Source organism: Dasypus novemcinctus, chromosome 4 (genome assembly GCF_030445035.2).
Source record: "Dasypus novemcinctus isolate mDasNov1 chromosome 4, mDasNov1.1.hap2, whole genome shotgun sequence".
In the NCBI taxonomy this organism is placed as follows: Eukaryota; Metazoa; Chordata; class Mammalia; order Cingulata; family Dasypodidae; genus Dasypus; species Dasypus novemcinctus.
In genome coordinates, this window is record NC_080676.1 from 7807422 (window position 1) to 7879332 (window position 71911).

General features: G+C 45.3%; 1 protein-coding gene and 1 pseudogene across 1 annotated transcript; one reads left to right on the top strand and one right to left on the bottom strand.

Moving 5' to 3' along the window:
• Positions 1-4677: 4677 nt before the first annotated feature.
• Positions 4678-27748, bottom strand: RBP2 (retinol binding protein 2). The gene is made up of 6 exons (XM_004447983.5): positions 27713-27748; positions 27273-27372; positions 23824-23933; positions 13788-13966; positions 6474-6575; positions 4678-4964 (listed from the first exon to the last, which is right to left on the bottom strand). The coding sequence occupies exons 3-6, from the start codon at positions 23894-23896 to the stop codon at positions 4914-4916; spliced, it is 405 nt and encodes a 134-aa protein (XP_004448040.1). The 5' UTR covers positions 23897-23933; positions 27273-27372; positions 27713-27748; the 3' UTR covers positions 4678-4913.
• A 2049-nt stretch (positions 27749-29797) lies between these two features.
• LOC101444459 (sorting nexin-5 pseudogene) lies at positions 29798-30882 on the top strand (annotated as a pseudogene).
• Positions 30883-71911: the final 41029 nt, after the last annotated feature.

Sequence of the window (71911 nt, forward strand, 5' to 3'; positions counted from 1 at the left end):
GCCACAGTAGCTGCTGAGGGTGGGAATGGGAAGAAGAGATGTGATGTGGGGGCGTTTTCGGGACTTGGATTGTCCTGGGTGGTGCTGCAGAGACAGTTACTGGACATTGTATGTCCTCCCATGGCCCACTGGGTGGACTGGGGGAGAGTGTAAACTGTAATGTGTACCACTGACCATGTGATGCAGCAGTGCTCAGAGTTGTATTCACCAAGTGCAATGAATGCCCCATGATGATGGAGGAGGTTGTGGTTATGGGAGGAGTGGGGTGAGGGGGTGAGGGGGCGGGGTATACGGTGACCTCATTTTTTTAAATGTAACATTAAAAATTAATTAACTTAAAAAATAAAATAAAAGTGATTTAACAAAACAATAAAAAATCAATTCTCTGTAAACATTTGAAAATTATAAGGTATATCTTGGAGATATTGCATGTTCAATCCAGACCACCACAATAAAGCAAATATCACAATTTTTTTAAAAAAAGGGTTTATTGAGAAATGAGAGACTGCTAGAGTACACACTCAAAATCCGTGGCCATACAAGTTTCCCACCGCGAGGTGGCCTTTTCCAGGCCCTTCTTGCCGCCCACCCTCCCACGGGTTGAGGCGGCGCTCGCTGCTTGCCCCTGGTTGGCTGCTTTCCTGCCTTCCCATTGGCTTACCCACAGACCACTCACGGGGTGAGGCGGGGCTCGCTGCTTGCCCCTGGTTGGCTGCTTTCCTGCCTTCCCATTGGCTTACCCACAGACCACTCACGGGGTGAGGCGGGGCTCGCTGCTTGCCCCTGGTTGGCTGCTTTCCTGCCTTCCCATTGGTTTACCCACAGACCACTCACGTGTTGAGGCGGAGCTTGCTGCTAGCGCCCTGGTTGGCTGCTTTCCTGCCTTCCCATTGGCTTACCCACAGACCACTCAGGTGCGCCAGCCGGCCTGCAGGGAGCCAACCGGGAGCCTTCCTGTTGGAGGGCTGCGGGGCTTCTTTGAGGCCGGGGCTTTCAAACGGGCCCCGTGCGTCTTGGAGGGCCTAGCTCCCTGCCAGGCGCCTCCCCTCAGGGGCTGGCGGGCGTCCGCCTGCTGGTTGCTTTACCGTCCCTGCTTGCCTGCATCAGCCTGCCTCACTCCCGGGCCCTTCTGTGGGTCCCTCACAGTTTCTCCCCTAAACTGCTGATCACAACAGCCTCTGAAGAGGTGACCCTGAACCCACCACCCTGCTGTCCCGCCAACTGTGGCCGGAGCGCTGAGGTCACCGCTCTGTGCTCAGAGGCCTGTGCTGCCCCCATGAAGCGCAGCCGGGGTGCTCTCCCCTGAGCACCCGCCCGCCCCGGCCGGCGCAGCACAGAGCAGGCGCCCACATGCTCCCTCACCCACATGCTCCTGCCACGCCCCACACTCTCGGCCTTTTACTGCCTCTTGTGGTGGCAGTGCCAGCTCCTTCACATGCTGTGCCGCACCCCCTCCTCCCACCCCCACCCCCTCACCCCAGGCGTCCTCTAGGGCGGAAATGCCTCCAGGTCGTGAAGCCGCTCCACGTGGATGGGACGTCACTTCTGTTGACGTGCCCTGGCTATTTTGTCCTCCTGCTCAGGGTCCATCAGACACAGGCAGGGGCCCCGACGCAGCATCAGCCAGGAAGACGTGTGAGTGATTCACACAGCCTGCCACTGAAGATTTACCCAGCTTTACCCAACCATGGAGATGGACTTGAACCTTTGCTTGGAAGTGTGTGTGCGTGCATGCGAATGTGGGTGGATCTGCATTTAAAATGAATGGTCTTTTAAACAAACAAGGCAGGGTTCTTCAGTGGTTTGCCATGCAATTGCCTGGGAGCTTGTAGCAATGCAGATTCCTGGGCTCGGAAGGTGGGCAGGAATCTGTGCTTTTAATAAATTCTCCTGGTGATCTTAAACTTTTTTTTTTCTTTTCCTTAAACTTTGAGAACCAACCGTAGTAAGGGACCTCATTGTTAAAGTTTTTGGAAAGCAAAGGGTTTATTGAAGTTAATCACTACCTCATCGCATATGTATGTATGAACATACGCGGTTGGGGGTGGGTAAGCGTGTGTGTGTATAGTATTGAGTGTTTCAGTCACGGTGCTAGGATATTTCCAATCCTTACTAGCCCCTGTGAAGCAGATTCTAGAGTTTTCATTTTACAGATAAGGAAGCGGGGGCTCAGAGAGAGTAGCTGCCACGCAGTCACACAGCCAGAGAGCGGCAGAGCCAGGATTTGAACCAAGGGCAGATGTGGAAGTCGATGCTGAAGGCACTCTGCAAAGCTGCCTGCTTGTGAGCCTGGATTTTCATAGACCAGGTTTTCTTTAAGGATCAGGCCCCCTGGTTTATAGCGAACCCCGAACCCCTCTCAAGACACTCCCTAGGAGTTGGGACTCTGAGGTCCTGCAAATCCTCCCCACCGCCCCTCCCCTCATCAGCATAGGCGTCAGAGGGGCGTTAAAAGGGATCCCCTTCCACTCTGCTCCCGATGAACCCTGTCAGTGCTGGCAGGAAGCACTGCCGATGTGGTTTGGTTTTGAATAGGTGGACTGAGGCAGGTGCCTGGACCTAGTTTATGAAATATAGTGAGGGCAGGAACAGGAGGCCCTGGACCCAAGGACCCAAAGAGCCGACCTGGCTTTGCAATGGGTTCCTCATATTCTATCCCTTCTGAGTTTACAGGTATCTTCCTTGAAAAAGAATGTCTAGGAGGAAAATGAATACAGACAGTATCAGTCTTTCACACTGTAGTGTAAACTAATAATGCCGTTAGTTTTTTTGTATAGAAAAATATACTGAGAGTATACCACTTGGAAAATTAGAGTTTTAAATTATATTAATTTGTTATCAGTAATTTGTAAGTGCTGTGCCCATGTCAGAAATGAATGCAGTGTTTCCAAAACACCCTGTGGAAGTGGACCCCTGTTGGATCCTGTGGTTTCAGGTCAGGCCTCTTTGCTCCAGGCTTCTCTTGGCTTTAAAAACACGAATTCTCACTGCGAATTTCTAAGATCTACTTCTCAGCATTTCTCAAGTCCATTTGACATGAATCATTTCACTGACATCTCCTGGAACATACTTTGCAAAAGCCAGGATTGAAAATTACTAATAAATTCTAATACCCTACTTGGCGCAGAACACTTTATAGTTAGCCTCCAAAAGGCTTTCAGGCATGATCTCATTCAACTGGGTTGTTTTTTCTGAGAGAGAGAGAGATGATCGTGTGAATCTATGGTGGCAAGGGCAGGATGGGGGCTGGGGAGTGGGCATGGATCTGGGGACACGGGGTTCCTGGGGAAGCTCCGGGGGAAGGCGTGCACAGAGGGCCCACTCTGTCCGTTCCCACTCAGGCTCCAGTCTGCCCCGGGAGATGGGGCCTGCACCTGCTCAGGAAGCTCCCTTCTGCCCCACCACCCCTCACGGACTTGCCGGAAGGTCTGGGCCCACGTGAAAGCCCACCCACTTCCCCCAGCACCCCTCCCAGCATGAGGCCCCAGCCAGGCACTGCCTGGCTCTCTTCAGGGGATACTGACATGGTTTTGGGGCACACAGCTTTCTAAGGATGCCTGGTTAGAAGGACATGAGCGAGGCCTGGCCCTGGGTCCCCTGGCCTGAGAGCAGCCCTTCTGTCTCCCAACCCCACTCAGGATGCCTGGGACCAAGGAAAGGATCTGACTAATCAAGTAATAGCGAAGTGTGCTAACACTAAGTGCATTGGCCAGTCCTCCTGGAAGAAGCCTGCTTTTCAGAGGCAGCGCTCCTCTAAGGCTGGGATTCCAGGCGCTGCTGCAGAAGAGGAAGGGGATGGCTGCGCCCCAGTGTCCTCCCAGTCCTCCAGGAGCGCTCCGCCACGAATTCCTCCCCATTAGGGACGCCACCCGTTCAGGTGCACTGTCCCGTCCGGGTGTCCAGCAGGAATCCAATTCTGCTCAGAACAACGACCCTAATGTGCTGAGAGCACCAGGAGGCTGTGGCGGTATTAACTTACCCTTACTCAGCGTCCACTCCTCTGGATCCTGGAGACTGTGGAGGGAGTAGCTCAGCATAATAGCCAGGGCTGATAGGAACCGAGTCCTCCCCAGCTGCCAGGCCTGAGCACGCACTTCAAGTGTGTTAACTCGCTTCATCCTCATGGCGACTCAGGGGAGAGGGCATTCTTTCCGTCGTCGCATTTTATAGGAGAGGAAATCAAGGGCAGAGGAGTGGCCCATGGTTACCCAAGTAGGAGGTGGATGGCAGGACTGGAACTCAGGCCCCCACGGCCTAGAGCCTGCAGCACTCTGTGGGGTAATGGGTGAGGAGGCACCGAGGTGGTTCGGGCTTGAGTGATGCCCCCGCAGGCGTGCCCGTGCCCGCTGCTGCAGGACGGAGGGCTGGCCTGGGCCAAGAGTAGCTGGCACTGCAGCCCTGCCAGAGGCCGGGAGCTGCCCAGGCCCTCAGGGCCGGTGCCTGCTGGAAGACATAGGCCTCTTAAAAGAGAATCTTGAGACCTGAACGTGCCACCCGCGGGAAGGAATCTCAAACGGGGCGTGTTCAAGAATCGATGGGGATGCTGTGTTGCTAGGTAAAGAAGCCCACCAAACAGACAACAAGCAAGCAAGCCCAGCGGAAAGCCGCCGGGCCGGTGGTCCCTCCCTTTTGCCTGTGGGTAAGAGCTGCAGCTCTAGAAATAAAGGCAGACAGGTGTAAAGGGCTTCAAAGGGTAGGAGTGAGGTTGGTTTGTTTTTTAAATTTACTTTTTATTTAATGCCAGGTTTCCAAGAAGGAAGAATATGGTTGCCATTGTTACACACTCGTTCTCTTAAAAATCCATCCCCATGCCTTCGTGGGGCTCTGGCGGGAGTTGGGGGCTCCCCATGGCTTACTTCCCCAATCCAGTAGAGAACCAAATGGGGAGTGCTGGACGGGCTTCCGTGTGGCCATCACTTCTTTTTGAACACTTGGCGACACACCTGGTCGCCACAGGTCAGCTCCTGCAAGGTTTAGAGTGGGTGAGCGCACAACGAGCCAGGTCTCCGTTCTGCCCAGTCCCCGGCGCCTCCCGCCTTCTGGGGGGTGGGGGGAGCAGGCTTAATGAGAGCACTTCATCAGCGTGGGTGCATCTCCCGGGCTCAATCAGCTGGCCTGCCCTGCAGGTGGCAGGGATAGGGCGTCCACCCTTGAATCGAGCTTGAGCAACTATAAAAATGAAAAATGCCAAGAAATTACCCTCTTGGGCAGGATTTCTCCTCCTCTCATGATTAAAAGCAACATCTTCTAATTTATAAAAGGCATCGACGCCACAGAGAAGGGAAAGATCTAGTGGGGAGAAGTGTTGGGAAGCCACAGGCTTGGAAGGTGCCGGCTGGAGAGTCGTCCCTCCGCCCCGTGTGCGCTGGGCCTCTGGGCATTGGAACAGGGGTCGGTGGCTGCACAGGTTCGAGGGGCAGAAGGCTGCGGCTGCGCACACGTGATGCTGCTTTACACTCGGCTCGGGGGACGCCAGGCTTATCTGCACCTCACCCACCCTCTCAAGGAGAGAACAGCATGAGCGTGGGGTCAACCACCAGCATCACTGCAGTTGATGACAGATCCATTGTCTTAGCCACAGGGACCCTCAGGGATTGTACTACAGTTTAAAAAATCCATCCCCCAAGGTAGAGGCGGTAGGGAGAACTGTCACTGGAAAGCACGCGAATGCCTCACATTCATCACAGCGACACTGCCTCTGAAAACAAGGGGCTCAGGGCAGGCAAGGCTGGCTCGGAAGGGCACCCTGGAGACCTGAATATTGACGTGGGAGCCGGGTACCTGCCTGACTCCATGGGTCGGGGAATGAATGGGTGAAGAGCCATTCATGGAATGAGCCGTGTTTTTAATGAATGACTGACTGAATGCACGAAGGAACGAATGATGTTTCACTATTTGAATGCCAGATCCATAATGGTGACTTGAAGACAGAGGAATGAAAAATTCAGCCAGGTATCATTTATTGAAAGATATCAGCCATTGTTCCTACTGCTCCATCCTTCTACCAAGGTACCCTTAAAGATTTGGGGTCCTGTGGACATACCTTACGATGGGAGGGCAATGCCTGTGCCTTACAGGCAGTTCCCAGTTCCAGCCGCTCCCTCTCCACCCACCCCACCCCCTCCTCCAGGCTCCCACAGTTGGGAGGCCGGGTCCCACCCTCCTCCAGGGCACCTAGCTCTGGGCTCACCTTTCTCCCTTGCCAGTCTCCAACAGGCTCCCTGCCTTTCTCCTTGGATCTCAGCTTCCTAACTCAGCATTTTGAACTTTCTTTTTAATTGCAGCCGTTCACAGAAACAGCCATATAGATTTCTTCCTTGATCCCCCGAGCCAGATGGAAATGGCTTTCTAACTATATGACCGCACGCATTTGGCTGCCGCCCAGGGGAAGAGAGCAGGGCCATTTTTCTTGTCAAATGCCTGACTAGGTGAACAGGGAAGTGGACGGGAGCTGAGCAGACACCGGCACTTACCAGGTACAGCTTGTCGCCCTCCACCCACTGCCTCCAGCCACGGTTCTCCTTCTCCCCCTTCTGCACACTCACGAGGACGTTGCCTTCCCAGGTCACCAGCGTCTGCAATGACAGAGTCCCGGGCGAATCAAAGGCGTGGTCTGGAGGCGCTGAACAAGAGGAATCCTGAGGCTGCAATTCCGGCAGCCCTTCCCCGGCTCCACGTGCCAGCGGAGCAGAGCCCCTGGCCCGCCCGGACCAGTCAAGGTCTTTCCAATCTGATTTTCCACACGTACCCTACCGGCCAGCCAGACAGGCTCCCTGGGACTTCCTGTCTCCTGAGGGAGGGAGTCATAAAGTTTGTTCTTTTTAAAAGAGTTCTTCTTTTACCATATGGCAAAGATAGAAGTTCACATCAGTGGGGATGGAATTATAAATGCAACTATACAACAAGGTACAATTTCTGGAAGAGGAAATGCACAAAATTAATACATAACTAAACCTGAAAAAGTAACCGTAACACATATTAGACAAAGGCCTGATTTCTTTATGTATCAATATAAATCAATAAGAAAAAAAAAGATCAACCTAATAGGAACATCAAAAGACAACATGAACCAACAGCTTACAGGAAAACACACACACACACACACACATAACCCCAAACCCTGGCAGATGGCTTTTAAACAGAAGAAAAGATATTCAACCTCATTCATATTAAGAGAAATGCAAATTAAGGCTGTTGATGAGATCATTTCATTATATGGTCAAAGATCAAAGAGTTTGGAGAAGCAAGCACTGTCCCTTGTGGGTGGGAGTATAAATTGGTATAAATCCTCTGGGAGGGCAATTTTATATCCCTTATCGAACCATAAATTAAATTGCACGTACTCGTTGCCCTAGAGCTTCACCTTCCAGGAACTTATCGCACAGGACGCTCCCTGTGAGGTCTGTGGGCTGCAGGGCGATGACAGGCGGCTCAGGGGGCCACCCTGGTCCCAGCCTTCTCCCCCGCCCCTGGAGGGTGGGCCACCTCCTGCCCTTGACTTCTTCCAGGCAGTGATGCCAGCTGGGGAGGCGGCAGAGACGCAGGCTCACGACGCCCAGCCAGGCTGAGCTGAACCAGCCTGGAGAGCCACAGCCTGCGCGGTCCTGAGAGCGCTCACAGCCAGCTAGGATTTGTAGGATTTGCAAATCCTCGGGCCCCACACTCTCCTTCCTCCGGGGGCCCTCTTTCGCCCCTTCTAGCACCCGCCTTGGTTCAGGCCATGCTGTCCCCTGGGTGGTCCTACAGGGCTACCTGCCTGTGTGCCCACATTAGGGCTGCAGCCCCCGACTGAGGTGACCGTGTCGTTCCCAGGGGTGGCTTTGTGTCGGTGCTCTCCCTCCTCAGGGTGACCCTGAAGCCAGCTGGTTTTCTTCCAAGTCCGTGTGAGCAAGCCAAACTGCACTTCTATCTCGGAGCAATATTATGCTCAAGCCCAGGTGCTTACTTTCCTCTCTACCGTGCGACCCAGGTGGTGATACACTGACCTGTGCTTTTCATTATTAATTACTGTTCTTGTACTTTGGGGTCTCTCTCTTTTTTTTTTTTTTGGTACAAGTCTGTTTTCTACAGATGGTTAAGCCTATGTAGTTCTAAAATAATATTTGACCTTGCCCACATTATGTAGTTTATGTACAATTTTATTCTTCCTCATTTTACTCCCCAGTGCACCACAGCAGAGTTTGTTACAGCAAAGGACTGGGAGCCTCATAAATCCTGTCAGTGGGTGGCTGCTTAAATACAGGGTGGCTGGCCCTCGCTGTGCAGCCACTGAAATAAGAAGGCAGCTTTGCCCTTACATAGAAGAGGAGCCTTTATGGTGGGATGTTTGAGTTTAAAAAGCCAGGAGCGGAGCCGTGCAAAGAAAATAAAGGGAGAGGGGCCGAGCGTGCGCATGTTTGCATGAGTGAGAATCCTGTGCAAGGAGGTCAAACCAAACCAAACCAAACCCCTTAACAGTCAGTGTCTCTGGGGCCAGAACTGAGGTGTGGGGGGCCAGGTTGGGAGGGAAACTTTACTTCTTATTGTTTAATGGGTTTTTTTTTTGAACCATTTGCATGTATTACTCCTCCCAAAATGAATTTAAAAATAAATTTCCGCATGTTTTCTAAAGAAATAAGAAGCCTCCTCCTCCTCCAGGACCATCTGTAGCCTCCTCTTTGAATGTCTGGGAGCCCAGTTTACGGGGCACTCTCCTTGCCCTTCTGGGAGGGAGATATCATGGGAATGTTCATTTGCCCTTGCCTAAACTTGGCCTTGGACTCTGAGCTCCCTCCCAAATGGAAGAAAAAGCCTGGGCTGCAGAGTCAGCACTTCTAGTCTCCCCACTTCACGCTGCCTTTCATGTCAGAGACTCCTGACACCTGTCGGCTGCATCAGCGCCTGTCTCCCTCACGACCGCGAGCCCCGTGGACGGGGCCACCTCAGCCGCTCCCTTCTGCGCGCCCAGGCTTGGCCGGGGGGCGGCCCGGAGGAGGTGCTCCATAAGCATTGTCAAACGAATCTGTGAACGAACGGTTTTGTGGAAACCCAGTCTTGAGGGAAATCCACGAGGAAATGCGTGCGTGCTCTTCAACGCGGACACCGCCAGGAAGGCCCTCGGCCGCAGGTCCTGCGTCACCGCCAGTCGCTGGGTGGTGACTGTGCACCTGCCCCGTGGGGCTGTGAGAGCTCAGAGGGCAGGAATGGGTCTGATTCCCTGCTGCATCTCGAGCTCTTGGCACCAGCCTGGCACCCACGTGGTAGGGGCTTAGCAAATTTTGTGGCCGGGAGGAGAAAAATGTTAGTGCACAGGGGCCTGTCCTAATCTTTTCTTTTCATCATCCATATTGAGTAGCAAGATTAGAAGTTATTCTGACCCCAGAGCAAGTTGGTTATCAATTCATCATGGTGATGTCTGAATGTCCTGCACAGAGCAGTGAGGAGCAGAGGGAAGAGAATGACTGAATGAACTAAAATTCCACCATTCAGTTTGCTTCCGGTCGGTGCCCCTCATCCCTGGATCGGAGGAGACTTTCAAGCGGCTCAGCTGCCTTAAGGGATCCTGAGGTTGAGGAGATGGTGCCAGCGGGGAAAGCGATCGCTTCCGAGCCCAGGGACGAAGAAGGCGTGTGCTCCAGGGTGGAGAGACTCACCCAGTTAAAGAAGGAAGCAGTGCCCGCACCGTGTTTCGAGGGACACCAGGAAATCTTATCCTCCCCTGTCTAGCACCATCAAAAGCAGCCACTGCTTTATGGCAAATTAGTACAAATCCTGTATCAATGTTAAATTTAGAGAGGCTGATAGTTATACTGTGGTTAGATAAGAGAATATCTCATTCTTAGGAAATCTAGAATTATTTAAAGGCAAGTCACCAAACTGTTCAGAAATACGCATACACATCTATTAGCGAGAAAGCACGTGCAAATGATAAAGCAAATGGGGCAAATTGTTAGCAATAGTCAATTCTGAGGAAAGGGTACACAGAGCTTGTTGTATTCCTGCAACTTTTCTGTAAATTTGGAAGCACTCCCAGTAAGAAATGTGTGTGTGGGTGTTTTAAAGGAAAATAAGAGCATTTAAATGAAGACCATTGAAAAGCACTGTTACAGGCTTACCCTCCCCCCCCCCCAGCGAGAGCTGTCCTGTGACCTGCAGGGCCCTGGCCCTGGGAGTCAGCGCTGCCGCGGCCACCGCCGCCCCTGGGTGGCGCTCCCAGGCTCCCACGCAGCCCCCCTCTGGGCTCTCACTTCGGCATTTTCGGCTCTAACTGCCATCATCTGTATCTGCTTTTTCCTGCCCTTCCCGTTGGCCCCAGTTTCAATTCCTCAGTATTTCTTTACTGAGTGATAATTCACATCCCATAAAACTCGCCCTTTTAAAGCATACAATTCAGTAATTTTCAGTGTATTCCCAGCGCTGTGCAGCCATCACCACTGTATAATTCTAGCGTATTTTCAAATCCCCATTTGAAGCTACATGCCGCGCTACCCCTTAGCAGTCCTTCCCGATTCCCCTCTCCCCCAACCCCGGCAGCCACTGAATTATTTTCTGTCTCTATAGATTTGCCTATTCTGGATTTTCTCATGAATTGTACAGTCTGTGGCCTTTTACGTCTGGCTGAGAATAATATATTCAAGGTCCATCCGTGTTGTCGCGTGTCAGTACATCGCTCCTTTTTAGGGCTGCATGCTATTCCATTGCATAGGTAGCGATGGCGTTCTAATTTTATGTTGTTTGGCGGTGGCTTGTATATTCCTGAAAGGGTCTTTTAGGAGCAAATCTGGGGTGGGCATCGGGAATCTCTGATCAGCAGGAAGCAGGGCGGGGACCTGGGCTCCGGAGGAAGGAGCGGGCCCTGCTCAGCGTGGTTTCCTTGTTCTGCTCTGTGCTCTGGGGCCTCCTGCACCCCGAAGCCACACCCACCTCTAACTGCTGAAGAGGGGTATGTGAGGGTGACAAAGGGGTTGAGAAGAGGCCCCCTAGAGAATAAGAGCAAGAGGAGCCCCCCAACCCCCACACACACACACACAGCTCGGATGCGTGTTCAGAAGTGCCGGCAGGTGGGGGCAGCAGACATTAATGAGGGAGACAGACTTGCCCACTCCCCAGAGGGTTCCAGTCACGGGTGAGAGCACAGGGGCCCCCAGGGCATCACCTCGTGTGCTGGGAGCAATTCACTCTTTGCTGCAAACGCCGTCCTGGTGCTTGTCAGTCCCCACCGGTCCTGAGCGTGTGTCTGTGTGGGCTTAGCGACCCTAGCTTTTCGGGGCAGGCAGAGGAGGAACAAGGTGTGGACAAGGGGTCTTGGTCTCTGCAGAGCTAAGAGCTGTCTGGAGCGAGTTGGGAGCTCAGAGGGGAGGGAGATGGAAAGCAGAAGAGGCAGAGGAAGGGCAGGTGTCAACAGACGCGACCCTTTAGGGGCCAAGAAGTGTCAGAAGGACCCGATCTATTTTCGCCAAAGTGAGTTCTCTCCCATCGAAGATGTTCCAAGAATAAGCCAGAGAGGACTGGCCGGCTCTTCAAGCGCCCCCACTCCACACGGAAGGGCGAGGGAAAATGAATCATTTTGAACCCATTAGGTTAGAACAGCAGAGGGATGCAAAAATTCTGAGACAAATTTTCCCATCACTTCTGGTGTCTGATGAATTGGCCCTTCAGCCACACAGTCCAGTAAAGCTTCGTTTATTCATCACGGCCTCCAGGAAGGATTCTACAAGGGGATGTGCGGGGGCTTGCACGCTTCTGGTCTGATGCCAAGACTGCTTAATGAGAGAATCTCCCCTTCTCTTTCACAGGAACACTAAATGTAATTCAGTGTTGACTTGATGGCCAAGATAACCAATGTTTCAGGAGCGCTTGTACGAGAAATACAAAGTGTCCTGCCCTCTGAGCTTCGGTGTCATCACAAAAGAAAGTAACAGCTTCTCCCCCCCATTCCAGGAGAGTGGCCAGGCTCCAGTCCTGTGCTTCGGGGGACAGTCCAGCCCTCTGGCTTTGAGGGAACTCCTGGGAGCGCAGGACGAGAGCCTGAGGGTGGTGGCCTGGGAGAGACGGGATCCCAGGGAAGGGGGCAAGGGGAGGGTGGAAGGCCCTTGAGTAGGACCTGCATCTGCTTCCTGGGAGGCCCAAAGGGATGATAACTGACGACTTCCTCCCTCGTCTCGGGAGCCAGGGCAGAGGTCACGGCGGCTGAGCTGGGCACCCAGGGTGTGGGTGCTACTCAAGCTGCCCACCCTTGTATAAATGACCTGGCCCTGGGCAGTGAGCAGCCAGGGCAGCCAAGATAAATGGCAAAGCCGAAATGCTCCCCAGTTTCCTGGGCCGTGTCATCCCTCGGGTTCTTGCATGAGGCTAAGTTTGAAGTATGGGAATCCTTACTTATCACAGAGATTGGCTTTCTTCCCAATCCCGGTCGTGTGGACCGACCAGACGTAATTTGATTTGGAAAACCAAAGGAAGGTGAACCAGGGGTGAGTGTGCCCCATGAGGCTCTGTCACTGGCTGTGACATCACTCCGTGGTGCCCTCCAGGGCCCAGAGGGGAGGGGCTGCAGCCTCCTCCCCCCACCACGCACCTGTCCCTCTGGCTTATTGAAGATGCCCTGTGGAGAGGGCCTGCCTCCTCTGCAGAGTCAAGTTTTGGGCTTCGGCTAATCCACGCTCCCTCTCTGCTTGCAGCTGTTTGCTGCTTGCTTCTTTAAGGTCCCACCTCCATTCAAGAAGTTCAAGTATCTACAAGCCTAGCCTTCCCCTGCACGGTAGGTTTTCCAGTTTGTGTCCTGTGAGTTAAAGGCCATGCAAGGATAGGAGCCACAGAATTTGCCAGAGACTTCTCCAGGTTGTCAGTGCTGGATAAACTCCGACTTCATTTACTCTGCTGACTTTTTTTGTTTGGCTTGCACTGAAGTTTTAAAACTGAGCTATTTCAGATGGAAATATCTGAATTCTCAACATCTCTTTTTAAAAACTCTGGCCACATGTGGCCTTCTGTCCTTCCTGCCACTGCTTGGCTAGAGCCGAGCAGCGCTGCCCCTTTCAGTGAAGCAGTTCTCTGCAGGTTGCCACAGCTGCCGTCACTCTCTCTCCGCCCAGCCTGCCTGGGCTCCCTGCCCTAATCCTGGAGAGGTCAGCCTCCCTTAGTCTCTCCTTTGCTTAGAAACTTAGTCCTGAATCCAGCCTTCTTCCTACTAAACTTTCAGTAATTGCTTGTTGTCAACACATTACATCTACTCCAGCCCCCTTGCCCAATGCCTGCTGGGCAGGTCCTGTCATTTTTTTCACTGTGAAGCCAACAGCCAGCCCCTGCACAAAAAGTGCCTGAGCAGAAATGGATGCGGCTCAACCAGTTGGGCCCCCGTCTACCATAGAGGAGGTCCAGGGTTCGGTGCCCAGGGCGTCCTGGTGAGGGCAAGCTGGCCCACGTGGCGAGCTGGCGCATGCTGGAATGCGCCCTGCGCAGGAGAGCCGCCCTGCGTGGGAATGCCACCCAGCACGGGAATGCCACCCAGCACGGGAAAGCCGCCCTGCGCAGGAGTGCCGGCCGACGCGGAGAGCTGGCACAGCTGGATGACGCAACAAGAGACACAGAGGAGAGAAACGAAGAAGATGTAGCAGAGCGGGGAGCTGAGCTGCTGCAAGAGAGTGATCGCCTCTCTCCCACTCCGGAGGGTCCCGGGATTGGTTCCCAGAGCCCCCCGATGAGAATACCAGCAGACACAGAGGAGCACACAGCGAATGGACACAGGGGCAAGAATAAAGAAATCTTTTTAAAAAAAGTGTCTGAGCGAAAGCACCAGCCCAGGGCCGTACCTTCACGTGCCGGTTGTCCAGGCCCTTGGTGTGCTCGTCAAACTCCACGCCGACAGTGAAGTCCAAGTTGTAGTTGCGGAACGTGCTGTTGGTTTGCGTCTGGAAGTGATCACCGTCTTGCGCGATGACCTTTGTCTGGGTCAGGTGGTTGGCGATCTTGCGGGTGGCAAAGTCAATGTCTGTGGGCAAAGGGAGTTGTGGAGGTTACGATGCGCTCAGCCAGTCTGCTCGTTGCTCTCCCGAGGCCGAGCCCCCAGGAGGCTCAGCTCCCCACGGGCCCCGCATCTTGGCTTAAGCGGAAGCAAGAGTGGGCTTCCACACGGCCAGGGCGGGCACCTCTGCCCAGGGGTCTCCCGGGCCCTCCTCGGCAGCCCCAGCGGCAGGAGAGGAAGCAGGCAGGGCTCATGCCTGGGCTGCAGCTCCCAGCGTGTGCGCACACGCACGCACCCCGCTGCCTCGCAGCTCTAGGGTCTGCTTGACATACTGGACTTCCTCCTAAAAGGCAGCCGAACAGAAGAAAACAGACTTTTAAAACCACCGGTCGGACTGCCACAGAAAACAGCGCCGCAAGCAGGGGTGCTCTGGAGGGTTCTGGAGACATCTGGACATTATGGGCAGGACAGAGAAGCAGGAAATCAGCACCCAGTCAGTGGGCCTTACCTTGGAATAAATGTAACCTATCTCCTCAATGGAACAGAGTTAGACTCATTTATACTTTTCCTGCACAGGGTTCTTCTGCCCCTTTATTTGAACATATAATTAGCCCTATACCCATTAAACATATGTCCCAGAGAGCGAAGTCTGTTCTGTTCATGTGCTGGTTGAGCCTGAATCTTAGCAGAGTTGTGCCAATACCTACCCTCTAATTCATCGGACTTGTCCAGGACAACTAACAGAAGGATGGGGATGGACAGTACGCCTCCCCCAGGGTATCTAGAACTGCAAGCAAGACAGTTCCATCCACCTGCCCCATGGGATTAACCCCCCTCTCAATCGGAAGCAGAGTGGGCATCACCATTCCCAAATCCTCAAGACTGAGGAATGAGCAAAAGCAAGGGGGGGATGCAGCTGTGGACCCAAGTAGACTTATTATGATTCTAGTAGTGGAAGAACTTGTAACACTGATATAAAGACAGTGGTCACCAGAGGTTTTGAGAGGAGGCAGAGGGAAAAATAAATGTAACCTGGGGCAATTTTGGGACATTGAATTGTTCTGCATGATACTGCAATGACAGATGCAGGCCATTATACATTTTGCCAAACCCTATACAGTTGTGTAGTGCAAAGTGTAAGCCATAAAGTGAACTGTGGACCATGGTTAGTAGCCATGTTTCCATGTGTGCTCATCAATTGTAACGAATGGACCACACTCATGAGGGATGTTGCTAAGGGGGGAAAGGGCGAGAGGGCGGGGGCTATATTTTTTATGTAACTTTTATGCAATCTAAAACTTCTTTAAAATAAAGGAAAGAGAAAGAAGACACCAGTCTAAATCATGAGTAAAGGTGAAACTTGTTACTGTCAGCAGCATGGAGTAACTACAACTTTCATTTTGAAAGCATATTGGAGGCTTGCTTAGTTGGGCTGCTCTGTCTCAGCCATGAGACCCGGGTAGAGTTTCAAGTAGATTCAGGTATCAAGATTTTGCCACATTTATTCCATCTACATCTTTTCTTTGCTTGATTTCAAAGCAAGTTTCATTTTGTTCCTAGAGACTGTAAGTAAGAGGAGTGTACCCTACAACTAGAGGGCTTAATTTCCTAAACTTTACATTTTATAACAAGAAGCCACTCGCATACCTCTGGTTGTGCATAATATTTCACCCAAGCCAAAAAGCCACTGCCCTGTGAATTGATCTAGAAACAGAAGATACTTCTGTAACTAAGTTTCTAGCCTTGCCATGAAGGGCATCAAGCTCTGGTCTTTAGCCAAATCACGTCTGATCCCCTTTATGCCTGTGAAATTCTCCAGATACCCTTGAATCTTTACATTTTCTTCAGAAATTCCACTGGGAAGGGCCAGTTGCTTTCAAACCCTGAGATTGATTCTATTATATTCCAAGGGCTAATAATGACCTCAAGAGTCAGAGCAGGTGGCGTTCTCTAAGTGCTGTGTCTCTGAGAATTCCATGCCCGTCTGGATGGTAGGAGACCACGTTCAGGCTGTGTGCTGTCTGGTGTGTGGGGGGTGGATCACTACTACCGTGTCCATGAGCACGACCAGCAGACGTCAACAGCTTAGGGAGTCCCTGTCAGCTTGAAGAGTAAACACAACTCCTGCCTTTACCCATGAGAGTGGAGCATCACTCCTTCGTCAGCTGGTGCATGAGCGACACTGTCTTGCTTACCTACCGTTCCCTAGTATTTGCTGAGCACCTGTTATGTGTAGGAGTTCACCAACGGCTGCCCATCGAGATCACCTGGGAAGATGTAAGAACTAGTGATGTCTGGGCCCTACCCAAACCCAGAGTCTAGAGGTGGTTGAGTCCAGGGGTTTTAGATATTGGACTTCCTCGCAAAGTTTAGAACCTTTGGAATGAAGGTGAGGGGCAGATCTGGGTGCAAATTCTGTCCCTGATTTCCCACTGATCTTGGAGAAATCTCTTCCCCTCTGTGCCTCAGTTTCTGTCTGTAAAATGGGGGCAATGGTGCTCACCACACAGGGTAGTATTGACGGGGAAGACTCAGTGAGACGGCTGTGGACTGCTTTACTCAGCGCCAGGGCCTGGTCGGTGGGCAATGCACACGACCTCCACCCCTTGGCCTTGCCTGTTGGGGCAGGCAGTGATCAGCTAGGCGTTGAGGGCAGAGCGGAACGTTTGGTCATATTAGGTCTCCCCAGGCTCCTGCCACTCCACGGCAGTCGAAGGGGCCGAGGGCTCCGCAGGTGCAGGCAGACTGGTGGCTGACCCTCTCCCGCACTCCCACAGCCTTCGTCTGTCCAGCGCGACATTTCTCCACCTGGACCACTGCCTTCCTCTGTAGCTAGGCTGGTGGGTGGAAAGAGCTTGTGGCCCTGCTAGGCCCTCTGTGCTGAGGCCCTCCCTGTGCTAGTCCATGCTGCTGGAACCCTAGGCGGGAAGGGGAGGGCACCAGGCAGAAGCGCTGGGGGAGAACTGGGAGCTCCAGAGATTAGAGCTGGTGTGGCTCAGGGAGCAAGCCCATTTCCACTCCAGGGTTGCGGCAGTCAAGGCCCAGAGAAGTAAAGTGGTGGGCTCGGCGTCACCCAGCTAGGCGAGGGCTCCCACCCGTTTCCCCACAAATACATTCTGTGTGTCGCTCACAACTAAGCGACTGCTTGTCGCCGGTGGCTTAGAGAGGTGGATCACAGCTAAGAGTGCTCCTGCTGAAAGGAAGGCTTTGTCCTGGAAATGGCAGCCCCGTTCATCTTTCTGCCCTGCCCTGGGGAATCTTATTAGGGGCTTTATGCAAATAGAATCAAGCAGCGCTTCTCCTCCGGATTGAAAAACGGCCTGGCCTCTTAGGCACCCTTTAGCATTTGCACAGGCCAGTTAATCACGTCACCTCCACTCCACCCCGGGGAAGGGAGCCAAATGTTCTGTGGGTGGATTCGTGATATTTCTAATCAAAAGGAAGGGTTTAACGGCAGCTGTAGAATACATGCATACATACCCATCTCAAAAACACTTCCTCTTTGCACTGTGCAGGGAAAATTATTTCCCCGATAACAGTGTTTTAATACCAGCTTTATCAAGCATGTTGTATCTGCTTTTCTGGATTAAAGGTATCGCCAAGCCTGATTTATAGCCAGGTGAAATGAATTTCTATCTCAAAGGAAGGGTCCAAAGGCAAACTCTTTCTGAATAATATATATGGCTTGTAACTGCTGCAGGAAAAAAGCACAACACCGAAGTGACTTTATTAAAGCATACTTTTCATAACTGCATTGTGAACAATGCAAGTCATAAAGTTGAAATACGAGGGTGCTAGCCTCCATTAAAATGCTTTATAATGTGCTCGCGAAAAAAAAAGGTAAAGTTGCAGGCTAAAAGGGCAGGCGCTTTTTGTAAATTAAAAAGCAGAAATGCACCCGTATTCATCATAAGAAATTCGAGACCCACTCAAAGTGCGGCTTCCACGGGCTCCGAGCCTGGGCCCCGGCATCCCCTGGTTATTAGTGCTCTTGGGCGACTGCGAGAAGCAGAGGGGGAGAGCAATCTTCTCCTTCTTTCCGTGCCATTTCCTCTTCCAGATAACACATTTACAGAGGAATTAGCCCGGCCCCCTGCCCACCTCCTTCTCCCGCTGCCTCCTGCGCATCTCCAATTATGCTGAAACCTTGCACTAGACGCCAGAGGTGGGCTGGAGACCCCGGAGGCCTCCTCGCCCACTTGCACCATTTCTCCTCCCCCCCCAGTCTAGGCCGCGCCAGGGCGACGGGGGTTGGGGTGGGTGCTGCCAACGCACACGAGGAAAGGTCAGCGTTTATCTCACCTGGGCTTTGCCACCCCTCAGCACTTTCCTGTTTGCAAGTCCAACCAGGAACCACGCGGGCCCAAGTAAAGCCTCGGCGAGGTATAGAGTTTCGTTGGTTTATGAGCCTGAATTTTGTGAAAGTATACCCTCCTGGGGTTATCCAGCAGCTGTTCATTCCTTTTACCCAGGGTTTCGGAGGGTCCTGTCTGCCCCTTTGGATGTCCTCCCCCGGGCCATCCTTGCTCAGAATGGAGTTCCTCTTCCCCCACCCCCACCAGCACGGGCTGTGGAAAGAGCTGGGGGATCAGCAGCAGAGGGGGCTCCACCATTTCCCAGCCACAGGTGACCCCCGTGCATCCTGCTGCCTCTCTGGGCGTCAGATTCTTTAACCCTTGAAATGGAAAGAATTCCTACTTCTGTCTTCATCCTTGACTACGCCGAGCTCCCCAGATCTTATACAAAAATACCAATTCTAATTCTCCACTGGGATGTGGAATGGGCATCCAAAACCAAAATACGCACAGCGGAATGCTTGATTCATTCCCCCTGTCCCAGCAGCTTCTGCCCAAACACTCCTCCCACCATGGAACCCATTTGGGGACCACCCCCTTCTCTGTTATTCAGGCCAAACTCTAGAACCATCCTTGATTCCTCCCTTTCCTTGGACTTCGTATTGCTTTCGCTTGTAAACCCTGCTGCCTTTATCTCCAAAACGTGTGCTGATCTGTCCCTCTTCTCCAGTCCACAGCACAACCTGAGCTCCAGCCACCGTCTCTCCTGCCAGCAGCCCCAGCAGCCCCAGCGGGACTCCTTGTTTCCAGTTTGGCACACCCATGATACTCTACTCCTTAAAGAATGTAATGAGGTAAATTAAGGCCCCATGCGCTCTGGCCTTCATCTACCTTTCCACTCTCATCCCCTCCTTCTCCTTCCTCTCACCGCCCTCCACACACACAGGCCTTTGCCCATTCTGTTCCCTGCACCAGGAACAACACTTGTCCGCACCCAGGCCTTGGCTCATATGGCCCCTCCTCAGTCGGCCTCTCTCACCACCATCCCTCTCCTACCTCATTGTTACCCCGTTTTCTTTAAAGCACTTACCACCACCTGAAACCGCCTTAAACCATTAAAAAAAATTTTTTTTTCTTTCCTAATAAAATGTCAATTCCAGGAGGGCAGGGAACTTGTCACGTCATTCACCACTACTGCACCAATGCCTAAAGCATTTCCTGGCCTGCCCAGGTGCTTGGTGCATTTAGCGAACACCAAATTAATGACGTGAGATGCTGTGTGTCGGATTCTAGCGTGACGCTCGCGGGGGTGGGAGGCCACCCGTGGACCTGCTCGGCTCCCAGGCAGCCGCACAGGATTGGGACCTTGTGGCTCTTCAGGAAACGGTCCCTGGCGGAGACCACCCAGGGGGACCTTCTGACTCCAGCCTCCAAGGGCTCGCCTTTGCAGGGGCGCGGCCTGGGGACCCCCGGGGACTCTCTCCCCAGGCTGCTGCCCCTGAACGGCGCCTGCGAGGTTAAGTGAAGGTGGTCTCATGGACCATCTTCTTTTGCGAATGAAGTGAAGAACTGGGTTTTTCCAAAGATTGACACTTTGTGTAGTAACGATTTCCTAAAAGAGGGTCTCAGCTGAACATTGCCCAAGTACTTTCAGGACACACCCCTCCCATCTCCCTCTTCACTGATGGAACTGTGCGGGGGCTTCTAATCTTCCAGCCGCCCCCTTCCTGCCTCTGTCCCACCCGGTCACCAGCGCCAGGCTCGTCCCACTCCGGGCCTCGCTGCCCCGCCCCTCCCTTCCCAGCACTGCCCCCTCCACCCTCCCAGGGCCTGTGCCCTGACATGGACTTCAGGACTGACATGTGCCAGCCATTGACCCCGCGGCTGTCGGGGGGCCCACCGATGGCCCCCGTGTGCTCGGCACACGGTCTCTCCCGGTGCCCTGTCCTGAAGGATGAAGCCCACGTGTGACCTTCCGGAATGGCCCTGCCGCCTTTTCCCACTCTGCTCTCACCTTCCTTGCCCTTCACCCTCCGGCACTACCACCGCCCGCCCTCCCCGGGCACGCCCTTGCTGGCCTGTGCACGGGCGCGCAGCCAGCCCTGGGCTGTGGCTCCCTCACCACCCTGCACCCCTCCTTGTGACTATTGTGACATTGTTACCAGAGCCTTGTCAGGCCCCGGGATAGGATCGCCCACTGTCCCAGCCGCGGCGGGCCGTGTGTATTTTTTAAGTAGCCGTCACCCCTCTCATCCTGCAGGCTGTTCCTAGGACAGGCTCTGACACTCCACCCAGCAGGAGGTGGCATCCACGTCCCCTGTCCTGGAACGGGGGCGAGCTGGTGGCTGCTTCAGCTACCAGAACGCAGCGGAGGCGGTCCCGCGGCTCGGTCCCTGCGGTCATGGGACACAGCCCGTACGCTGTGCGGGGACCCAGCGCTGCGGGGCTGCACGCAGGCATTTTGGTCCCGGCCGGGTGTCTGAGTGAGGAAGGCTTTGAGGCCCCTTCAGGCCCAGCCACTGTCCAACTGCAGCGGAATGGGAGAGCGCAAGCCAGGGCCACCCAGCGCCACCCGGGCGAGGCCGCTCAGCCCCAGGACTGAGAGAGCCTCAGAAAATGGCTGCATCGTTCCAAGGCCCTGCGACTGGGGGCGACGTGTTAGCCACCGTGACCTGCACGACCCTGAGCTCGGGAGAGCGGATGGCACGGTCCCTGGCTCCCGCGGGGCCCCTAAAGCTTTGCGGGAGAGCCGAAGGACTCCCCAGGGCCTGCGGCGCTGGCTCCCGCTGGGCGGTCGGTGGCCCCTGCCGCGCCCTAAGTGCTCCTCCCCTGCACTTTCACGGCCCTGGGACCGCCTTCCGATGCCCTCCCGAGGCTCCCGTTCTAGAATGAAGGCCACCGCTCCAGCCCCTGTTCCACCCAGGATGAGCTAACTCTCCAGCAGCTTGCCTCCTGCGGAGGAGCAGTCCAGGGTTTCAAGGACCCCCAGGGGCTCAGAAGGCAGGAGGGCGGTGCCCTTGACCTCCAGCACTCACCCTGGGAGCACGCAATGACTCTGTTAACTGAGGGCAAACCCAAAGGTTGTCCTGACGTGTCACTCAGCTGAGTCACGCAGGAGCCCGGGATGAGGCACCCGGCCGGGGACAGCCAGCTTGCGGACAGCTAGGGCCACAGAGAGAGGGAGCTCCCTGGTGCTGGTGACGGAGAGAAAGGGCCCGAGAAGTGATGCTGCTTGGGCAGGGGACGGCAGCTCCACGGTGGCACTGAAGCAGCCGGGACTCCCGACGGTCTCCGTGCATGCTCCCTCTAGATGCCAAGGTCTCGGGGTTCGAAAGGGTGAGGAAGGCACACTCCGCGGACTTCTCGCTTGGGGAAACCAGCCCTGCCTTGGGACCTGGGCGTGAGAGAAGCCGCATGGATGTGCTGGGACGCTTTTAGCAGGTTGAATCGGGGAGGCTTCCAGCTGGGCCCCTCGAGACCTGTGTGCCCTGACGGGCAGTCCCTGCCTGTCCCGCCCCCTTGGCAGGGAGAGGGAGCTGGTGTCCTGTCTCGAGGGCAGGAAGGTGACTCCAGCTGACGTGTACCTGCACAGGGCAGCATGGGTTCGAGCAGGGGCCAGTTCCTCGGACCCGGAGACACTGTGGGCAGCTGGGTAAAGTGAGGCACCCGAGATATCCACATTCTGGATTTAGTTGAAACTACCACCTATCGTGTTAATTTTGTCAGTCAACTGTCAGCCTATCTCTCTATACTGCAACGATCCTTGAACAAAAAGTCCCAACGGTTTGCTCATTAGAGGGAAATCGATATGATATGACGTTAACTTGGGAGTCCAGGACACACCAGGTGTGACACTAAAGAAAGTGAGAAGGACCATTACAGAATGTCACATAAGGGAGTGATCCAAATGCCATACTCGGGGCCCACGAGTCCCTCACCCACGCTGAGGGTTTAAGAGGAAGGCTGTGTTTGGAGAAAGGATTTCTTGGAGAGGGCAGAGAGTGTGCTGTGCATCCTACCACCCCCGAGGGGAAAGCTGGTGGAGGTGGGTGCCCGCCTCTTCCCGTAAGCCTGGAGAGAGGGCTCTCAGAGGCCCACTCTGCAGAGAGGTAAGCAAAACGGAAGCTGGACTTTACACCTTAAAGCCACCAAAAGACCTTTCATTACATAAACATGCTTGGGGGGCCACGAAGTTTTCGTGAAAAGTCCAAGACACAAAGTGGCTTTCTGATTATACTCCACAAGGCTGGTTAGGCCAGCCTGCTGCTGGTACCTCGTAACCCCCAAATAGCCATTGCTGAAGTGCTTGCAATTGTGCAAAACGACAGCTCTGTCCCCTATCATCCAGGGAACAGGCAAGGCTGGTGCTAGTTGTCAGATAAGAAAACCGAGGTACAGAAGGGTTTAAAAAAAATCGGTGCCCGGTCACCCAGTAAGTCCTGGGCTCTGCCCTCTGCTGTGCTGGCCCCTCTGGCTCAGTTTACACAACCATACGACCTTGTTCAGAGTTACAGTTCTGAGCTGTGCTCCAAACCACCATCTCTATTGCTCACTCGTGGTATTGAAAAATAGAGCTGCAGCACGTTGGGGATGGGGCTCTGGTAGGGACACTTTGTCTCCTCTCCCCGCACCCCCTCCACCCCCACTGTATTGAGGTAAAATCCTGAGACCCCGGAGGAAAAAGAAGCTCTTCAGTGCCGGAAACATGCCTGCCATACACGAAGAAAGGTGGAGATCTGCAAATGGGGAAACGGCTCACGGCTCTCCTCGTTCACTGACGCAGGAGAGGTGTTTACCAAGCTTGGAGAGCCCCCACCGTCACGTCGAAGTGACTGCATCTCGGACCCCACCTGCGGCCTTTATCTCATGCTGAGCTTGGGGCAGTCCCAGGGAGGTACCGCCACGTGGAGAACTGGAAAGCTGGGAGAGGGGATGTGGCGGGGATGGAATCAGGGCAGGCAGCCAGAGCCCCTTGCCCTGGCACACGGCGGCTGCCCAGCCCCTCGGGGGCCCTCTCCCTCGGGTCTCCTGAAGAGCCCGTGGGCTGAGGGGCAGGGCTCTGCATTTCCCGTCAGCCTCACAGGACACCCACCCTCGAGTCAGGACACACACTCTGCAGCAGCCCTCCACCTGCAGCCCAGCTCAGAAGTCAGGTGAGAAGTGGCGTGTTCGACCTACAGGACCAAAGCCTTCCGTGGGCCTTGTTTTCTCTAGGTTAAGAGATTTCTTAGCCGCTCTTTCCTGCTCCTCCCTTACAAGACTGAAAAAAGGGTAATACAGGGGTCAAAGGTAGATAAATATCAGGTCCAGCTGGTTACCAAAGAGATGATGGCGAGACCGGGGAGTCTGGCTTACTCTCTTTCTCTGTGTGTGTGTTGTGTATCCTCCGCTCACGGCATGTTACAGCTGCCTGCCAGGCTCTGCGCTCTGGCCATTCTAGAGATAATAGGATTTATTGTTATTCCTAGTTTACAAGGCAAGATCCTGAGCCTCGGAGAGTGTGTGTGACTTGCCTGATAGCCCATGGCTGTGAAGTGGGGGCAAGCGGCCTCAGCCCTCCCGATTTCCCCGTTCCTCCCAGGCCCTTACCCAGAGCCTTCATGTAGCCGTCGAAGTTGTCGTTACTCTCCATCTCCCAGGTTCCATTCTGGTCCCTCGTCATGGTGATGGCCCTGGTTCAGGCTGGGTGTGGGAGCAGGCTGCAGGGGGAACGGGTTGGAATGACCTGCTTTTATAGCCTAGTGGGCCAGGTTTATGGCTTGACGATAACAGGGTCAAAGGTCATAAGTGCAACGCAGGGGAACTTCCCTTTTTTTCTTTCTGGCAAAGTTCAGCAAGACTACTGTAAAGCAGGGCTCAAAGTCCTGGAGTGGCCAGGCAGGGGCGTCCTGGTGGCCCCCACCATTGCAGGGCCACGGGGGCGTCGTTTTTGGCTGGCTGGGCTCCTGGTAAGGCCCCTGTCCCAGCCAGAATGCTGTGTCCAGCCCTTGAGGAAAGCAAGCGCCCAGTGTCCATTCCGCATGGACCACAGGCAAGCTGAGGCAAGCACCAGCACCCAGGTCTCCAACCCTGCGTCCGTCAGCCGTGGAGCCAGCCTGGCAAAGCCCAGGAGAGGAAACGCGCCCTGTGGGGTCTCCTCCACTCTGCCAGGCGGTGGACACACCTCATCGTGCTGTACCTTAGGAGAGCGCCGCGTATTACGCTTTACCCCACGCAAGGTAAAATACTTAAGGAGGTTGCATCTCATGCTTAAGAACAGCTGGTGAGTGCGATGGCCAGATTCAAGCCTCAGCCTTTAACAGCGTGGACAGGGGCTTGGAGCCCGACCTGGGACCCTGACTCTCCCTTGCTTCCCAGGAGGGTTACGTGAGAGAAGTGTGTTCTAGGACATGAACCTGCTGAAAGTGATTCGGGCCTGGATGGAGACCAAATGGAAGGCAGAGGGGAGGTGGGAATCTGTTTCGAGCCCCCCAGAGCAAGCTGGACCAGGCGGGGCATGGAGCTGGGCCTTGGACAAGAACGCTTCCGGGCTCTTCTCCATGCCGACTGCCCGGTGGGTCAAGAAATGGGCTGCTTTACTGCTCTGAAGCCACATTCTGAGAGAGGCAGCCTGGGCAGGGGCCTTAGAGAAACGGAGGCATGCGCTGAGAGGCCAATTGTGATGGTGACACTTGGGACCTCTGATGCATGTGTTCAAGTGCTGTGAAACCTAAGTAAATGGCTCAGTCTGTGTGTGGCTTGGGGGAGGGGCTATAAAACAGCACATCTACCTTCCAGGAAAGTACTGGAGTTAGGCAGATACAGAGTGAAAAACGGCCCCACTGGTGTCAAAGGCCAGCGCAGATAAGGGCAGAGAGCGGTACAGGATAACTTTCCTCCAATGGAGAATGAGCCCGAGGCGGCAGAAGCAGATGGGCAGGGAGGGCCAGCCAGGGGCTGCTGCAGGCTGAGCACTCGGCTTCCGGGGTGGAGAAGGAGAGTCCACTCTAGCCCCCTCCACACGGCCCTTCCTGCCCACAGCCGAGTCCCCCACCAGCCTCTCCTGGCGCTTCAGAATTCACCACCAGACGTTCAGATCGCCAGGGTTAAAAAATTAAAATCTCCAAAGAGACAGGCCGTAGTGGGGTGGCGAGGGGTGCGCGCTCCACGGCCCTTCTGCCCCGGCTTGAGTCCTGGCTCTGCATTGGCTAGTGGTGCAATGCTGGGTGGTCCATTTCCTCTCAGTGGACAGCCAAGCAGAAGAGGGCAGCAGGGGAGCTGAGAAGGCTGTGGGGGTGCTGACAGCTGAGGAGGGCTGAACCCACGGTCTCTAACACCTGCTACAGACGAGCCTTGTGGTGGTGGGCTGTGCAGGGTTCGACCCTGAAAAAAGCTCTCCTGCCCATCTCTCTCCACCCTCATCCAACATCCTGCCTCACTGGGAGTTTCTGGTTTTAGACTCCCCCATAGCCTAGACCTCCTGTAGCAGCTAGGCAGGTCTGGAAGACGGTGTCTGGGCAAAGAGGAAATTCAGAAACAAAACTTGGGGGTTACAGAAAATTATATCACAGGTTGTGCTTGGTGGTTCATGTATTTGTTTGTTGAATATGTACTAGGTATTCTTCTAGACATTGTAGAAATACTGTAAACAGGGAAACGGACTTTGGCCCAGTGGTTAGTGCGTCCGTCTACCACATGGGAGGTCCGCGGTTCAAGCCCTGGGCCTCCTTGACCCGTGTGGAGCTGGCCCATGTGCAGTGCTGATGCGCGCAAGGAGTGCCCTGCTACACAGGGGTGTCCCCCGCATAGGGGAGCCCCACGCGCAAGGAGTGCACCCATAAGGAGAGCCGCCCAGCGCGAAGGAGGGAGCAGCCTGCCGAGGAATGGCGCCGCACACACTTCCCGTGCCGCTGACGACAACAGAAGCGGACAAAGAAACAAGACGCAGCAAAAAGACACAGAAAACAGACAACCGGGGGAGGGGAGGGGAATTAAATAAATAAAAATAAATCTTTAAAAAAAAAAAAAAAAGAAATACTGTAAACAAAATGGACAACTCAGTATGTTTTTCTGCTGAATTATTTTGATCTTCGAGAGCTATAACCGGAAATCTGTAGCTGCTTATGAATTTTCACGCACTAACTCAGGTCTGCAAGTGTTTTTTGTAAAGGGTCACAGACAGGAAATATTGCAGGCTTGTGGGCCATATGGTGTCTATCACACTACTCAAACTCTGCCTTGATCGCGTGAAATCAGCCATAGACAACACACAAATTGATGGACATGGCTAGGTTTCAATAAAAACCATTCATAAAAAAGGAGATGGGCCTGAACTAAAATAAACTGTCCTTCTGGACAGGCGGAGACACCACCGAAGTGACATGGCCCAGGAGAGCAGCTGCCCAAAGGGGCAGGGATCCCTCAGGAAAACCCAGGCACGGCCTTTTCTCAGTCTCTGCACCAACAGATCACACCTGTCCTTGCAGACTTTGCTCGGATACTTTTGGAAGTAGAGGGTCTCCACGGACTGTTGTCGCCTCGGCTCTCCCCGCTCCCAGGGCTCCCCCTCCTCAGCTGCCTGTGCCTCACCAAGCCCGTCAGGGAGTCTCTTCTGTTCAGCAGCATCTTCTAATTTCGATTTCTAATATGCCAGGCTGACCTTTCTTACTAGATTAAAAATTCTTAGGGGCCATAGCCTTGCCTTATCTTCCACCTTCTCTGGCCCATAGTAGGCCAACTGTTACTTAATCAATTAAAATTAAAAAATACATTAGGCTTTATGGCAATGGAGAGGAAAACCACTATGTGAAACCACTTCACACCCACTGGAACAGCTACTGTTAGAAATGGGAAGGAGGTGCAGCCATCAACACGGCAGCCTACGGCATCTCCTGGAGAAGACCCCGTCAGAATCAACTGAGAGAAGGACAAGTCCCACTTGCTTGGAACCCCGGAGAACCAAAGAGCCTGGAGGACTCCAGGAATGTTGGGTCATCATCTCCAAGATTGGGTAGGAGCTTGCCATCCCAGACCTGGCCATCCGGACTCTTCTCCCTCACCTTGTCCGACGTGCCTTGGGAGTCACGTGGAGGCAAACTGTAGAGTCCTGCGCAGCAGCAAGTAAGAGCTCCGTGAACGTCCAGGCAGAGATTCCCCAGTCTGCAGAGACCCAAGGGAAAACCCAATCAGCCGAGGAGTGACACAGACAAAGGGACCCCTGGCTTGGGGGGGGAGAGACTCACCTAGCACTGTGGCTAGAGGTGCACATGCCCCGGGGCTGCTGGGATGGTGGTGGGCCCGGGGACCTCCCCTGCGGTCCCAAGCGGTGCAGCCGCCCTGAGGGGCTGCAGTGGTGGTGGGAGGGGGGAAAGGGGGTAGCCCTTCTTTCCTTGTGCAGCCAGGCGGACCCTGTAGCTGCCGCAGCTCCCGAGTCCAGGACACAGTAAGGAGGCACTGGGAACAGAATCCAGGACTAACCCAGTGGGAAGAGGGCGCTCACCCGCTGGGACCACATCCGCTCCCGGCATTCATGTTTAATGCTGCCATTCTGGTTTACAGATACGGAAGCTGTTTCTGGAGAACTTGACCCCACCCGCTGGGAAGGAGGAGTGTCGCGCAATTTTAGTTTAGTATAGGAACAATCTTGAATTTTACCCATACTGCATGCAGCGAGTCCCCATTGGCCAGCTTTTATGGACTGACGTTTCTTGCTAATGGCTTGCAAAGTCAATGGCTTTGACTTCTTTTTAACTCCGGAAATATGACTTATCAGAGCTTCAGTTCTGGATTAGTATCTTGCCCACAGTGTCTTCAGTTCCCTTTTTTGAATTCTGCCTGCGGTCCTCATGGGCTCACATTTTTTGGCTGTAGGAAGAAATGGCTAAAATGTGCCGTTGTAGGGTTTTCTAGTTTTAACTTACTTCCGAGGACAAAATTCTCATTTGGTGAGACCTCATAAGTGACTAAAACCAGATTTCTTAGCCTGAACAGTTCTGACATTTGAGGCCCTCCTTACCATAGTTTACTGTCTTTTGTATATAGGTTATTTTGCAACATCCTGGCCTCTACCTACTAGGTGATAATCACCCCTCTCTCCTTTAGTCATGACACTCAGAATTATCTCTAGACAGTGTCGGATGGCCTTTGGGGGCCAAAATTTAGAAGATTTATTCCCTCCCCTCCATCCCCCGCTGCTTGCTGTCTGTGTCCATTCACTGGGTGATCTTCTGTGCCTGTTTCTTTTTGTCTTCGCTTATAGTTTCCTCCTCTAGGAGTCACTGGGATTTAACCCTGGGGAACTCCTCTGTGGGAGAGAGGTTCCCTGTTACTTGCACCACCTCAGTTCCAGAATCACGTCTTGCCTTGACTTTCCCCTGCGTCTGTCTTTTGTTACGTCATCATCTTGCTGCATCGCTCCCCACACAGACCTGGCATGCCCTCACCAGAAGGCCCCAGGGACCGAAACTGGGTCCTCCCAAAATGTAGATGGAAGCCCAATCTCTTGAGCCACCTCCCCTTCCTGTAGTGTTCCAGTTATTAGCATATTTTTTGTTTTTTTTAATCTTCTGGGCTTCATAGTGCTTTCCTTAAGGAGACAACGTGCTACATAAAACTTAAGCTAGGCCAAATATCTTTGCTACCATTAAACATTTTACTGTCTTCCGTCAGAGTATTCTTGCCTTCAGCAAATTAACTTCAGGTGTGAAAGGGACATTCTGTAAGTTAGGACCCTGAAAAGCTCAGAGCAGGGGTGGGAGAAGCCTACAAGAAGGTAGCCTTCTAGTAGATAGGGGAACAGCCTAACTTATCTAAGGGCCCCAATTATTTTGAGGAAAGACTTTCAGAAGCTTTACAAGTTCTGGTTTTTCTGTTTGAAACCATATTTAGAAATTGGAAAGCTTTTTGGAAAGTGGCTTATTTCCTGTTTTGGTGTGAAACCCCTGCCTGCCTCAACATGAGTGATCATTGTTCTCAGGGTCCTTGTCAGTGTATAGTCTGCAAAGGAAGATGATGTTTATTTTCTGATTGGCCATTGAGATATAGCATTCTTAATGAGGTGGAATTTAAACTATTTCATGCCTCAGAGGCAAACCACAAATACTTCAGAGGGGTAAGTTACAGTTTGAGGAGCAGAGGCTGAGTCAGGAAGGAGACTGGACCTTCTGTTTAGAAATTGGTTCCTTGGCTTGACTCTCCCCCACTTCCTCTTGCAAATTTGGTATAGTTCACTTTTTTAGGCACTGCTAGCTAGTCTGGAGAGTATACTTTTCTCAATAGTTACTTACTTTAACTAACCTGTGTATCTTCTGCCTGATGACTTGTTTGTTTGACTTGTTCCTGAAGAACATACCCTAAGCCTTTGTTCCATTCAGGGTGGTGTAAGTGGTCATGAGTACAAACACAGATGTCTCCAGCTACACAGCTTTCACTTGATCTTTCAGGAAGAGCAGGACAAAGTTTAGGCATTGTACTGATGGATACCATCTAGCTGTGGCGGGCAATGAAAGGAGATACTGGAATGTTTATATCTGAATGATCTGGGAATTTGCCATACATCAGGCTCAAAGTAAAAGAAATCCAACTCATGTTGCTGAATCCTCTTTTGGTGGTGAAGCTGACATCTGTGTCTGTGGACCTGAACGTCAACCTCTCATTTTAGATTGACACACCTGATGCATTCAGTGAGGGAGAGAAGGTCAAATTTATGGTGCACACAAAGACCACACTATCTGCATTTCAGAACACAGAGGTTTCTATTATGAGGCAACATGAAGACTTTGTGTGGCTACATGACACTCTTATTGAAACAACAGACTGTGTGGGCCTTATTATTCTTTCTGCTCCCATAAAACCCAGCTTTGATGGCCCTCAAGAGAAGATCCAGAAACTGGGAGAAGGTGAAGCATCTATGACCAAAGAAGAATTTCTCAAGATGATGCAAGAACTGGAAACAAAATACCTTGTTTTTAAGAAGATTATATACTCCATGAGTTCTCTCTTCAGCAGCTTTCTTCTCACTCTATTCTCAGTAAAGATCGGAACTTTCATGTTTTCTTGGAACGTGATCAGGATCTAAGTGTTAGGTGGAGATACCAAAGAGATGTTTGGTGCCTTTTTCAAAAGTGTGGTGAAAAGTGCGGATGAAGTCCTTTTTTCTGGAGTTAAGTTGGTGAATGACTTCTTTGAGCAAGAAAAGAACTTCCTTCTTAACTCTTGTAATAGGATCAAGGACTTATGTGGAAAAGCTGACAAAATGACCAGATCTCATAAAAGTGTTGCAGATGACTAGATCCACACTGCCGCTTGCTTGCATAGCCTGGGTTTAGAAGAGCCCATGGTCATCAAAAAGTACCTGTTGAAGGTTGCTGCACTGTTTGAAAAATTCAGGAAATTAGAGAGTCAGGTCTCATCAGATGAAGATTTAAAGCTAACAGAGCTCCTCTGATGCTATATGCTCAACACTGAGACTGCCAAGAACTGATAAATTTCAAACAGAAGAGAGTGGTGGCATTTAGAAAGAATCTAATTGAAATGTTGGAACTGGAAATAAAACATGCTAGGAACAATGTCTTCCTTTTGCAAAGCTGCATTGACTTGTTCAAGAACAATTGGTTTACCTTTATTCTGAATGAAGTAAAGCAAGTGAATGTGAAAGCCACTTGCATGTAAATCCTTAGCCATGGAAGATTTTAGTTTTGACTTTAGCTTAAAATTATGTGATTAAGAATTTTGATTTCTAAAAATTCTTAACACTTAACCATGTTGGTTTACAATTATTTTTATTGCATATTACTTGGACATAACTAATCTTTTCTTTAGGCATTTAATACCTAACATTGGGCAGGATCTAAATACTGGGTTCTCCTATAATTAGTCTTTAGTTATTAAGAAAGAGTGCAGGAAACATGTGCCTTCTGAAAACAAGAAATTGCCTGGCACAATTTGTTTCACTAATTCACATGTTCATGTCTCCATAGACTGAATATTTTAGGGTAGGGGCCAGTTAGAAGAAATTATTCAGCCTTTTACAGATAACAGACATTCCATTCCTTAGGCAATTTTTTTTCCCCTCTCTGTTTATCTCATAGTGCTTTAGTTACTGCAAGTGTTTGTACTATTATGAAAGTAGGAACATCTCATTTGTCTTTATACACCTTTTTCAGTTCCATTTTTTTTTTTCAATTGGGATTTAAATATTTGAAGGGGAGAGAAGTATCTAAGGGTAAAGAAACAATATGGACTACTTGAGAAATGGCCAGATCTACATTCAGAATTGTTAGCCCCTATCTCACTGGGAGTGGGGGATATATTGTTTTTTGGCTTTTTTACAAAGTGTAAAATAAAATAATGAATCATGAAAAAAAAAGAGAGAGAGAGAGAGATGCACATGCTCAATCCATTCTCTGTTCTCTGGACTATCTAAATGCAAAATGTGCCTTTATGGGTTGACCCACATTTCTGGATTGATCCCATATCATTTCCTGGGGTGGGGTACCCTAATGGGGAAGAAACTGGAAGCAGAAAAGTCTCAAAGAAAAAAAAAAAGAGGGGGATGAACTGCTGTAAGACAGGACAGGTCCAAGAACAGAGAAATGTAAGGAAAAGGGGGCACTAAGTGAGGGAGATAATTTAAATAAATCATAGGAGCTGGGGAGAAAATTCTGCAAACACAAAAAAACAGAACAGATCAAGATTCCCAGAGAAGGAACAGAGGAAAGGAATTTTTCACCTGGAGGTGAAAGAATTGTACAAAAAGTACAGTCTAAAAAATTGCACCATATATCCAGGGCAAGAATCAGATGAAAAAGAGCTGAGAAAATCTGGAACAGTTAAACAAGGGCTATTCTAAGGATCCAAAATAAATTGGACCAAGCATCAAAGAAGATTCAATGCAAAGCCAATCAACAAGAAGACCCTAGATAAAAGGGATAAACTGACTTCAAAATAATCAGATGCCTAGATATCAGCAAAACATTAAAGCCGTACTATGAAACAGGAAGATATGACTCAGTTAAGGGAACAAATGAAAACCTCAGAGGAGAGAGAGAATTTGGAAAACTAATAAGAGTAGTTAAAGCAAATCTCCTAAATCAATTCAAGTAGATGAAGGAAATATGGATATGCACTAAAGGTATTAAGAAGACTACGTGTGAGCATAAAGAAAAATTTGAAAGTTTAAAAAGAAACATAACAGAAATTATAGAGATGAAAAGCACAATAGTGAGGATTAAAAATACACTAGAGGCATGCATCAGCAGATTTGAACAGGTAGAAGAAAGAATCAGTGAACTAGAACACAGGACAATTAAAATCATACCATCAGAAGAAAAGGTAGAGACAAGAAATGAAAAAATTGATCAATGTATCAGAAATTTAAGTGAGAAAGCATATAGCATCCAAACATATGCATCTTGGATGTCCCAGAAGGAGGAGAAAAGGGAAAAGGGATAGAAAAAAGATTTAAGGAAATAATGGCTGAAAATTTTCCAGATCTTATGAAAGATATAAATATACTTATCCAAGAAGTGCAAAGTACTCCAAAAAGAATAAATCTTAATAGACATACTCAGACACACACGCTAATCTGAATGTCAAAAGCCAAAGATAGAGTATTCTGAAGGCAGCAAGAGAAAAGCAATAAAACTAAGTGTGAATTCTCACCAGAGACAATGGAGGTGAGAAGGCAGCAGTATGATATATTTAACATACTGAAAGAGAAACCTTGTCAGCCAAAAATTCTTTATCCAGCAAAACTGTCCTTCAAAACTGAGGGAGGAAAAAAATGAGAAAGCGTTTAAAATATTCAGAGATAAACAGAAACGAAGAGCATTTTCCCTCAAAAGGCCTGCAAGAATTACTAAGGAGAATTCTGCAGGTTGAAAGGAAAAATTGGAGAGAGTGGCTTGGCATAGTGTGAAGAAATGAAAATCTTCAGTAAAGGTAACAAAAAGTGTAAGTGCAAAACCCAGTAGTACTATATCCTTAATAGAACAACTCTACTCCTTCATTCCTGTAAGAGTCAGAGTACAAATGAACAATTGAACAATATCAGGAATATGTCCTAATAATATACACACAAAACATAAATAATGGGGGACAGAAACAACATAAAGAGCAGAAACAGAGGGATATGGAAGCAAAAATCTAAGTTTGTATCTTTTCAAATTATTAGGCAAAAGATGTAGGTTTTTCAATACAAACCCTAGAATAACCACAAAATATTTTAAAAATATACAGAACCAGAAATGAGAAAGGTATTAGTTACATCAAAATGGATCAGCTATACAGGAAAGGAGTTTGCAATAAAGGAGAGACAAAAAAAAAAAATTGTGACATATAAAAACCAAAGGACAAAATGGCTGAATAAATTCTGCCTTCATAGTAATAACACTGAATGTTAATGGATTAAACTCCCCAATCAAAAGACACAAATTGGCAGAATGGATAAAAAAGCATGACCCAACTATATGTTGTTTACAAGAGACCCACCTTAGACCCAAAGACACAAATAGGATGAAATTGAAAGGATGGAAAAAAATATTCCAGACAAATGTAACCAAAGGAGAGCTGGGTAGCTAAATTAATATCAGACAAAATGGCTTTTAAATCAGAAACTGCTACAAGAGACAAAGAAGTACATTATATATTAATAAAAGGGGCAATACATGAAGAAGAAATAGCAACCATAAATGTTTATATTTATGCACCTAACCATGGTGCCCCCAAAATAATGAGGTACACACTGGCAAAACTGAAGGTAGAAATAGATGTCTTTATAATAAGAGTTGGAGATTTCAATACACCACTTTCATCAACAGATAGAACATCTAGACATAAGATCAATAAGAAAACAGAAAACTTGAATCATATGATAAATGAACAAGACCTAACAGACATATACAGAACACTGCACTCCAAAACAGCAGGATATACATTCTTCTCAAGTGCACATGGATTGTTCCCTAGGACAGACCACACGTTGGGTCACAAAACAAGTCTCAATAAATGTATAAAGATTGTAATTACATGAAGCATCTTCTCTGACCAGAATGGAATGAAGTAGGAAATCAATAACAGGCAAACAACTGGAAAATCCACAAATATATGGATGTTAGATAACACACTCAAACTGTCAATGGATCAAAGAAGAAATTACAAGGGAAATCAGTAAATATCTTGGGACCAATGAAACTGAGAACACAGCCTATCAAAACTTATGGGGTGCAGCGAAGGCAGTGCTAGAAGGCAAACTTACAACCCCAAGTGCTTGTATTAAAAAAGAAGAAAGAACTAAAATCAAAGATATAACTGGACACCTGGAGGGACTAGGAAAAGTAGAGCAAACTAAACCAAAGGCAAGAAGGAAAGAAATAAAATTAGAGCAGAAATAAATGAGAATAAAAAACAGAACATTAACAAAACCAAAACTTGGTTCTTTGCAAAGATCAATGTTTTTGTTTCTAAAGGCTGCCAATGCAATATACCAGACATGTGTTGGCTTTTATAGTGGGGACTAACTAGGGTAAAAGCTTACAATTCCAAGGTTGTGAAAATGCCCAAATCAAGGTATCATCAAGAGATGCTTTCTCACCAAGTTGCAACTGTGGGCAATCAGGCACATGGTTGCATCTTCTAAAGATGCTTTCTCTCAGAGCTCAGTTGTGGATACTCAAGCACATGGCAGGGCAGAATAGTCACCTACTCGTCTCTCTTGTCTTCTCTGGACCTGTGGCTAGTTCTGTTTCAGGCTGCTCCATCTGTGGCTTTTCTCTATCACCACAGATTTTTCTGTGTGTCCCTGCTTTCAGCCCTCCATTTAGAAGGGACTCCAGTAAGAGAATCAAGGCCCATGAGGGTCACTCTTCACTGAAGCAATCCAATCAAAGGGCCCCACACCCACAGGAATGGATTAACCCCAAGGACATGCTTTTCCAGGATCCTGCCAGCCCCCAACTGTCACACTCAATAAAACTAACTCCTGAGCTAGACTGACAAAAAGATAGAAGACACAAACATATAAAATCAGAAACGAGAGGGGGGACATTACTATTGACCCCACAGAAATAAAAAGGATCATAAGAGGATACTTTGATAATTTTGAATGCAACCAAAATTAGACAATTTAAATGAAATGGACAAATCCCTAGAAACACATGATCAACCTACACTGGCTCTAGAAGAAAGAGAGGCTCTCAACAGACCAATTATAAGCAAAGGGATTGAATCAGTTTTCAAAACCTCTCAAGAAAGAAAAGCCCAGGAGGAGATGGCTTCACAGGTTAATTCTGTCAAATATTTCAAGAAGAATTAATATCAATCCAAAAATTTGAAGATGAAGAAACACTACTTGACTCATTCTAGGAGGCCAACATCACCTTCATATCAAAGACAGATAAAGATACTGCAAGAAAAAAAATTGCAGATCAATTTCTCTTATGAATATAGATGTAAAACTCCTCAATAAAATACTTACAAATGAATTAAAAACCACACCAAAAGAATTATACACCAGATTCAAGTGGCTTTCCCCCCCCCCCAGGTATGCACGTATGGCTCAACATAAGAATATCAATTAATATAATACACCATATTAACAAAATGAAGGAGAAAATCCACATGATAATCTCAATTGATGCAGAAAAGGCTTTTGACAAAATACAGCATCCTTTCTTGATTAAAAAAAAAAAACTCTTAGAAAAATAGGAATAGAAAGAAACTTCAAGATGATAAAAGTCATACATGAAAAACCCACAGCTAAACATCATTTTCAGCAGTGAAAGACGGAAAATTTTCACTCTAAGATCTGGAACAAGACAAGGATGCCCACTGCTACCACTGTTAAACAACAGTGTCCTGGAAGTTCTTGGTAGAGCAGTTAAGAAAGAAAAAGAAATAAAATTCATCCAAATTGGAAAGGAAGAAACAAAACTTTCACTATTTTCAGATGACATAATTTTATATATATAAAGTCCAGAGAAATCTATAACAAAGCTACTAGATGAATTCAGCAAAGTGGTGGTGTACAAGATTAGCACACAAAAATCAGTAGTGTTTCTACAGACTTATGAGCAATCTGAGGAAGAAATCAAGAAAAAAGTCCATTCACAATAGTAACTAAAACAATACAAATCTAGGAATAAATTTAACCAAGATATAAAGGACTTGTACTTGGAAAACTACAAAATTTGCTAAAAGATACTAAAAAAAGATCTAAATAAATGGAAGGATATCCCGTGCTTATGGACTGGAAGACCAAATATTGTCAAGATGTCAGTTCTACCCAAAAATGATTTACAGATTCAATGCAATTCCAATAAAAATTCCAACGGCCTTCTTTGCACAAATGGGAAAACCAATTATCAAATTTATTTGGAAGGATAAGGGGCCCTCAATAGTCAAAAACATCTTGAAGAAGAAAATAAATGTTGGAGGACTTGCACTTCCTAACTAAACTTTAAACTTATTAAAAAACTGCAGTGATCAAGACAGCATCGAATGGCATAAGGATAGATATATAGCACAATGGAATTGAATGGGAAAAGGTTTTATAATGGATATGTGGGAGTACTGTATATTGCAAATATGAATTACTGTGATCTAAGGCTCTTGTGAAGAGAAGCTCAATAATTAGGAAAAAAGAAAAGAAAAAGATAGGATGTAGAATTTTTCCAAATCAATATGTATTCTAGGGAAACGGACTTTGGCCCAGTGGTTAGGGCGTCCGTCTACCATATGGGAGGTCCGCGGTTCAAACCCCGGGCGTCCTTGACCCGTGTGGAGCTGGCCATGCGCAGCGCTGATGCGCAAGGAGTGCCGTGCCACGCAAGGGTGTCCCCCGCATAGGGGAGCCCCACGCGCAAGGAGTGCGCCCGTGAGGAAAGCCGCCCAGCGTGAAAAGAAAGAGCAGCCTGCCCAGGAATGGCGCCGCCCACACTTCCCCTGCCGCTGACGAGAACAGAAGCGGACAAAGAAACAAGATGCAGCAAATAGACACCAAGAACAGACAACCAGGGGAGGGGGGGGAATTAAATAAATAAATAAATCTTAAAAAAAAAAAATGTATTCTATATCTAACCTTTAAACTCATCGCTATATTCCGTTTTACTAGTAAGGGAACCTGACATTATATTGGGCTTCACTTTTCAGGAAGTTTTGGATCACAGAGTGGTTCAACAATGGCAGCGGAGGAATACTGGTATGGGATGTTATTGACAGGCGATATATGGTTGACAGGGAGTTATACAGGGCATGTGTCCAGGGTGCAAGGAAATGTTTGGATATACTCATAGTGGAAACAATTAAAAACAACAGCTGGGGGGGGTATTGGGTTCCTGGCCGGGGGGGGGGGGGGCTCTGTTGTGGTCCCTAGGGGAGCAGTGGCAGTCCCCCAGGTGCAATGGTAAGAACCAGGAAAGAATGAGGGCCCAACAGTGGGCTCCTGATACTAATGACAATGCTTGTGAGCCTGTGCACCTGAAATAAGAACAAGGCCTAGAGCAGCACTGTGCCTAAGAGTTCCCTCCTGATGGCCTTCATGTTACTCAAATGTGGCCAGTCTCGAAGCCAAACTCAGCATGTAAATGCACTGCCTTCCCCCCAGCGTGGGACATGACACCAAGGGATCACTACCAAGGACCAGCTGATGATGTAACTAGAAAATGACCTTGAATTAAAGGTTCAATGTGGACCAGCAGAATATCCCTGTCTACATATAATAACAGGAGTTAAAAATGCTGTTTGACCTAAAGTAAGGGGGAAATGGAAAGGACAAATGAGTTCATATGGCTATGAGTCTCTAAAAAAGAGTATGGAGGTTGTCAGAAGGATTGCCCTTATGCACACCTGAGCAGAGTCTCAGAGACAGATAAAGTAGATACAACCCCAGGTATTGGTTCTTTTGAGGGCTAAAGAGACCCACAGGTTCTACGGTCATGGCAGATGGGGTTCACTGCCATGCCAGTTGGCCCTTCTTTGGAGCTGGTGTTTCTGCGTGATGGAGCTGGACTCAGATGGGATCTCTTTTCAGAAGCCTTTCATGCTACTTTACTGAAATTGTAGTTGGTGCTGGGGCTTAAGATATATCTAGGGGATTTGAATCTCTGGACTGACAATATGATAGCCAGGCCCTGGGCCTCAACAGACTTCAGCTCCTACACTCTGATTTATTGGACTTACCCCACTCAGCTAACATGGAGTTGAAGAATGTCAACCACCACACCATGGAGCCTAGAGTGCCTACAATTGAAAGCAGGAGGATGGCATCCAATATCCACGTGGAATCTAAACCCCCTCTTGACATAGATGTGGAATGGACACAACCAAGCCAAGGTCCACAGGAAGGAGGAATACAGTAAGGATCAGAGTGGACTTAATAATATTCTATTCATGAACTATTGTGGTTAATAATCAAAAAAATATGGCATTGGTGTGGAAAAAGTGGCCATGGTGGCTGCTGGGTGCGGGGAATGGGAGGAAGAGAAGAGATGTGGAGGCATTCTCGGGACTTGGAGATGTCCTGGGTGGTGCTCCAGGGAGAATTGCCAGACATTGTAGGTCCTCCCACGGCCCACTGGATGGAACGTGGGAGAGTGTGGGCTATGGTGTGGAACATGGGACATGGGGTGCAACGATGCCCGGAGATGTACACACCAGACGCGATGGATGTGTCATGATGATGGGGGAGAGTGTTACTGTGGGGGGAGTGGTGGGGTGGGGGCGGTGGGGGTGAATGGGGACCTCATGTTTTTTGAATGTAATATCTTTTTAAAAATGAATAAATTGAGTAGAATTTGGGAAAAATAAAATTAAAAATTAAAAAAATTTTAAAAAAAATTCAATGAGGGGTCTCTGATAAAGTTCACTTGATAAAATCAATTTAGGGCTCCTGATTGGGCTTCATCAGTAGGGCAAAACTCAGGTTGAGTTCCTGCTCCGTTGATGTGCTGATATAAATGGACACTCATGAAAGAAGACACAAGAGGGAAGCGGATGTGGCTCAAGTGATAGAGCTTCCACCTACCATATGGGAGGACCTGGGATCAATCGCTGCAGCCTCCTGGTGAAAAAGAAGAAGAGAAAGCGTGCCTGCACAGTGAGGCAGTGCCCGTGCAAGTGAGTCACACAAGATGATGACACATCAAAAGACAGACAAGGGGAGAGTTAAGATGAAGTGCAGCAGAAACCAGGAACTGAGGTGGCACAGCTGACAGGGAGCCTCTCTCCCCCATCAGAGGTCTCCAGGATCGAATCCCCGTGAACCTAGAGGAGAGAAAATGAGAAGAAAACATAGACAGCGAAAGCAGCAGAGTGGGAGGAGAGAAAGGGGGAAAAACAAACAAATAAATCTTTTTTTAAAAAAAAAAAGACACAAGAGATGAAAGAGAGCTCTGACATTTTGATCCTGGGGCCAGGGAGGAGAGATGAGCCATTCCCCTGAGAGTTTGCAGCTGACGTTGGGAAGGGAGCTGAGACTGATACAGGAAGCCCTGAGAGAAGAGCCTGAGACCAGCCTGTGTCTGGGAGAGGAAGCCCTGAGGGGAAGGCTGAGGCCCACCGAGATCAGCGACCCCCTCACTTCAACACATGGTGACTGACTCTGGGGGGGAAGCAACCTAGAGCTGGACTCTTTAGGGCCTTGCAACTGTAAGCCTTTACCCAAATAAATACCCTTTATAAAAGCCAGCATTTCTGGTACTTTGCATCAGCACTCCTTTGGCTGACTAATACAAGGCCCAATAATGTGCATTTACAGTAAGTTCCCAGGTGCTGCAATAGAGAGGAATTATAAAATCTTAAAAATAAGAAATGTAGACAGCCACACAAAACTTTGAAGCCAGGTCTCACTACTTTTTGGCAGAGGGACCACTGGCCACTTACCATCTTTGAGTCTCAGGGCCATCGGAAGAATTAATTGTGATAATGAATGCAAAGCTCTTAGCAGAGCCCCTGGCATGCAGTATGTGCTCGCTCTAAGGCAGAAGTTAGGGTCTGAGGCCACAGCTCAAGCTCCAAGCCGTGACCGGTTTGTCGTTGACTTACAACAAAATGGCCCCAGCACACCTCCCGCCCTAGCTCTGTGCACGGAGAGGCTGGGGTTGGTACTGGAGGGAGCAAGTGGTGGAGAAAGCCGTCACCATCAACCACTCAGCCAGTACTGTCCCCACAACTTCCATTCTAGGAGGGCCACCTTGGTAGGATTAGCAGCACAGCACCAACTTCCAAGGGCTCCCTAATTCTGTCCACCCATACCTGACAAAGCACACACCTGCACGTTTCATTTTCTCAATTGCCGGGATGGCTCAACCTTTGAATTTACTTAACTCAGTTGTAGGTGAGTCGTCAGGCTAGAAAATTCATCAGCCATAGGCCAAAGCCATAAGCCAGACCACACTAATACGTGCAGAGGTGGGTTCTCCAGGAGCTTGCGCCTGCACCTCCGTCAGTCAGGTGAGCACAAGCACAGCCAAAATCCCCAGGTGTCTACTGCGGGCCTCACAGCAGACTGGTTGCTGGTAGCCGGGTCCTCGCTGGCTCCCTGCCACCAGGCACCCTCCTGCACCCTGCCCCCGACTTCCTCGTGAGGCAAGGAGTTCCCTCAGCAGGCGGAAGGCCCAGCTAAACACTCACTCAGCTCTTCCCTTCTCCTCCCGTGGGGCAATACCCCGTGACTGGTACATCCGACCCAACAAGGTGAGTTCACCACAGGAGCTAGACGTTCTTCCTAGACGTTGTCTTCACTTGGCGTCCCCTGGAAGAAGGGGACCCTGTGAATTAGCAAGTGATTTTCAAATACCTTTGCCCATCAGATTCATTTGTAAAAATGTATTTTGTTGTTCTAATGTGTATTTGTTTGATTATGGGTACAATTGAGCATACTTTCAAATATTTATGAGACTTCTATATTTTTCTGTGAGCTGCCTTTTCATAATCCTTTGTCTGTTTTAAATTGGATTGTTAGTCTTTTTCTTATTTAATTAAAGATATATCGATATGCTATATTAAGGAAATTAATACTGTCATATAATGGTTACAAATATTTCCCCCCAGGTTCTCATTTGCCTTTTAACTTTCTTTATTGTACTTCTTTCACATTTTCTATTTTTCTTAAGCAATGCATTCTGTTTTTAACAAAGTCAAAGTACTATAAGGCTTAAAAGTAGAAGTCTTTCCCCTACCCCTACCACTAGTGTCTGCTTCCCAGAAGCAGCTTTTAAAATTAATCACTTCAGCTGTTTCTCTGGTGCTAATTTCCACATTTCAGAATAATAAGCTTATACCACTTTTCTTTATTATGTCAATTTTAGACATTTTCTGTTGGCTTCTGTCAATGAATGTGATTTTAGAGCTCTTATACCAGCTCCTCCTTCCTGTCCCACATGTAAATGTCTATTCTCTATTTACTCTATGTATGTTATCCAATTTTTGCTTGGCTCAATATTCAATGTTTACATTATTTTGAGTATTTAAATGTTATTTTTAGTTGAGCCATCTAGTTTCATCTGATTAGATTTCCATTCCTGTCCATGTCATTGTTTTTCCTGAAGTTAATAATTGCCTCAAGTATTTGTTTAAAATTGTCATTTTTATAGGGTAAAATTGTTGAATAGTGTCAATTTATATGGTCCCATTTAGTACATCTTCCACTAATTCTTTCCAAAATTCCCAACAAAATGTTAAGTCAGTTTCACCAGGATCAAGCACGTGCAGCGTGATGGTTAGGCTAACGTGGCAACTCTGCCAGGTAATGGTATGCAGGTTTCTGGTCAAGCAAGCACTGGGCTAACTGCAACACAAGGGCATTCCATGGACTCCAACTATCAGTGAGTTGATTGCGCGGATGGCTGGTTTCATCTAGAATCACCTAAGGAGACTGCCGTCAGCAATGAGTGATGTCTCATCCAATCTGCTGAAGGCCTTAGAAGGGGAAGTGATTTCAGCATGCAGAGAGAGAGAATCCCCATCTCTCCTTCAGACAGCCAGCTTGCTCCTGGGAACTCATCAAGGACCTTCATCAGAGGCCTCCGGGTTTGCAGACTGCCCTGCGGAATTTGGACTTGGGCAACCCCGCAGTCGTGTGAGGGAATTTTATACAATCTTACACTGTTTACAGATACCTCCTGTCAGTTCTGTTTACTCCACCAAGTAAGACGTTCTTTTCTTGTAGACATTGTCCTTGAGCCTCCAACCTCCGATTGTCGTCCTCCTGTTTACCCTGCACCTCAGGCCAACCTGTGCTTGTGCTTGGTGGCCTAGGATCCAGAAGCCCACTGAAACAATCCTCTAGAACTCTAGTTCTAGGGTGCAAACCTGCGGCTTTTGATGGAGCTGGGTAGGGGCAGTCTAGTTTCTTGACAAGACAGAAGTGAAAATCCAGGATCCTCTTTGCTCCTTTTAGAGACATGTAATGGATTCTTTGTTTTCCGTTTCACACCTGCCTCCTAAGGCACCTGGGGCCTCTGAGCTCTGACACCCTCAGGGGTCTGTAGGTGAACTGGATTGCTGCCTCTGGGCATTCCCCTTTGTGACTCTTGAGTTTCCATGTCCTTACCCTGCCAAGTCAGTGTCTTAGTTTGCCAGCGCTACTATAACACAGTTCCACAGACTAGTTGGCTTAACAACAGAAATTTATTGTCTCAATGTTTTGGAAGACAGAAGTCCAAAATCAAGGTGTCAGCAGGGCCATTCTTTCTCTGAGGTCTGGAGCGATCTGGTGGTGGCTTGCAGGTGGTCATAACTCAGTCTCAGCTCCTGTCACGGGGTCATCTCTTTCCCTGTCTTTTTCTTCCTGACTGGGTCCAAATTTCCTCTGCTGAAAAGGACCTCAGTTACATGGGATTAAGGCCCATCCTAAATCAGTTTGGCACCACCTTTACTAAAAAACGTCTTCAAAGATCCTTTCACAAACGGATTCCCATTCACAGGAGCTGGCCTTAAGACTTGAGCATGTCTGTGGGGAACATGATTCAGTCCCCAACAGTCAGTTACGGCTCATCCAACCACTTCTCCATTGCTGTTTCCATTGCTCACTCCTCTGTTATCTTCTCTTTCCCTTTCTTTGTTTTCATAATATTTTTATTCTTTTGTGAAAAATTTTGAGCAATTTTGAAATGGTCAAAATGATTAATGAGTGTCCTGTCTAGTCCACTCATCAGGTTATCCCTGCCTTTGGTTGTCTTCAACTAAGCTATTTTATAGCCCTGTAGAGATAGAGATTAACTTGCAGAAGTTATAGTAATGCAAATGTTGTCAGTCTAGAGTTGTGCAAATGATTCCTGATTATGGCAGTGCAAATGGGTTTGTCAGGTAGGAATATAAATATCTGTAAATCAAATCCTCATGTGAATCAGTTTAACATCTTACTGGTTTCCTCATTAATTAATGAGTTAAATAAATTATTTGTAAGTGTTCATTTTATATTTATATGACAGCTATGATTTTATTTTATTTTTTAATTATCTCTTAACAGTTTTGTAGGTCCAGCTGAGAGGTGCAATTGAGTCACCTGTCACAGCCAGGTAAACTCCATGCCCAGAAAAGTACACCTCAGGAGCAGCTTAAGCAAAACCACAGTCTTTTCTTGGCTCCAAGAGGCAAATCCTACATGACATTAGAACCTTAACTTTGTTCACTCTGTGTTCTCTGTAGTTTTTTTTCTTTTTACTAATTTTATGCTTTGTTTTTATTTTTGGCTCATTTACAGACAAGTTATACCTCTTTGGAGACAGCAACCACTTGAAATTTGGTTTATGGTCTGACCATTTGGTGATCTCTGTTGATGGATGATAGATATCTATTCTCTGTTGGGTAAGAAATGACAGGGAATCTGGTTTATTAGTCTTTTTTATTTATTTTTTTCTGTTTTATCTGTTTGTCTATTTTGAACACAAATCAGTTAAAATTTTCATGACCACTGAGAGGAAAACAGCTCTTTGATATCTGGACTGGTGATTTTTTCTTTTTAATTTTATGACTGTGTCTCTTGTGTCAATTGAAGCTGTAAACTCTATTTGTCTGTAACTTAGGACAGACTTTACTTCTCAATGTGTGAGTATAATATTTTCCTATCTCTGGTAGACGTAAATAAGTTATATTGCAAACTCTCTTAAAGAATCTTGTCCTAATTGGTTTATAGAACAAATAAGTACTTATATAAATGAAATATCCTTAAATCCCCCCAAAATAAGGAAATTGAACTTGTACCACTTTAAAAGTGTTATGAAATGTGCTAAAAATGTTTCTTCCTGAAGCTATCTCAGAAATGTTTTAAGAATCCAAATTCACATAATTAAGTAAAATATTTGGCAAGCAAGACTAGTTCAATCATATGGGTTTAATAAAAAACATTGTCTTTGATTTATCACTGTCAAGTATAATATAAGCAAATAGTTTATGCTACTTGGGAATGTTTTTACTAAACATTAATAAGTTTATTGATCAAATAAACTAATGTTACTCCTACATAAAGTTTAAGATTATGAAAAATGTGAATATGTTTAACTAAATTGAATCATTATTCTGCCATATTTTTATTTCAACATTTAAAATGCTTTTTAGTGTGTCAGCTTGAAGATAATTTCTAAGGTCTCTGGGTAACTTAAAATCTTGAACAGGTAGTAAATTGAATTAGTGTTTGATCAATGACTGACTAGATAATTTTTTAAAATTTATTTCTTATTTATTTCTCCTCCCCCCCTCCCCCCCATTGTCCACTCTCTGTGTCCATTTGCTGCGTATTCTTCTGTGTCTGCTTGTATTCTCATTAGGCAGCTCTGGAAACCAATCCTAGGACCTTCCAGACTGGGAGAGAGGCGATTACTCTCTTGCGCCACCTCAGCTCCCTGTTCTGCTACATCTTCTTACTTTCTCTCCTCTGCGTCTCTTGTTGAGTCATCTTGCTATGCCAGCTCTCCGCGTTGGCCGGCACTCCTGTGCAGGTGGCTTTTCCCTCGCAAGGGAGCATTCCCACGCAGGGCGGCTCTCCTGAGTGGGGCCACATTCCCTCATGGGCTGGCACTCTGCATGGGCCAGCTCGCCGCATGGGCCAGCTTGCTCTCACCAGGAGGCCCTGGGCATTGAGCCCTGGACCTCCTATATCGTGGACGGGAGCCCAATTAGTTGAGCCACATCCATTTCCCTAGATAATTTTTAAGTAAAATAAAACAGATACTTTGATTACAAGGCCTAATTTGGCTAGTTAGTATATGCTAATAAGAAAGGCTATATTGATGGGTCATGTCAATGAATGCATTCATTTTTCCCACACAGGGATATATGTGGCTATAAAAAGTTGCATATGAGTTTTATTGTTCTGCTAAAATGCTTGAATATGATAGAAAGTTCTCACTTATCCACTCTCTAGTTTTCTCTGTGAAGTAAAAGTTAATTACTTTAGTTAAAAGGTATAATTAAAATAAGTGCTTGCAATAGGGTCAAATACAACTGAGTATATGCTTTTCCTTTACTAAAGCAGTGGTTCTTGAGATTTTTGTTCTTCAGACTACTTTGCACTCCTAAAACTTCCTGAAGACCCTAAAGAGCTTTTTAAAATAGAACTAGTTACATTTACTATATTAGAAATCAAAACTGAGGAATGCTTAAAACACTCATTTATTAATTTGTTTGAAGATAACAACAATGACTGTAATGCATAAATAAAATCTTAATACTGTTGTGGAATTAGTTTTGACCTGGGGACTTCCTAAGATCTATGTTAGAGTAAAAGTGCCGGTGTGTTTCAGACTATGAAAGAGTATAGTAAAAGACAAAACTTGGAAAGTGAATTTTACTTTCCTTGGTTTGCTATATTGACAACGAAAAGAAGCTATGAGATATACTAAATTTTTTGTAAAGTTCACTCAATCTGATGGGCATGCTTTCTGGGTTTATTGATTAGTGCACTTACCTACAATATGACAGCTTCTTCTTTCTGGGTGACCAACCTTCCTGATTTGCCTGAGACTCGGGGGTTTCCTGGTATGTGGAACTTTCAGTGCTGAAACCTGGATAGTCCCGGAGAAACCAGGAAGGTTGGTTGCCCTATTGACCTTCTGTGTAATCTGCCCCCAGAGAGAAGATTCTGTGACTTACCTGAGTAATTTTACGTGTGGTATGCTGACTTTGTGCCCTTAATTATAAAAAAGAAGAGAAAGAAGGAAGAGGAGGAGGGAGGACAGGAGAAAGAGGAGGATGGAGAGAAACTGCCTCATTTACAAAAATGCTAAGGTTCTTTACAAGTGTTTCCCTCTCTATTTATTTTTCAGTGTTTTGTTGTCATTTTGAGTCCATTGGCAACCAAATATTGTTTCTCAGGAACTCCATGATCCTGTCTTTATCAAGTGTCCATATCTCCTCTGACAACACTTTTTATGTTTGCCTTCCAAAACTTGGGCCTGATAGGTAGAAAAAATAAAATATACTTGCAGGACATCTTTTGTATCTAAATGGTCATTGAGATTTCCCAAAGAGTTCCTGGAAAATCACTAAGATTTGTTCTTTACCTTATATGAAGAGATGCTAGAAATAATTAGGTTTGGTGAGTTGCATGGGAGGAGTCATCAAAACGGAAGAGATACTCAGCATTCCTTAGGATAAATTTGTATAAGTAAGATGTTATTAATGTAAACATTTCAGAAAAGAAATGTGCCTTATGAGAAGTTCCTGGATATTTGCCAATGTCCTCACTTTCTGTGTATGTTTGAATTTCAGGGAAAATACTGAAACACATATAAAACACTGAATCATATAAAATAGATTTATTGAGTTGTCCTATATTTATCTGAATATTGGCAGTGCTTTGCTTAATGCTATTTGTCAGCAACAAAATATCTCATTATTGTTGAAAATGTTGACTGGGCACAGACGTTTCATTTTATTTTATTTGAATCAAGCATTTTCTAGGTCTTTGGTTCTCGGTGCATATCAGATCCTATCTATGAAGTTTTATAAAAGTACAGATTTCTCAGCTGTTTCCAAGACTTACTGAATTTCTTTACTTGATAGTCTTGGTATATTATATACAGTTTATCTCAGGATTATTATATGTTGTATCTTGAGAAATTTTCCTCAATAAAAATGTATTCATTCATTTTTTATAAATTAGATGTGGCATTCACTGACTTAGAAAGTAGACTTAACTTTATTCTCAGAGACGTTTTATCTAAAAAACTTTTTTTGAAATGAGTTAATTATCTGGTTTGGCATAATGGAAACAACCACATTTCCTTGTCCATTGCATTATTCTTCTTATTATGAACTCTCCTCAGTCCTTTCAGATTAGAAAAATTTCAGCAATAATGTAACTATTTTTTTATCCACTAATAGATTTTGCTTTACAGTAATGCCTGCCTGACATCACTTCTGTGACCTTCATGCCAGAGTGCATATCTTCAACAAAGGACAGCCTCAGAGCCTTGTGGAAAACGGCTGTGCTAGGTACTTCAAAATAACTTTTCAAAGAACAGATTTTGGATGCTGGCATCACTTAGGCACTTTTCAGGCTGCATCAGTGTATGGAATCAGAATTTCCAGAACTCTTTAGTTGAGAAACAGTTGGCTTCATAGGACTCCTGCTCCAAGATGTAGTGAACAAGAATTAGTTATATAGAACTGAATGGATTGATGACCAAAATTTTATTGTGGTCATTTGTTTGTGTTAATGTTGCTGTTTTAATTTCCTAGGCTGCTCAAAGGAAATACCACGAAATGGGTCATGTTAACCAATGGAAATTTATTCACTTATGGTTTTGAGGGAAAATGCTCAAATCAAAGCATCCTCGAGGCTGTGCTTTCTTCCCCAAGACTGGCTGCCCGTGATCCTTGGCTCCTCCATTGCATGGCAAGGCACATGGCGGCGTCTGCTGGTCTCTCCCTTCTTTTCTCAGTTTACTGATTTCAAATTCTTGTTTCCATGACCTTCTTTTTCTGTCTGTCTGAATCTCATTCTCTTATAAAGAACTCCGGTAATAAAATGAAGACCCATCCTGAATGAGGTGGGTCACACCTTAACTGAAGTAGCCTCATCAGAAGGTCCTACTTAGAATGGGTTTATACCCAGAAGAATAGACTAAATTTAAGAACATGTTTTTTCTGGAGCATGTACAGCTTCAAACCACTACAGGTGCTTTAATGCACTATTTTCTAGATCTATAAGTAAGCCACTTTTCTTTCTTTTTAAACTCTCAGTAATTCATAACAGTTAGGTAGGCTCTGTTTTTATAAACTAAAAGGAAACATTTAAAGATGATCACTAATTCTACCAACACCCTAGAATTTAGAAACTCTTATTAAGTGTCCTTACTTAGCATGGCACTATAGTTATTTGTGTAGGTTTAATAAGAATCTGTCTTCATTTTACTAGATTATAATTAAATTGATTGTACAACCAAGGCCTTCCTGGAGTGTCATATTTGAGAATGATGATCTTTTAATCAGTTTTGGCAAGCTACTTTTAAGAAACAAAGTTTTGCTGTCCTTATGGAGCCATTGTCGACAATAACTACCCAGGAAAGCTGACCTCTGGACCTGGCTTACAGGGTCTTTTCTCACAGGTAGTGTGGAAGATCATTTTCTGCCAGGCCAGGAAACCAAAGATATTTTGGAGACCTTGAGAAGAGAATAATTTATACAAATTTGCAGATAAAATCTGATGGAGAGAGTTTCTTGGACTTGTTTCCTAGTCGACAGCAAATAATAGAAACAGAACATTTTAAAAGTCCAATCTCAACATTGGGATTGTCCTGCACGACATTACAATGATGGATATGGGCCATTATATATTTTGTCATAACCTACAAAATTGTGTGGGACAGAGTGTGAACTATAATGTACACTATAGCCCATGGTTAGTAGCAGTGCTTCAATATGTGTTCACCATTTATAACACATGTACCACACTAACGAAGGATATTGTTAATGGGGGAAAGTGAGGGTGGGGGAGGAGGTGAGGCATATGGGAACCCCGTGTATTTTTTATGTAACATTTATGTAATCTAAACCTTCTTTAAAAAGAAAAAAAGAAAAGAAAAAGAAAAAGTAAAACAATAGCAGCTACATACGCCAGGCGTGGCATAGAGAAATTGAGAGGTGATGAGTTTAGTTTGTTCGCTTGTTTTTGCTTATTTTTATTGGAATAATGAAAGTGCTCAGGGAATGACTGGGGTGATGAATGCACAAATAGGTGATTACACCCAATACCACTGATTGTACTCTTTGGATGGATTTATGTTTTATTAATATGTATCAATAAAATTGGGAAAAGAAGTTTTAAAAAAGTCCAATCTGAGATTCCTTATGAAAACTTCCAGGCAGAAGTTAATTTTGTAATTGTTCAATATTGTATGGCTCTAAATACTATAAAGCAAACTTTAAGAGATCTATATTAATACTCTTACTGAACCTGTGTAAATAATCAGGCCAGACCTAATGAAAATAGTCATTATGTGTAATTAGTTATCACAGCACTATTTCACATCATTTCCTCACTGATGTAAAATTCCATTTTCTCATGATCTGCAATGCATGCACAGTTGAGTCTATTTCTGGGCCCTATTCTATGCCATGGATTCATCTGTGTTTTCATACACTAGGGACAAACTATTTTAATTTTGGTAATATATGTATGATTAGAGCCATATTCTCATCTTTGCTTTTTCAAAAACCTCAGGATGTTCCTGGCTCACATATTTTGTTTATTCTTCAAAATTAACTATGGACCCAATTTCTCACTTCTCAAATAGCTGTGATTAGTTTTACTGGGACCACATTCAATGTGTACGTTAATTTAGAAAAATGGACACTTAAAAAATGTTGAGTCTTCTTGTACAATAACAAGGTAGATCTATTCAAATCTTATTTTATATAAAGAGAGAGTTTAAAGCTTTCTGTATATATTTTTATATTTGTATTGGTTATTCCTAAATATTTTGTCTATTTTAGCTATTATAAATGGAACCTTTTTGCCCATTATATTTTTATAATAGTTTCTTGTTTGTGTATAGAAAAGGTACTGTTTGGGCAGATTTGAGCATACCAATTAACCTTTTAAATTCACTTATTAACAGTGATATTTTAGTTGATTAGTTTGTATTTTCTATGTATACACGTTTCATGTAGAAATAATGATAGTTTTGCCTCCTTATTTACAATTTCAATACTTCTATCACTTTTGAATGTCAACTGCAATGGCTAACCCTTCCAGAAGAGGGTTAAATGATCGTTATGATGGTGAACATTCTTGTCTTATTCTTTACTTCAGTAGAAATGGCCTTAATGCTTTAGGAATTGACTGATGTTAGTTTAAGTCTGATATATTTTGTTAAGAGGTCAGCCATCTGTGTGTATTTTATTAATCTTATTTTTACAGCAGTATCAGAAATGTATGTTTAGCATCTTAGGAGATTACTACATATGATGAATCACATTGAACTATCCTTACATGCTAGGAATTAACACTGTTGGCCATGATGTATTGTTCTTTTAATATGTGTTTAGATCCGATTTATTTAGAATATTTAATATATGTTTATGAATGAGATCAATATGCAGTTTTCTTTATTTAGACCATCTTGTCTGAGTTATAAGTATTGCACTGGTTTGTAAAATGAATTCGGAAATTTTTCACCTTTTTTCTCTGTTCTAGATTATTTTAAATAAGATTGGAAGTGAGGGCATAAAACTGTCATTATTTGAGGGATATAACCATTTGCCTAGAAAAAATCAACAGAATCAATATGCAATCTGTTAGATGTAATAAGAAAATTCAGAAACTTTGCCAGATATAAGAGTACCCTAAAAAATCAATAACACTACCCTATGCCAGCTATAACTTACTAGAAAATACAATAAAAAAGAAGAAATTATTCAAAAGACAAGAAATATGCCAAGAGTCTAGAAATTAACAGAAGCAAGAATATATAAGATTTCTATGGAGAAATCTTAAAAACTCTATTAAAGGACATGGAAGATGACTGAATAAATGGAGAGACAGTCTATGCTCTTGGCTGGGATAATTTAACACTCTAAAAGTTTCTTTTTATTCCCCACATATTCATCTATAAATTCAATATCATCTCAATTAAAGTTCCAGCTGTATTTTTAGGAGCATGATAAAATTAATACCTATATGAAGGAATAAAGGTCCATGAATAGCTAAGCTTTATAAAGAAGAATAATAGGTGGGGATTTGTCTTGCCAGATATTACAATAATCTACAAAGCCAAAGTAATAAATACACTGTGGTATTGACACAAGTACAGATAAATAGACCAATGGAGCAGAAAAAAGAACTCAGAGACAGACCCCTGTGTATATGGGAAATTAAGTAAATAGAAATGGCACCACAAATCAATGGGAAAGGAACAGAGAATGAGCAAACTGGCACACTCTACAGAGAAAAATAAAAACAAATATCTCCCTAAAACCCCATAGAAAGGTGCATTCTGGGTAAATTAAAAAACTAAAAGTGAATGGTAAAACTACAAAGTTATTGGAAGGAAATGTGGGAGACTGTCCTTGGACCTAAGGGCAAGGAAAGACTTCGTAAACAAAACTTCAGAAGCACAAACCATAAGGCAAAAACGTATTACTTTTATTACATATAAATTGTTAGAAAGAACACTGCATGTATAAGAAAACAAAGCTCACCTGATTGTGGAGGAGAAAAGAATTTTATTGACAATCTTGCAAGAACGATCCCTCGACCTGGACAAAATGACTGGCAGGCCAAACAACAAGAAACACTGATATTTATAACCTAAACCTAACACACCGGTCCCTCGCTGTTCCCCATTGATCGGGTACTTCAGGGGTTACAGCCTATCCAACAGATGTAACTAACTTTCTCTGTTCCGCTCTGATTCCCTGCTCTTGCTTTCCCTGCACTCCAGTTGACTGGGCAGGCTTTTCAAATTTCGGCCACTTTCACTCCTGGCCCCGCCCCCAGCACTCACCATTGGCTTTAACTGCTGTAGCCCCGCCCCCAGCTTGCCCCATTGGCCCTCTCACTTTGGCCCCGCCCCCAGCATGCACCATTGGCCCTCCCTCATTTCGTGCCACTTTTCAAATTCTTGGCAGCCAAAGTCCCTGGAACCCCTACCCTCCCTCCTCCAACAGCAGAGCCGGCTCTGGCTTCCCTTTGTGAAAATTAAACTTGACCCTTTCCCACATAAATTAAGGACTTTTGGTTAAGAAAGGATACCACTGACAAGATTAACGTGTAGCAGAATGGGAGAAGAGTTGCAATATTTAAAACTAACAAGTGGAGAAGTGGCAAGATGGCGTTGGTTTAAGTGTGCAATCACCATCTCTCTCGCAAAAAAGTGGCTGAGTGGGGGCAAGATCCTGCCCGGAGTGAGCTGTTTTGGGAACCCACAGAGGAGGAGGCTTCAGGGCATCGATCTGGAGAGAGCTGGACAAAGAGATAAATTGCTCAAGGTAAAACCCTGAGTTTTTTGCCCCCGAAGCTGGAAACTGTGGGATGACTAAGCCCCATCCTCAAGGCAAAAAGCCACTGGATGCCCCAAGCCCCGACTCCCATCACCCAGTGGGAGGCAGCGTTCTCCAAGAGTGGGAACGTTCTGTTGAAGGGTGAAGAGCGGTTTCCTTCCTGTGGGTTTGGTTGCCTGGACCCCCTTTGAGATTTGAGGAGCATAGTAACGGGCTCAAGGTGGCTCCAGGAAGAGGGGAGAGGTGAATCTGCTGAGGCAGCCTGATTTACTGAACCACCCTGGGATAAAGAAACTTGGCCTGGAACAGTGTGGAGTCAGGCAATTGACTAATCCCTTGCTGAAAACTATCAAAATTTCAACTCCCTTTTGGGAGTGGGGCAGTAGGAAGCACTTAATAAACTTCCAAGAGTCTATTTAGGATCCCCTTGTAGGAGGGGGTGGTCTGGAAGAGGGTTGAGAGTCATTTTCCTGGGGGGAGTTCAGTCACCAGGTCCCCATTTGAATTTCAAAAAGGAACTCAATCTGACCAGGAGAGGTGAGGGGAGAACCCTTCACACAGGCTGTTGCATCCTTCTGCCCTGGGAGAGAAAGCAATAAGGATAGAAAGGGCGGGGGGGGGGGGGGGGGGGGGGGGAAGACTCTTAATCAGCAGGAATCTGTCCAACTGCAAAGAGTCAAACCTGCCCGAGGGAAAGTGACTGGATAGCTTTTTGAAGAGCTAACTGACCCAATAAGAAAGTATAGCTCAGTGGCGTTTCGGCCTTGAATATAAGAGGTCCCTAGTTCAATTCCTGGCTCCTCTTAGAGTAGTGACCCACCGGGATATCAAACATCCAGCTGATACTTTAGGACAGGGAACACATAGACATTATTTTTTATCAGTTTCTCTTGGGTCTCTTATTTTTCCTAAAAAAAAAAGTTTACTTAAAAAAAAACCCACTTAGTTTACTCCCTAAAACCCACTTCAAAATCTGCAGAGGGAAGGCTGTTGGGTAATTGATTGGTGAACTCTGGCAGTCTGAGAAACTCCACAGGGGCTAAGAGAGAAGACTGCCCTTCCTTAGTTTTTGTTTGACTGCTTGCTTTGTGTTTGTTTGTTTATTTTGTTTTCTTGCTTTTCTTTCTTCTTTCTTACCCCCCTCTTTTTTATTTTTTTATTAGGTGCTGCTGGCTTGTTTCTTGTTTGCTGTGTTTCCTTTTCCTTGATTTCCCCTTTTCTGTGTATACTGATTTTGTCTACTGATATCTCTTTTCCTTCCTTCATCTTTCTATCTTCCTCTTTCTGTTGTTCTTCTTACATTCCACCTCTCTTTGTTTAGTCCTCAATTTTTCTTTTTAAAATTTCTTTCTCATCTACTCTGTACTTTTTCTTTTATTAACTTTTTTCTTTTTTTCTCTTTTCCTCTTTTCCTCTCTCCTCATCATTCTGGCCTTTTAATTCATTCCATATATTTTTCTCTATTCAGTTTCCCATTTCATTGTAGGTACCCTACTTTTTTTATTCCTATTACTCCACACTGCTTACGTTAGTTAAATATTCATTTTCCTAGGTCTTATAAGGTTCCTCTCCTAATTTTTACTATTATTGTTACCCTTGTCCTTTTCCTTTTCTTATCTCTTTTGCTTTCTCTGGCTCTTATCTTTTCCTTTACAGGGAACATAGAAAACAGGAAGGGAATAGAAGAATAATAAAGTGTCAAAGATAAAACTGAACACACACACAGAAACAGCAGCTAAATAAAACCCTAGAGTAGAGAGAGAAACTAATCAATTTAATAAACCCATCAAGATAAAAAGATGTGCACACAGCAACAAAAAATTACAAGCCATACCAAGAAGCGGGAATACATGGCCCAGATGAATGAACAAACTAAAAACGAGGGAGAGATGCAGAACATCAAACAACTAATCAAAGCTGTCCAAACACATATCATGGATCAATTTAATGGAGTGAAGGAAGAGATTAAGATTATTAAGAAGACTCTGGGAGAATATACTGAAGAAATTGTAAACACACATAAAAAGATAACATATGATGGTGATGAATGGCACAACCCAAGAAATTAAAAACACATTGGAAGCACATAACAGCAGATTTGAAAAGACAGAGGAAAGATTTAGTGATGTGGAAGTCAGTACATCTGAAATCAAACAGATAGTAAAACAGAGAGATAAAAAACAGAAAAAATCCAGTGGGACTTAGGGATTTGAATGACAACACAAAATGCACAAACATAAACATTTCTTCACCCAGAGGAAGAAGAAAATGAAAAGGGACAGAAGGAATGTTGGAGAGAATAATGACAAAAACTTTCCAACCCTATTGAGGGAGATGAACGTACAAGTCCAGGAAGGGCAGTGCACCCCAAACAGTATAAATTCCAACAGGCCTACTCCATGACATATACTTGTCAAACTGTTCAATGCTCAAGACAAAGAGAAAATACTAAAGGCAGCAAGAGAAAAGAGAACCATCACATACAAGGGAAGCTTAATAAGTTTAAGGGTTGATTTCTCATCTGAAACCATGGAGGCAAGAAGGCAGTGATACTAAAAGAAAAAAACTTCCAGTCAAGAATTCTCTATCCAGCAAAACTGGCATTCAAAAATGATGGAGAGTTTAAAATATTCACAGATAAACAGAAATTAAGAGAGTATGCCAACAAGAAACCTGCCCTTCAAGAAATACTAAAGGGAGTTCTACAGGTTGAAAGGAAAAAAACAGGAGAGAGAGAGTTGGAGGTGAGTATAAGAACAACTAAAAAGACAAAAAGAGAAATAAAAACAACATATGATATACATAAAGCCAAAGAAAATATGCAAATGTAAGTAATTCCTTGAGTGTAATAACACTGAATGTTAGTGGATTAAACTCACAGTCAAGAGACACAGATTGGCAGAATGGATAGGGAAATATGACTCCTCTATATACTATCTACAAGAAACCTACCTTAGACCCAGAGATTCAAGGATGCTGAAAGTGAATACTGGAAAAGAGTATTACAAGCAAACAATAACCAAAAAGGGCAGAGGTAGCTATACTAATATTGGACAAAATAGACTTTAAATGCCAAACTATCATAAGAGACAAAGATGGACACTATATGTTAATAAAAGGGGTAATCTCTCAAGAAAAAAGAACAATCGTAACATTTATGCACCTAACCAGAGCACCTCAAAATACTGAGGCAAACAATGAAAACACTAAATGGAGAAATAAATGTCTCTACAATTATAGTGGGGGACTTTAATATGCCATTTATCACCATTAGAAAGAACATCTCAAGAGAGAATCAATAAAGAAACAAAGACTTTGAATAATATATTAGAGGATCTGGACCTAATAGATATATACAGAACACTACACCCAAGCACAGCGGGATATACAATCTTCTGTAGTGCACACAGTTCATTCTGCAAGATAGACCACATGTTAGGCCACAGAAAAATTCTCAATGAACTCATAAAGATTGAAATTATACAAATTAATTTCTCTGAAAACAATGGAATGAAGTTGAAAATCAGTAAGGGCCAGAGAACCAGATTAGGCACAAAGATATGGAAGTTAAACAACATACTCTCAGACAAACAGTGGGACAAGGAGGAAATCTCAAAAGAAATCAGTAACTACCTTGAAATGATGAAAATGACAGAACAACATTTCAAAACCTATGGGATACAGCAAAAGCTATACTGAGAGGTTAATTCATAGCCATAAATGTATATATCAAAAAAGAAGAAAGAGCTAAAATCAAAGACCTAACTATACATCTAGAGGAATTAGTAAAAGAACAACAAACTAACCCTAAAAGAAACAGAAAGAAGGAAATAACAAAAAAGGGAGTAGAACTAAATGAAAAAGAAAATAAGAAAGCACTAGAAAAAATAAACAAAACTGAAAGCTTGTTCTTTGAGAAGATCAATAAAATTGACAAACCCTTAGCTAGACTAACAAAGGAAAAAAGAGAAAGATGCAAATACACAAAATAAGAAATGAGGAATGGGATATCACCACTGACTGCACAGAAATAAAGAGTATCATAAGAGGATATTTTGAGAGTTCATATGTCAACAAGAAGGATAATTTAGAGGAAATGGACAAATTCCTAGAAACACACAAGCAGCCTACATTGATGAAAGAAGAAATTGATGAACTCAACAGACCAATCACAAGTAAAGAGATAGAATTAGTCATTGAAAACCTCCCAACTAGGAAGAGCCCAGGACCAGGTGGTTTCACAGGTGAATTTTACCAAACATTTTGGAAAGAACTAACAATAATCCTTCTTAAAGTAATCCAAAAAATACAAGTAGAAGGAACATTGCCTAACAAATTCTATGATGCCATTGCCCTAATACCAAATCCAAACAAAATGCCACAAGAAAGGAAGATTACAGACCAATCTCTCCAATGAACCAAGATGCTAAAATCCTCAACAAAATACTTGCTGATCATACTCAACAACACATCAAACGAAATATACACCGTGACCTAGTGGGTTTCATCCTGGCTATGCAAGGGTGTGAATGTAATACACCACATAAACAGATCGAAGGAAGAAAATCACATGATCATCTCCATAGACACAGGAAAAGCATTTGACAAAACACAGCACACTTTCTTGATAAAAACACTGCAAAAGATAGGAATAGAAGGAAACTTTCTGAACATGATAAAGGGTATGTATGAAAAACCCACAGCTAACATTATATATATAATGGTGAAATCCTAAAAGCTTTCCCAGTAAGATCAGGAATAAGACAAAGATGCCACTATCACCACTGTATTTAACATTGTGTTAGAAGTACTTGTTCAAGCACTGAGGCAAGAAAACGATATAAAAGGCATCCAAACAGGAAAGAAAGAAGTGAAAATTTCAGTATTTGCAGATGACATGATCCAATACATAGAAAGCCCTGAGAAATCTACAACAAAGCTTCTGGAACTTATAAATGAGACCAGGTTATAAGATCAATGCACAAAAATCAGTAGCTTTTCTGTACACCAATAATGAGCAATCTGAGGAGGAAATCAAGAAAAAGATACCATTTACAATAGTAACTAAAAAATCAAATACCTAGGAATAAATTTAACTAAATATGTAAATGATTTATACACAGAAAACTATACAATACTGTTAAAGGAAATCAAAGAAGACTTAAATAAATGGAAGAATATTCCCTATTCATGGATAGGAAGACTAAGTATCATTAAGATGTTTATCCTGCCCAAACTAATTTACTGATTTAATGCAATCCAAATGAAAAATCAACACAGCATTTTTTACTGAATTGGGAAAACTATCTATGAAATTTATTTGGAAGGGCAAGAGGACCCGAATAGCCAAAGACATATTGAAAAAGAAAAGTGAAATTCACTACCTGTGAAAAGTGAAATCACACTACCTGACTTTAAAACAACTACAAAGCTACAGTGGTCAAAACTTCATGGTATTGGCGTAAGGATAGATGTATTGACCAATGGAACTGAATCGAGAGTTCTGATATAGATCCTCACATATACAGTCATCTGATAGTTGACAAGGCCACCAAATCCACTCAACTGGGAGAGAATGGCTTCTTTAACAAATGGTGTTTGGAGAACTGGATATCCATATCCAAAAGAATGAGAGAGGAACACCACCTCACACCTTATACAAAAATCAGCTCAAGATGGATCAAAGATCTAAATATAAGAGCCAAGACCATAAAGATGTTGGAAGATGATGTAAGAAAGCATCTACAGGAACTCATAATAGGAAATGGTTTCATGAACTTCATACCCAAAGCATGAGCAGTGAAGGAAAAAATAGATAAATGGGACCTCCTTAAAATTAAAACCATTTGCACCTCAAAGGAGTTTGTCAAGAAAGTGAAAAGACAGCCTACCCAATGGGAGAAAATATTTGGTAACCATATCTGATAAGAGTCTAATATCCAGCATATATAAAGAAATCCTGTATCTCAAAAATACACAAACAACCCGTTTAAAAAATGGGCAAGTGATCTGAACAGACATTTCTCCAAAGAAGCAATACAAATTACTAAAAAGCACATAAAAAGCTGCTCACCATCACTAGCTATTAGTGAAATGCAAACCAAAGCTACAATGAGATACCATTGTACACCCATTAGACTGGTGGCCATTAAAAAAACAGAGGACTACCAGTGTTGGAGAGGATGTGGAGGAATGGGAACTCTCATCCACTGCTGGTAGGAATGTAGAATTATCCAGTCTTTGTGGAGGAGAGTTTGGTGGTTCCTCAAAAAACTAACTATAGATCTGCCATATGACTCAGCAATTCCACTGCTGGGTATATACTCAGAAGAATTGAAAGCAGGGACACAAATAGATATATGCACATTAATGTTCATAGCAGCATTATTCACTATTGCCAAATATTGAAATCAGCCCAAATGCCCATCAAGAGATGAATGGATAAACAAATTGTGGTATATACATACAATGGAATATTAACCAGCTATAGGAAGGAATAATAGTACTAAAACATGGGATAACATGGATGACTCTTGAGGACCATATGTTGAGTGAAGCAAGCCAGGTATTGAAGGACACATATTACATGACCTCTCAGATATGAATTAAGCAAATCAAGCCAACTCAGAGAGCTAGAGTTTGGAAGATAGGTTTACAGGAAATAGAAAGGGAGAAGAAGATTGTTAGCCAGTGCCCATATGGGCAAAATCTATGATAAGGTGGAAGTGAGGAGTTGTGCAGTGAAGGGATATGACAGGGGTATAGGGATACTGTTGAGCTGGGCAGTGCAAGCGTGACAGGGAGATAGGGTGGGGAGGATGGGTTGGATGGTCCATGGAACTGGGGGGAGAGTTCGGGGAGGGAGCAGGTAAACACTGGGGATTGGTGGGTATATGTTTGACACTACAATGTTGAGAAAGCTCTCTTGGCAATATGACAAGGAGGTGTTTCTGGTTTAGGGTGTCAGATGGGGGGGGCATTTGAGACAAGGTGCACTTGGGGCAGTCTTCTAGAGAATGTGCGAGTGATTATTTTGTCATAGTGTGTTGTATCAGTGGGGGGACACCCACATAATGAGTGGGAAGGAGTTGACTCCCATAGTGGGGAGATACAATATGGTCTCAAACAGAAGGGAGGGTGTCTCCCGGGAGCAGGGGCTGTTCCTAATGGGGGAGAACAGACTAGTGTGTCAAGCCCTCAGCATTGTTGCAAGTATCTATGAATCTTGTCCTTCAAGGAGTGAAGCCTGGTGGCTCCTGTGGGCCCCAAGAGGAGGGGGAGGGAGGAATAGATTAGATGGAAGATGGGTAGTTAGGGGGCAATGGAAGTGTCCTGCATTATCTTGCAAGATGGATACAGGCCATGTTAAATTTCATAAAAAATTTATAAATGTGTATAGTCTAAAATGTAAACCCGAATGTAAACCACTGACCATGGTTGGTAGCTATATCTCAATATTTGTACATCAGTTGTGACAAATGCACCATCCATATGTATAAAGGTTATTAATGCAGAAGGGGGAAAAGGGTTTGATGTTAAGTAAATAGGAGTCCCCCATATTCTATGTGCCTTTACTGTGACCTAAAACTTCTTTGATGACAAAATGGAAAAAGTAAGACACTGGGGAAGAAATTGGAGAAAAGACCACTGTACATACAGGACAACAGATATTACTGTGATGAAAGGCAAAACGTCAAAAAAAATTTGTTTTGTATTTTTCGTTATTTAATACCCCAATTTTTTTGTTTTTACTTTATTTTAGTTTCAGTTTTTCTAAATTATTATGTATTTTATTTCACATGTTTAAACCTATCATTATTTCATTTTCTTATTAATCAAATTTGGCAATATTCTTGGCTTCATTTTTGAAGAAGTTTTGGAACACAGAAGGGTTACCACTATGGCAGGGAAGAATCATTGGTGTGGGGTGTCAGTGATGGGGGATACATGGGAGGTAGTTCACCTGGGCATACATATAAGGTATACAGATATGTTCAAATGTTCAATGGTATTGCCACAGTGGGTAGATGTTCACACAAAAACCAAAAGAATATTAAATTCCCATCCTGGAGGGCTCTGCCACATTCTCTAAAGGAACAACCACAATCCCCCAAGTACATTGGCAATGACTAGTGAAGAAGGATGGTCCATTGATGGGCCCTTGATATTGATGACTATGTTTATGAATCTTTTGCTCTTGAATTTGCAACTTAGCCTAGTATTGTAGGTTGCTTAAGAGTTACCTCTTGAGAGCTTTCATGTTGCTCAGTTGTGACCTCTCTCTAAGTCAAACTCAGCATATAACTGCATTACCTTCCCCCCAGCATGGGACATAACTCCCAGGGATGGGCCTCCCTGGCACTAAGGGATTACTACCAAGAACCAGCTGGTGATGCAACTGGAAAAAGACCTTGAATTAAAGGGGGGAAAGACAAATGAGTTTATATGGCTAAGAGACTTCAAAGTGAGTCTGGAGGTCATCAGAGTGGTACACTTATGCACATCTCAGCAGATCTCATAGACAGCCAAAGTAGATAATATCTCAAATGGTGTAGGTCCTGAGGGCTCTGGAGACACCCAGGTCCTATGGCCATGGCAGATAACTCTGGAGTTTGGTGCCTTGCCAGTGAGCTCTACTTTGGAGTTTGTGCACCTGAGTTTGACAGAGTTGGATTCAGATGTGACTTCTCTACACATGGCTTTTTTGTCCCTTTCATTTGAACCTATAGTGGTGCTGGAGTTGGAGATTATATGTCCAAGAGACTTGAATCTCTGGGCTGTCCATGTGCCTGCTGGGCCCTGAGCCTCAGCGGAGTTGCAACACCTACTCTCCAGTTCACTGGACTCACCCAGGACAACCAACAAGGAGGAGAGAATGGATAACCACCACACCAAGGAACTGGGAGAGTGTACATGGGATCAAAGTTCCCTCTCAATTAGAGGTGGAGTGGGCATCACCATCTCAGAATCCTCAGGATTGTGGAATAAAATATGGACTAGAGTAGGCTTATTGAAATTCTACTATAGGCTTATTGTGATTCTAGCAGTGGAAGAAATTATATTACTGATGTGGAAACAGTGGCCACTGAAGATGCTGAAGTCAGGGAGAGAGAAAAAGAGGTGTAATATGAGGACATTTTCAGGACTTAGAATTGACCTGAATGACATTGCAATGATAGATATAGGCCATTATATATCCTGCCATAACCTACAGAACTGAGTGGGAGAGAGTGTATACTACAGTGTAAACTATAATCCATGCTTAGAAATAAAAATTTTTTAAAAGCATTGTGCTTAGCAAAAAAAAAAAAAAAAAAGTAAGCTACACAAAAAGATATGTAACATAATACTATTTGCAAAAATTAAAAATATGGTGCCATGAAACAATACACATCTTGCAAGAGTGGGCTAACATGGAACCTATTAAAATGGCTGCTTCTGGAAGGGGAGGGAATGAGAGTACAAAGAAAATATGGAATAAATCTACAAACACACACACTAGCGCACACACACACAAAAGAAGACCTGAAGGAAAACAAAATGCAATGGTGTTCTTTCCTGAAGATTTAATAAAATTTGCCTATGAAGCTGTCTGGGCCAAGTGCTATTGTGGGGAATGGTATTCTTTGACAACTTTCTCAATTTTGCTCAAGGTAATTGGTTTATTTATATTTTTATCTATTCTGGGTTCAGTTCTTGTCATTTAGATTTTAGTTGAAAATATTCCATTTCTTAAAGATATAATTGTACTTACTTCTATTTCTTCTGTATCAGTGGCTATTACCCCAAACTAGTTTTAGTTGCCATAACTTATAAATTCTGCCTTTTTCTTGGTTTGTTTGGTTAGTGGTTTTTTTTTTTTTAAAACCAGTTCTTGAATTTGTTCAATTTTTCTGTTTTCAATGTCATTAATTTCTGCTTCTTGCTTCAACAATATTTTCCTTACACTTATTTTGCTCTTTTTTTTCCTAACTTTTAAATTCTTAGTTCACTTATTTCCATACTTTCTCTGTTGAGTAACATTACATATTTAAGGGCTTGGCTGTTTCCTCCAAGTCTTATTTTAACCATATCCTTAGGATTTTGTACGTAGTGTTACCTTTTAAACTTTTACTTTTGAAATAATTATAGACATGTGAAAAGTTGCAAAAATAGTAGACAGCTCCTGTGCATCTGCCACTCAGCCTCCCCCAGTGGTGAATCTCATGTAGCGCTAGAGCATTATTAAAACCAGAAAATTGATGGGCACAACACAATTAACTAGACTACAGAGCTTACTCAAATTTCACCAGTGTTTTGCATGCCCTCCTTTTTTGCATGTGTATTTTGTGTATAGTCCTATGATGTTTAATCACATGTATAGATTTGTACAAGCACCACCATGATCAAGATGCAGAACTATTCTGTCCCATGAAAGAACTCTCTCTCTTCCCCTTTAGAGTCACATCCTCTCTCCAGTTCTCTAAGCCTTGGCAACCACTGATGTGCTGTCTAGCTCTAAAATTTTGTCCTCTAACTACCAATGCATAAATGCAATCATGCAGTGTGTAGCCTTTTAGGATTGGCTTTACATAAAGCCCTAAGATCTATCCAAATTGTCACATGTTCTTTCTATGGCTGAGTAGTATTGCATCTTCTATATGCAGCTCAGTTTGTTTACCATTCACCTGGGTTGTTTCTAGTTTTTGTCCATTACAAATACAAATAAAGCAGCCGTGTAAGCATATGCTTTGTGTAAGTGTAAGTTTTCATTTCTCAGGGATAAATAACCAGGAGTGTGATTGCTGGGTCATGTGGTAAGTGAATGTTTAATTTTTTAAAGAAACTGCTGGACTGTTTTTCCAGAGTTGCAATACCATTTTCACATTCCCACCAGCAGTTATGAGTGATCCAGTACTTCTCATCCTTGCCAGCATTTGGCATTTTCAGTACTTTTAATTTTAATCATTATAATAGGTGTGTAGTCGTATATCATTATGGTGGATTTTTTGTTTCTGCTTTTTTTTAGGAGGTACTGGGGATTGAACCCAGGACTTTGCACATGGGAAGCAGGTGCCCACCCACTGAACTACATCTGCTCCCCTCATTGTGGTTTTAATTTGCATTTTGTTACTAACCAATGATGCTGAATGTTTTCTCATATGCTTATTTGATGCATAAACAAATATTTGTATAACACTTTGGCCTATTTTCCAATTGAATTGTTAGTTTTCTTATTGTTGAGTGTAGAGAAATCTTTATTTAGTCTTGATATAAACCTTTTGTGGAATTTGGAATTTGCAAATATTTCCTCCCATATAGTACTTTTAGTGTCATCAATTTATAACTATTCTACCATTTGAGTTTTGATATACTATTCGATCCAACAGATTTTTAAGGAAGTTTTTCCCCCTTCTTAGTTACTAGGTGGTAATCTTAGTTGTTAATATTTATGGCTTTGTTTTAGGGTTTTTGTTTGTTTGTTTTTCTTTCTTTTCTTTTTTAGGCGGTACTGGGAATTGAATCTGGGCCCTCGTACTTACAAAGCAGGCGCTCAACCATTGAGCAATACCTGCTACCCAAGTTTCTCTTTTTATCTTTTTTTTTTTTAAAGATTTTTATTTATTTATTTAATTTCCCCCTCCTCCCCCGGTTGTCTGTTCTCTGTGTCTATTTGCTGTGTCTTGTTTCTTTGTCCGCTTCTGTTGTCGTCAGCTGCACGGGAAGTGTGGGCGGCGCCATTCCTGGGCAGGCTGCACTTTCTTTTGCGCTGGGCGGCTCTCCTTATGGGTGCACTCCTTGCACGTGGGCTCCCCTACGCGGGGGACACCCCCGTGTGGCGCAGCACTCCTTGCGCTCATCAGCACTGCGTGTGGGCCAGCTCCACACGGGTCAAGGAGGCCCGGGGTTTGAACCGCGGACCTCCCATGTGGTAGACGGACGCCCTAACCACTGGGCCAAGGCCGTTTCCCTTCTTTTTATCTTAAGCAAACTTTATTTCAACTTCAAAAAATAAAATAACAAACAAAAGGCAGCTTAACAAATTCTGAAGGGATTACTCTAAAAAATTCTGCCCAGGTATAGTTAGCTCATTTAATCCTAAAACACAAACTCAATTATTTCTCCAGTATTCAGAAAGATAGAAAAATGAGCACAGATTGGTTAAATGACATGATCAAGGTCTCCTTGTTAATGAAGAAAATGAATAAAAAAGCTTGATCATATTCATAGCTCATAAAACTAAACCCCATATTCTTTTTTTACCTTTAGCATTGATACAGTATATTGATTATTTGCTTTTTCTGTTTGATTCTTTTGTTGTACATGTGATCAGATAACGTAGTTTGCATTATATTTACTTACTGGAGATTGATGAGACTTTCTTTGTGTTCTGTGATCCATTTTTAGTAATGTTCTCTGAGCTTTAAAAATAATTTTTACATTCAGGATTTGGGTATAAATTCATTAGAAAAGTATTAGCACTACCCAATTTATTATGTGATTTTGGTCTCCTCGTTACTTATTTTTGAATTCTTTATCTGATACTGGCTGTATGAGGTCCACAGGCACAATTTGTGTTTAGTTGGTGCCCAAAACTGTTGGTTCAAACCCCCTTTCCGGCTAGAAGGGAATTTGTGGTAGGATATGGTCTCTGTCCTGAAGAATATTTGCCTTGTAGTATGATTGAAGAGAAAGGAGACCTCCCCTATAACAGTAGACAGATGACACAAAGTTGAGAGGGGCCCACGGTGTTGGCAAACAGAAGTAGACCTCTTAAAGGCTGAAGGACACATCACGAAAAGCAGGAAATTTAATAATGACACAGTGTCAGCTCGGAGAAGTCATTAGGGCTGATGGTGAAAGTATCTTGCTTAGGTAGGACTTTTAGCTGAGTCTTAAAGAACAGATAAGACTTGGGGAGAAGAATCTGTGGTTGATTACTGCAACCTTGAGGATTATCAACAGGGACTATAAAATGGTGAGTCCCAAAGTACAAAATAGCAAAGATTTTCTTAACACAACCCTAGGCATAATCTTGATGCCCCAAATGAAATAATGCAATGACCACCTCATCTGCATAGCAACACTCTCTCCAAGATGACCTCTTTTTTCTTTTTTAAAGATTTATTTATTTATTTAATCCTCCCCCCTCCCCCCGGTTGTCTGTTCTCTGTGTCTAGTTGCTGCATGTTGTTTCTTTGTCCGCTTCTGTTGTCCTCGGCGGCATGGGAAGTGTGGGCGGCGCCATTCCTGGGCAGGCTGCACTTTCTTTCACGCTGGGCGGCTCTCCTTACGAGTGCACTCCTTGTGCGTGGGGCTCCCCTACGTGGGGGACACCCCTGCGTGGCACGGCACTCCTTGCCTGCATCAGCACTGTGCATGGGCCAGCTCCACACGGGTCAAGGAGGCCCAGGGCTTGAACCGCGGACCTCCCATGTGGCAGACGGATGCCCTAACCACTGGGCCAACTCCGTTTCCCAAGATGACCTCTTCTATGGCCAAAGGTCCGCACACATTGTTGCGTGGCAGGAAGATTTCTTAATATTGTCTGGAGTCCTTCATAGAAGAGCCATAAATGATAAATGAAAGCACAATGAAGGTTGGGCTGATAACCAGTCTGTGAAATTCAGGCTATTAATTAACTTACCTGCATAGTCCAATACTCAGTAACTAAGAGAACACTGGGCAAAGTGATTAGGGAGAGGAGGACAGCATGAACCAAGGTCCTACCTGGCTGGAGATAGTCTGATGGAGGTCATGCAGGTGATCACATGGGCCAGAAGAAGAGAGAGCTCCTGGAATGTGCAACCTGACTTGATCCTTCTATGCCAGGATCACAGCAGCACTGAACCAACCAAAATGGAGTGGCATTAGTTAGGAGTGGGTCAGTCAAGGAAGGCTTCTTGGAGGAGTGATGTTTTGAGCAAGTTCATAAGAATTTGTTAGAGAGGGAAGAGTGGGGCATTTTAAAGGGAGAAATAGGAAGAGAAATAATGTAGGGCAGGTACCATCATGTTCACTTCAGGAGACGAGACTAGTTCAAACAGAAGGGTGGTGTCCAGGAGCTCTAGGGAAGGGATTTCTTAAGGAGGACCTCAAACTCCAAAATGAGGAGGGCAGGTGCAATGTAACTACCAAGCACCAGCTGGTGATGGTAAAGACAAATGAGTGTATATGGCTAAGGGACTTCAAAATGAGTTGGGAGGTCATCAGAGGGGTCATGCTTACGCACACCTCAGCAGGATCTCAGAGATAGCCAAAGTAGATACAACCCCAGGTAGAGGTGCTCCTGAGGGTTATGGAGACACCCAGGTCCTACAATCATGGCAGATGGCTCTGGGGTTCAGTGCCTTGCCAGCGGGCCTTACTTTGGAATTTGTGCTCCTGAGTGTGACGGAGTTGAATTCAGATGTGACCTCTCTATGCATGCTTCTTCTGTCACTTTTACTGAACCTGTGTTTGGCTCTAGGGTTGGTGTATGCTCAGGGGACTTGAATCTCTGGACTGTGTGCCAGCTGGGCCCTGAGCCTCAGCAGAACTGCAACACCTACTCTCTGGTTTGTTGGACTTACCCAGGTTAAGTAAGAGGGAGGTGAGGATGGTCAACCACCACACCAGGGAACTGAGAGTGTCTACAACTGCAGTCAGAGAATCCCATCTATCAGCCATGTGGGATCTAAGCCCCTCTTAATTTAGAGGTGGAGTGGACATTGCCATCCCGGGGTCCTCAGGATGGGAAGAGTAAAATATGGATTAGAGTGGACTTATTGGTATTTTACTATAGAATTATTTGTGACTCTAGCAATGAAAGAAATATCATTGATGTAGAGATAATGGCCATGGGAGTTACTGAGGGCAGATAGAGGGACTTGGGGCATTTTTAGGACTTGGAGTTGTCCTCAATGATATTGCAGGTTCAGATGCAGGACATTCTATATCCTGCCATAACCCACTGAGTGGACTGGGAGAGAGTGTAAACCACAACATAAATTATAATCCATGATGAGTAGCAGTGCTCTAAAATGTACTCATCAAATGTAATGAATCTACCACACTAACGAAAGAAGTTGTTGATGTGCGAGCAGTGGGGGGTGTGGGGAGTGGGGTATATGGGAACCTCTTATATTTTTTAGTGTAGCATTTTGTGTGATCTAAGTATCTTTAAAAAAAAAAAAAAAGATTAAAAAAAAATTAGTAGAGCTCCTCTTGCTGAATAGGCAGTTCCCCCAAACTAACCCATCACAAATATACCTGTCATGGCAGATCTAAGATCCCCTTGCCGCACGCACTTGTCATAGTGTCTGAGATGTTAGGGTGGGTCTATGATTGCTCCTTTAGATTAAGGCATTGCATCTTCAAGTTCCTCTTTTAGAAGCACAAAGTCTGAAAATATTTCTTCCCTTGTACAACCCCACACTCAACGGGCCATGCCCCTATAGTCAACTGGGGCTGCATATCTGTGCCCACTAGAAACTACCCCCACTTCTACCTTCTCAAATATCTTTCTAGCTTGCTCAGTCCAGCCTCTGCAAGGGGCCTTCCTGGTTTCTTGCAGCCCATGCTGCTCTCTGTTTGCCAATGAGCTCCCAAGTTCCAGTTGCCTTGGCCACCTGGGAAGCACCTCACTCTGATGGAACATTTGCTCCACCCATGGCCCAGCCATGGCCCCGGCACTGAGTAGATGATCAACATGTGTTGATGGAGGAATGAAATACACCAGGGAGACATCTCAGTCCTCTAAGGCCATTTTGAAACTGGTGTCTGATAATTCCCCCTGTCTATTTATTTAGGTCCATCAGAGTTTAAATAATTAAATTAATAAGAGAACCATCATCTTATTCTTGCCTCTTTTTTTTTTTCCCTACTATGGTTCAATTGTCTCTAATTCTTACACATTTGCCTACCCCTCTGTGACATGTCTCCTTTCTTCTAGCTCCTTGGCATCCAGACTCTGAAGTGTGGCCTCATGGAAAGGGCACAGTTTTGGCATCAGAAAGATCTGGGTCCCAATTCTACCTCTGCTTCTTAGTTTTGCCTGTAAGGCTTGGAAGAGCAGAAAGGAAGTCTTCCTATCAGCTGATGTGTCATACACATGGGTCCAGAGGATAGGACATGGCAGTTCTTTGTGGTTCTTGAGACACAGTTAGGTCACACAGAAGCCATCATGATGTATGAGTTATCTAATGCTGTGTAACAAATGATCCCAAAACTTAGTGATTTCGAATGACACAAACATTTTTTGTCTCAGGGTTTCAATGGGTGAGGAAGTTGAGATAACTTAGCTAGGCTGGAGTGTCTGTTTTTAAAGTTGGCTTGAAGGCTGTTGATGGGACGCCTCTCCATAGGGCAGCTCAGATGGCCTCATGGCATGGTGGCTGGCTTCCCTCAGAGCAATTGTGCTCTGAGAAAGCGCAAAACCCAGGAGGAAGCTGTGTCCTTTTCTGACCTAGCCTCAGAAGTCACACAGCATCCTTTCTGCCACCAGCCCACATTCAAGGGGAGGGGAATTAGGCAGCACCTTTTGAAGGGAGGTATGCCAAAGAATTTGTCAACCTCCTTTAAAGCCACCATAGCTCCATCCTCCTCTAGGTTTCTCTCCTTCTTCTCCTCCTCTTCCTTCATCTCATTAGTCTCATTACTACTCTGTTCCTTCCCCAACCTCAGGGTCCAGGCTTTATTCCAGAGTGATGTGTGTGTTGTGTGTGTGTGCAAGCATGTGTGTGTGTTGGGGGAGTGCTGGGATGCTGAGTCAGATCCTAGAAATCTTGGGTGGCACTGGAGAGGACTTTAAGTCCTTCACATTTTGAAAGTTAAATGCCTATAAGACAAATCTTTCTCTGGTTAACATTGAGACTGCCTCATTGCAAAAACTAAATGGGCACCAAAAAATCTCTCATTATGTATTTCAAAGAACTCTTCTCAATAAGATGTGAAGGAGGAAGGAGAGCTATTAGGAGAGAAAGAACACCCCATCTTGACACATATAAGTGCATAATTTTAAGCAATTTCACTAACTTCTCAGAGATTCCATTTCTTCAGGAGGTTGGGATGATGGCATTTTAGAGGATGGTTGTATTAGCTGCACGTAAGAGAACCCCACCTCCCACTAATGAAAGAAAAGCCCAGGGTTAGAGCTGCCTTCAGGCAGGACTGGGTCCTATTGCTCAGATGACAAAGCACCTCTTTATCTCTTGCCTTTGCTTCCTTCCATGTAGATTGCATTCATGCGGTGGCTCTCAGCCGTTCCAGGCTTACCCTTAAGCATCCCCAAATAATAGAAGGCACATTTTCACCACTAGTTTAAATGTAAAGTTCAGTGTTATGTATTTGTCCCAAGTCCAGTGGCTAAGTCTGTATTGTATGTCCAACCCTGAAATGGATTGTGGTTGAGGGGAGAAGAGGCCACCCCTGTCTGAACTTCATGGGCTAAGTATTATTAGGAGAGGTAGTGGGAAGACATGGAACAGGAAAATTGGCAGTGGTTCACCACACTGATGGTAAGGATGAAGGAAATAAAGGATATAAAGTGTCCTGGACTTTATGGGAATTCCTGGATTCTCCTCTATTCCTTTCGCTCCATATTTAATCATTTGCTAAATCGTATGGATTTTCCCTTAGCACTGTTGATTTCACCTCTCCTCCTCTCTATCCCACTTGTGTTAGTTTGCCTGGACGGCTATCACACACAAAAAAGCCACACAATAAATTGCTTTAACAACAGCAACTTATTGGTTCATGGTTTCAGAAGTCTAAAATCAAGATATTGGCAAAGTTTGCTTTCTCTCCTAAATCTCTAGTGCCCTGGTGATGATTGCTGGCAATCCTTGGGGCTCCTTGGCTTGGGCTCCTGCTTCCAGTCACATGGTGATGTCCTCTCCTTTCTCTTCTGATTGCAACTGATTTCGGGCTGCTGGCTCCTTCCTGGGTCTTTCTCTTTATAAGACCTTCAGTATCTGAAAAAGACCTACCCTCATTTAGTTGGGCCATACCTTAACTAAAAATAACATCTTCAAAAGCTCCTGTTTATAACGAGTTCACATCCACAGGAATGTGGATTAAGATTAAGATCATGCCTACCACATCCTCACTGCCCTGCTCTGGCCACTCACTGCCAATCTCTTGGACTATACCAAGGACACCATCCTACTAATTCCATTCCAATTCTCCCAGAGCACCTGAACCTGAATCCAACTTTGGAAGACCAACTACCTCCACACACTTACCAATGTCCTTTGGGCCACAGAGGTCCATCCAGGTGGTGTGTACCACAGAAAGATGGCTGCAGGTGGGTGTCAGGGCCAACTAGCTGGGATGGAGAAGAGATGCATGGCAGCCATGGCAGAGGGCACTATGGTTTCCAAGCAACCCAGGAGGCCAGAGCATCTGTGAGCTAAGGGAGTCCAGATGGCCAGTCTCCAACCAGCTCCACACTCCATCTTCCCCAAGGAGAAGCAATTGTTTCCCATACTTTGATCTAAAATGAAAAGTGCCTGGCTAACTCTACTGATCAGCTCTGTAAAGGTAATAATACTAGACAACCACCTAAGGAAATCTCAAGAACCGCATGATTACTTACCAAATGAGTGACTATTTTAGAACATGTTCTTCTGGTTTTAAGTATAAAACCTTGCTAGCTTAAGCTTGAAAGAGAAATTTGAAGGATATAGGAATAACTTTTGGAATTCCCCGGTGGGAGGTACTGCTTGGCCTGACAAAGGGTTGTTGTATCCAAGAACTGAAAAGCCACCAAGAACTAGCAGCAGCTTCTCTACCTTTCCACACGCAGGGTACAAGATCCCACCCTCCTTCCCCTTCCTTCTGGGTCCTCAATTTCAGCCAATAGTAGAGACTGACCAGCATCTCTGAATTCCAGTTCCAGGATCCAGGGAGACAGGATCTAACTGGCCCCGTGTGAGCCAGGTGTCCATCCACCCCTGGTCCAGTCAGCTGTGGCTTCAGAACAGGACATAAAGCATACACAAGGCTGCAATTCCCTTAGGGTTGGTCTTGGAAGGGGGAGAGTTATGAGACAGGTAGATACTCCCCAAAAGGTAGAGCAGTCAGAGTTCTTAATCGCTAACAGAACCCACCCTAGCTAGCTTACATGGAAAAGGAAATTATGGAATTTTGGGTATCCCACTTTGGCAGTCTGAGATTACTTTATGAATCCCCAAAAGAGAAAGATTATATTTGTAAACTAATCTATTCCTATGAGTGTGATACCCTTTGATTGCATTAAATTCAGCTGAGGGGCCTTTAATTAGATTACTTGATAAGA

Excerpts from the sequence above, each read along its gene's own strand:
- RBP2 (XM_004447983.5), bottom strand. The coding sequence starts at position 23,896 with ATGACGAGGGACCAGAATGGAACCTGGGAGATGGAGAGTAACGACAAC. Across the intron at positions 6,576-13,787 it reads TGGACAACCGGCACGTGAAG|ACGCTGGTGACCTGGGAAGG; the intron begins GTACGGCCCTGG and ends CTGTCATTGCAG. Across the intron at positions 4,965-6,473 it reads AGGGCGACAAGCTGTACCTG|GAGCTGACCTGTGGCGACCA; the intron begins GTAAGTGCCGGT and ends TAAACCTTGCAG.